The sequence below is a fragment of the Idiotropiscis lumnitzeri genome, unplaced genomic scaffold (assembly GCF_059441095.1).
Source record: "Idiotropiscis lumnitzeri isolate Australia: NSW breed Sydney's pygmy pipehorse unplaced genomic scaffold, RoL_Ilum_1.0 HiC_scaffold_74, whole genome shotgun sequence".
Classification (NCBI taxonomy): domain Eukaryota; kingdom Metazoa; phylum Chordata; class Actinopteri; order Syngnathiformes; family Syngnathidae; genus Idiotropiscis; species Idiotropiscis lumnitzeri.
Window position 1 is genome coordinate 157766 of NW_028283612.1, and position 72089 is coordinate 229854.

Sequence of the window (72089 nt, forward strand, 5' to 3'; positions counted from 1 at the left end):
GGATGCCTTTCTACACTATATAAAGGTGGAAATTTACATTGGAAACGTTTGGTTTAGCTGTTATAAAAGTTTGGTTTTTTAGTGCTGTAAATGCATTTTCAGCTCGCGCTGTACACATTTGCTATGAGAGGCATTATCTCATAAGGGAAATATTGGACAATCAAATTAATGACTGCCCAGGCTTCAGGATGTCTTTTTACACTATATAAAGGTGGAAATTTACATTGGAAACGTTTAGTTTAGCTGTTATAAAAGTTTGTTTTTTTAGTGCTGTAAATGCATTTTCAGCTCGCGCTGTACACATTTGCTATGAGAGGCATTATCTCATAAGGGAAATATTGGACAATCAAATTAATGACTGCCCAGGCTTCAGGATGTCTTTTTACACTATATAAAGGTGGAAATTTACATTGGAAACGTTTAGTTTAGCTGTTATAAAAGTTTGTTTTTTTAGTGCTGAAAATGCATTTTCAGCTCGCACTGTACACATTTGCTATGTGAGGCATTATCTCATAAGGGAAATACTGGACAATCAAATTAATGACTTCCCAGGCTTCAGGATGCCTTTTTACACTCTATAAATGTGGAAATTTACATTGGAAACGTTTGGTTTAGCTGTTAATGAAGTTTCGTTTTTTTAGTGCTGAAAATTCATTGTCTGCTGGCGCTGTACACTTTTTCTAAGTGTTGCAATATCTCATGAAGGAAATACTGGACAATCAAATTAATGACTTTCCAGGCTTCAGGATGCCTTTCTACACTATATAAAGGTAGAAATTTACATTGGAAACGTTTGGTTTAGCTGTTATAAAAGTTTGGTTTTTTAGTGCTGTAAATGCATTTTCAGCTCGCGCTGTACACATTTGCTATGAGAGGCATTATCTCATAAGGGAAATATTGGACAATCAAATTAATGACTGCGCAGGCTTCAGGATGTCTTTTTACACTATATAAAGGTGGAAATTTACATTGGAAACGTTTGGTTTAGCTGTTATAAAAGTTTGTTTTTTTAGTGCTGTAAATGCATTTTCAGCTCGCGCTGTACACATTTGCTATGAGAGGCATTATCTCATAAGGGAAATATTGGACAATCAAATTAATGGCTGCCCGGGCTTCAGGATGTCTTTTTACACTATATAAAGGTGGAAATTTACATTGGAAACGTTTAGTTTAGCTGTTAATGAAGTTTCGTTTTTTTACTGCTGAAAATTCATTGTCTGCTGGCGCTGTACACTTTTTCTAAATGTTGCAATATCTCATGAAGGAAATACTGGACAATCAAATTAATGACTTTCCAGGCTTCAGGATGCCTTTCTACACTATATAAAGGTGGAAATTTACATTGGAAACGTTTGGTTTAGCTGTTATAAAAGTTTGGTTTTTTTAGTGCTGTAAATGCATTTTCAGCTCGCGCTGTACACATTTGCTATGAGAGGCATTATCTCATAAGGGAAATATTGGACAATCAAATTAATGACTGCCCAGGCTTCAGGATGTCTTTTTACACTATATAAAGGTGGAAATTTACATTGGAAACGTTTGGTTTAGGTGTTATATAAGTTTGTTTTTTTAGTGCTGAAAATGCATTTTCAGCTCGCACTGTACACATTTGCTATGTGAGGCATTATCTCATAAGGGAAATACTGGACAATCAAATTAATGACTTCCCAGGCTTCAGGATGCCTTTTTACACTCTATAAATGTGGAAATTTACATTGGAAACGTTTGGTTTAGCTGTTAATGAAGTTTCGTTTTTTTAGTGCTGAAAATTCATTGTCTGCTGGCGCTGTACACTTTTTCTAAGTGTTGCAATATCTCATGAAGGAAATACTGGACAATCAAATTAATGACTTTCCAGGCTTCAGGATGCCTTTCTACACTATATAAAGGTGGAAATTTACATTGGAAACGTTTGGTTTAGCTGTTATAAAAGTTTGGTTTTTTAGTGCTGTAAATGCATTTTCAGCTCGCGCTGTACACATTTGCTATGAGAGGCATTATCTCATAAGGGAAATATTGGACAATCAAATTAATGACTGCCCAGGCTTCAGGATGTCTTTTTACACTATATAAAGGTGGAAATTTACATTGGAAACGTTTGGTTTAGCTGTTATAAAAGTTTGTTTTTTTAGTGCTGTAAATGCATTTTCAGCTCGCACTGTACACATTTGCTATGAGAGGCATTATCTCATAAGGGAAATATTGGACAATCAAATTAATGACTGCCCAGGCTTCAGGATGTCTTTTTACACTATATAAAGGTGGAAATTTACATTGGAAACGTTTACTTTAGCTGTTAATGAAGTTTCGTTTATTTAGTGCTGAAAATTCATTGTCTGCTGGCGCTGTACACTTTTTCTAAGTGTTGCAATATCTCATGAAGGAAATACTGGACAATCAAATTAATGACTTTCCAGGCTTCAGGATGCCTTTCTACACTATATAAAGGTGGAAATTTACATTGGAAACGTTTGGTTTAGCTGTTATAAAATTTTGTTTTTTTAGTGCTGTAAATGCATTTTCAGCTCGCACTGTACACATTTGCTGTGAGGCATTATCTCATAAGGGAAATACTGGACAATCAAATTAATGACTTCCCAGGCTTCAGGATGCCTTTTTACACTCTATAAATGTGGAAATTTACATTGGAAACGTTTGGTTTAGCTGTTAATGAAGTTTCGTTTTTTTAGTGCTGAAAATTCATTGTCTGCTGGCGCTGTACACTTTTTCTAAGTGTTGCAATATCTCATGAAGGAAATACTGGACAATCAAATTAATGACTTTCCAGGCTTCAGGATGCCTTTCTACACTATATAAAGGTGGAAATTTACATTGGAAACGTTTGGTTTAGCTGTTATAAAAGTTTGGTTTTTTAGTGCTGTAAATGCATTTTCAGCTCGCGCTGTACACATTTGCTATGAGAGGCATTATCTCATAAGGGAAATATTGGACAATCAAATTAATGACTGCCCAGGCTTCAGGATGTCTTTTTACACTATATAAAGGTGGAAATTTACATTGGAAACGTTTGGTTTAGCTGTTATAAAAGTTTGTTTTTTTAGTGCTGTAAATGCATTTTCAGCTCGCACTGTACACATTTGCTATGAGAGGCATTATCTCATAAGGGAAATATTGGACAATCAAATTAATGACTGCCCAGGCTTCAGGATGTCTTTTTACACTATATAAAGGTGGAAATTTACATTGGAAACGTTTGGTTTAGCTGTTATAAAAGTTTGTTTTTTTAGTGCTGTAAATGCATTTTCAGCTCGCACTGTACACATTTGCTATGAGAGGCATTATCTCATAAGGGAAATATTGGACAATCAAATTAATGACTGCCCAGGCTTCAGGATGTCTTTTTACACTATATAAAGGTGGAAATTTACATTTGAAACGTTTGGTTTAGCTGTGATAAAAGTTTGGTTTTTTAGTGCTGAAAATGCATTTTCAGCTCGCGCTGTACACATTTGCTATGAGAGGCATTATCTCATAAGGGAAATATTGGACAATCAAATTAATGACTGCCCAGGCTTCAGGATGTCTTTTTACACTATATAAAGGTGGAAATTTACATTGGAAACGTTTGGTTTAGCTGTTATAAAAGTTTGGTTTTTTAGTGCTGTAAATGCATTTTCAGCTCGCGCTGTACACATTTGCTATGAGAGGCATTATCTCATAAGGGAAATATTGGACAATCAAATTAATGACTGCCCAGGTTTCAGGATGTCTTTTTACACTATATAAAGGTGGAAATTTACATTGGAAACGTTTGGTTTAGGTGTTATATAAGTTTGGTTTTTTAGTGCTGAAAATGCATTTTCAGCTCGCACTGTACACATTTGCTATGTGAGGCATTATCTCATAAGGGAAATACTGGACAATCAAATTAATGACTTCCCAGGCTTCAGGATGCCTTTTTACACTCTATAAATGTGGAAATTTACATTGGAAACGTTTAGTTTAGCTGTTAATGAAGTTTCGTTTTTTTAGTGCTGAAAATTCATTGTCTGCTGGCGCTGTACACTTTTTCTAAGTTTTGCAATATCTCATGTAGGAAATACTGGACAATCAAATTAATGACTTTCCAGGCTTCAGGATGCCTTTCTACACTATATAAAGGTGGAAATTTACATTGGAAACGTTTGGTTTAGCTGTTATAAAAGTTTGTTTTTTTAGTGCTGTAAATGCATTTTCAGCTCGCGCTGTACACATTTGCTATGTGAGGCATTATCTCATAAGGGAAATACTGGACAATCAAATTAATGACTGCCCAGGCTTCAGGATGTCTTTTTACACTATATAAAGGTGGAAATTTACATTGGAAACGTTTGGTTTAGCTGTTATAAAAGTTTGGTTTTTTTAGTGCTGAAAATTCATTGTCTGCTGGCGCTGTACACTTTTTCTAAGTGTTGCAATATCTCATGAAGGAAATACTGGACAATCAAATTAATGACTTTCCAGGCTCCAGGATGCCTTTCTACACTATATAAAGGTGGAAATTTACATTGGAAACGTTTGGTTTAGCTGTTATAAAAGTTTGGTTTTTTAGTGCTGAAAATGCATTTTCAGCTCGCACTGTACACATTTGCTATGTGAGGCATTATCTCATAAGGGAAATACTGGACAATCAAATTAATGACTTCCCAGGCTTCAGGATGCATTTTTACACTCTATAAATGTGGAAATTTACATTGGAAACGTTTGGTTTAGCTGTTATAAAAGTTTGTTTTTTTAGTGCTGTAAATGCATTTTCAGCTCGCGCTGTACACATTTGCTATGTGAGGCATTATCTCATAAGGGAAATACTGGACAATCAAATTAATGACTGCCCAGGCTTCAGGATGTCTTTTTACACTATATAAAGGTGGAAATTTACATTGGAAACGTTTGGTTTAGCTGTTATAAAAGTTTGGTTTTTTAGTGCTGAAAATGCATTTTCAGCTCGCACTGTACACATTTGCTATGTGAGGCATTATCTCATAAGGGAAATACTGGACAATCAAATTAATGACTGCCCAGGCTTCAGGATGTCTTTTTACACTATATAAAGGTGGAAATTTACATTGGAAACGTTTAGTTTAGCTGTTAATGAAGTTTCGTTTTTTTAGTGCTGGAAATTCATTGTCTGCTGGCGCTGTACACTTTTTCTAAGTGTTGCAATATCTCATGAAGGAAATACTGGACAATCAAATTAAAGACTTTCCAGGCTTCAGGATGCCTTTTTACACTATATAAAGGTGGAAATTTACATTGGAAACGTTTGGTTTAGCTGTTATAAAAGTTTGGTTTTTTAGTGCTGTAAATGCATTTTCAGCTCGCGCTGTACACATTTGCTATGAGAGGCATTATCTCATAAGGGAAATATTGGACAATCAAATTAATGACTGCCCAGGCTTCAGGATGTCTTTTTACACTATATAAAGGTGGAAATTTACATTGGAAACGTTTAGTTTAGCTGTTAATGAAGTTTCGTTTTTTTTAGTGCTGAAAATTCATTGTCTGCTGGCGCTGTACACTTTTTCTAAGTGTTGCAATATCTCATGAAGGAAATACTGGACAATCAAATTAATGACTTTCCAGGCTTCAGGGTGCCTTTCTACACTATATAAAGGTGGAAATTTACATTGGAAACGTTTGGTTTAGCTGTTATAAAAGTTTGGTTTTTTTAGTGCTGTAAATGCATTTTCAGCTCGCGCTGTACACATTTGCTATGAGAGGCATTATCTCATAAGGAAAATATTGGACAATCAAATTAATGACTGCCCAGGCTTCAGGATGTCTTTTTACACTATATAAAGGTGGAAATTTACATTGGAAACGTTTGGTTTAGCTGTTATAAAAGTTTGGTTTTTTAGTGCTGTAAATGCATTTTCAGCTCGCGCTGTACACATTTGCTATGAGAGGCATTATCTCATAAGGGAAATATTGGACAATCAAATAAATGGCTGCCCAGGCTTCAGGATGTCTTTTTACACTATATAAAGGTGGAAATTTACATTGGAAACGTTTGGTTTAGCTTTTATAAAAGTTTGGTTTTTTAGTGCTGAAAATGCATTTTCAGCTTGCACTGTACACATTTGCTATGTGAGGCATTATCTCATAAGGGAAATACTGGACAATCAAATTAATGACTTCCCAGGCTTCAGGATGCATTTTTACACTCTATAAATGTGGAAATTTACATTGGAAACGTTTGGTTTAGCTGTTAATGAAGTTTCGTTTTTTTAGTGCTGAAAATTCATTGTCTGCTGGCGCTGTACACCTTTTCTAAGTGTTGCAATATCTCATGAAGGAAATACTGGACAATCAAATTAATGACTTTCCAGGCTTCAGGATGCCTTTCTACACTATATAAAGGTGGAAATTTACATTGGAAACGTTTGGTTTAGCTGTTATAAAAGTTTGGGTTTTTAGTGCTGTAAATGCATTTTCAGCTCGCGCTGTACACATTTGCTATGAGAGGCATTATCTCATAAGGGAAATATTGGACAATCAAATTAATGACTGCCCAGGCTTCAGGATGTCTTTTTACACTATATAAAGGTGGAAATTTACATTGGAAACGTTTAGTTTAGCTGTTATAAAAGTTTGTTTTTTTAGTGCTGTAAATGCATTTTCAGCTCGCGCTGTACACATTTGCTATGAGAGGCATTATCTCATAAGGGAAATATTGGACAATCAAATTAATGACTGCCCAGGCTTCAGGATGTCTTTTTACACTATATAAAGGTGGAAATTTACATTGGAAACGTTTAGTTTAGCTGTTATAAAAGTTTGTTTTTTTAGTGCTGAAAATGCATTTTCAGCTCGCACTGTACACATTTGCTATGTGAGGCATTATCTCATAAGGGAAATACTGGACAATCAAATTAATGACTTCCCAGGCTTCAGGATGCCTTTTTACACTCTATAAATGTGGAAATTTACATTGGAAACGTTTGGTTTAGCTGTTAATGAAGTTTCGTTTTTTTAGTGCTGAAAATTCATTGTCTGCTGGCGCTGTACACTTTTTCTAAGTGTTGCAATATCTCATGAATGAAATACTGGACAATAAAATTAATGACTTTCCAGGCTTCAGGATGCCTTTCTACACTATATAAAGGTGGAAATTTACATTGGAAACGTTTAGTTTAGCTGTTATAAAAGTTTGTTTTTTTAGTGCTGTAAATGCATTTTCAGCTCGCGCTGTACACATTTGCTATGTGAGGCATTATCTCATAAGGGAAATACTGGACAATCAAATTAATGACTGCCCAGGCTTCAGGATGTCTTTTTACACTATATAAAGGTGGAAATTTACATTGGAAACGTTTAGTTTAGCTGTTATAAAAGTTTGTTTTTTTAGTGCTGTAAATGCATTTTCAGCTCGCGCTGTACACATTTGCTATGTGAGGCATTATCTCATAAGGGAAATACTGGACAATCAAATTAATGACTGCCCAGGCTTCAGGATGTCTTTTTACACTATATAAAGGTGGAAATTTACATTGGAAACGTTTGGTTTAGCTGTTATAAAAGTTTGGTTTTTTAGTGCTGAAAATGCATTTTCAGCTCGCACTGTACACATTTGCTATGTGAGGCATTATCTCATAAGGGAAATACTAGACAATCAAATTAATGACTTCCCAGGCTTCAGGATGCCTTTTTACACTCTATAAATGTGGAAATTTACATTGGAAACGTTTGGTTTAGCTGTTAATGAAGTTTCGTTTTTTTAGTGCTGAAAATTCATTGTCTGCTGGCGCTGTACACTTTTTCTAAGTGTTGCAATATCTCATGAAGGAAATACTGGACAATCAAATTAATGACTTTCCAGGCTTCAGGATGCCTTTCTACACTATATAAAGGTGGAAATTTACATTGGAAACGTTTGGTTTAGCTGTTATAAAAGTTTGGTTTTTTAGTGCTGTAAATGCATTTTCAGCTCGCGCTGTACACATTTGCTATGAGAGGCATTATCTCATAAGGGAAATATTGGACAATCAAATTAATGACTGCCCAGGCTTCAGGATGTCTTTTTACACTATATAAAGGTGGAAATTTACATTGGAAACGTTTAGTTTAGCTGTTATAAAAGTTTGTTTTTTTAGTGCTGTAAATGCATTTTCAGCTCGCGCTGTACACATTTGCTATGAGAGGCATTATCTCATAAGGGAAATATTGGACAATCAAATTAATGACTGCCCAGGCTTCAGGATGTCTTTTTACACTATATAAAGGTGGAAATTTACATTGGAAACGTTTAGTTTAGCTGTTATAAAAGTTTGTTTTTTTAGTGCTGAAAATGCATTTTCAGCTCGCACTGTACACATTTGCTATGTGAGGCATTATCTCAGAAGGGAAATACTGGACAATCAAATTAATGACTTCCCAGGCTTCAGGATGCCTTTTTACACTCTATAAATGTGGAAATTTACATTGGAAACGTTTGGTTTAGCTGTTAATGAAGTTTCGTTTTTTTAGTGCTGAAAATTCATTGTCTGCTGGCGCTGTACACTTTTTCTAAGTGTTGCAATATCTCATGAAGGAAATACTGGACAATCAAATTAATGACTTTCCAGGCTTCAGGATGCCTTTCTACACTATATAAAGGTAGAAATTTACATTGGAAACGTTTGGTTTAGCTGTTATAAAAGTTTGGTTTTTTAGTGCTGTAAATGCATTTTCAGCTCGCGCTGTACACATTTGCTATGAGAGGCATTATCTCATAAGGGAAATATTGGACAATCAAATTAATGACTGCGCAGGCTTCAGGATGTCTTTTTACACTATATAAAGGTGGAAATTTACATTGGAAACGTTTGGTTTAGCTGTTATAAAAGTTTGTTTTTTTAGTGCTGTAAATGCATTTTCAGCTCGCGCTGTACACATTTGCTATGAGAGGCATTATCTCATAAGGGAAATATTGGACAATCAAATTAATGGCTGCCCGGGCTTCAGGATGTCTTTTTACACTATATAAAGGTGGAAATTTACATTGGAAACGTTTAGTTTAGCTGTTAATGAAGTTTCGTTTTTTTACTGCTGAAAATTCATTGTCTGCTGGCGCTGTACACTTTTTCTAAATGTTGCAATATCTCATGAAGGAAATACTGGACAATCAAATTAATGACTTTCCAGGCTTCAGGATGCCTTTCTACACTATATAAAGGTGGAAATTTACATTGGAAACGTTTGGTTTAGCTGTTATAAAAGTTTGGTTTTTTTAGTGCTGTAAATGCATTTTCAGCTCGCGCTGTACACATTTGCTATGAGAGGCATTATCTCATAAGGGAAATATTGGACAATCAAATTAATGACTGCCCAGGCTTCAGGATGTCTTTTTACACTATATAAAGGTGGAAATTTACATTTGAAACGTTTGGTTTAGCTGTGATAAAAGTTTGGTTTTTTAGTGCTGAAAATGCATTTTCAGCTCGCGCTGTACACATTTGCTATGAGAGGCATTATCTCATAAGGGAAATATTGGACAATCAAATTAATGACTGCCCAGGCTTCAGGATGTCTTTTTACACTATATAAAGGTGGAAATTTACATTGGAAACGTTTGGTTTAGCTGTTATAAAAGTTTGGTTTTTTAGTGCTGTAAATGCATTTTCAGCTCGCGCTGTACACATTTGCTATGAGAGGCATTATCTCATAAGGGAAATATTGGACAATCAAATTAATGACTGCCCAGGTTTCAGGATGTCTTTTTACACTATATAAAGGTGGAAATTTACATTGGAAACGTTTGGTTTAGGTGTTATATAAGTTTGGTTTTTTAGTGCTGAAAATGCATTTTCAGCTCGCACTGTACACATTTGCTATGTGAGGCATTATCTCATAAGGGAAATACTGGACAATCAAATTAATGACTTCCCAGGCTTCAGGATGCCTTTTACACTCTATAAATGTGGAAATTTACATTGGAAACGTTTAGTTTAGCTGTTAATGAAGTTTCGTTTTTTTAGTGCTGAAAATTCATTGTCTGCTGGCGCTGTACACTTTTTCTAAGTTTTGCAATATCTCATGTAGGAAATACTGGACAATCAAATTAATGACTTTCCAGGCTTCAGGATGCCTTTCTACACTATATAAAGGTGGAAATTTACATTGGAAACGTTTGGTTTAGCTGTTATAAAAGTTTGTTTTTTTAGTGCTGTAAATGCATTTTCAGCTCGCGCTGTACACATTTGCTATGTGAGGCATTATCTCATAAGGGAAATACTGGACAATCAAATTAATGACTGCCCAGGCTTCAGGATGTCTTTTTACACTATATAAAGGTGGAAATTTACATTGGAAACGTTTGGTTTAGCTGTTATAAAAGTTTGGTTTTTTTAGTGCTGAAAATTCATTGTCTGCTGGCGCTGTACACTTTTTCTAAGTGTTGCAATATCTCATGAAGGAAATACTGGACAATCAAATTAATGACTTTCCAGGCTCCAGGATGCCTTTCTACACTATATAAAGGTGGAAATTTACATTGGAAACGTTTGGTTTAGCTGTTATAAAAGTTTGGTTTTTTAGTGCTGTAAATGCATTTTCAGCTCGCGCTGTACACATTTGCTATGAGAGGCATTATCTCATAAGGGAAATATTGGACAATCAAATTAATGACTGCCCAGGCTTCAGGATGTCTTTTTACACTATATAAAGGTGGAAATTTACATTGGAAACGTTTAGTTTAGCTGTTAATGAAGTTTCGTTTTTTTAGTGCTGAAAATTCATTGTCTACTGGCGCTGTACACTTTTTCTAAGTGTTGCAATATCTCATGAAGGAAATACTGGACAATCAAATTAATGACTTTCCAGGCTTCAGGATGCCTTTCTACACTATATAAAGGTGGAAATTTACATTGGAAACGTTTGGTTTAGCTGTTATAAAAGTTTGGTTTTTTAGTGCTGTAAATGCATTTTCAGCTCGCGCTGTACACTTTTTCTATGTGTTGCAATATCTCATGAAGGAAATACTGGACAATCAAATTAATTACTTTCCAGGCTTCAGGATGCCTTTCTACACTATATAAAGGTGGAAATGTACATTGGAAACGTTTGGTTTAGCTGTTATAAAAGTTTGGTTTTTTAGTGCTGTAAATGCATTTTCAGCTCGCGCTGTACACATTTGCTATGAGAGGCATTATCTCAGAAGGGAAATATTGGACAATCAAATTAATGACTGCCCAGGCTTCAGGATGTCTTTTTACACTATATAAAGGTGGAAATTTACATTGGAAACGTTTGGTTTAGCTGTTATAAAAGTTTGTTTTTTTAGTGCTGTAAATGCATTTTCAGCTCGCGCTGTACACATTTGCTATGTGAGGCATTATCTCATAAGGGAAATACTGGACAATCAAATTAATGACTGCCCAGGCTTCAGGATGTCTTTTTACACTATATAAAGGTGGAAATTTACATTGGAAACGTTTGGTTTAGCTGTTATAAAAGTTTGGTTTTTTAGTGCTGAAAATGCATTTTCAGCTCGCACTGTACACATTTGCTATGTGAGGCATTATCTCATAAGGGAAATACTGGACAATCAAATTAATGACTGCCCAGGCTTCAGGATGTCTTTTTACACTATATAAAGGTGGAAATTTACATTGGAAACGTTTAGTTTAGCTGTTAATGAAGTTTCGTTTTTTTAGTGCTGGAAATTCATTGTCTGCTGGCGCTGTACACTTTTTCTAAGTGTTGCAATATCTCATGAAGGAAATACTGGACAATCAAATTAAAGACTTTCCAGGCTTCAGGATGCCTTTTTACACTATATAAAGGTGGAAATTTACATTGGAAACGTTTGGTTTAGCTGTTATAAAAGTTTGGTTTTTTAGTGCTGTAAATGCATTTTCAGCTCGCGCTGTACACATTTGCTATGAGAGGCATTATCTCATAAGGGAAATATTGGACAATCAAATTAATGACTGCCCAGGCTTCAGGATGTCTTTTTACACTATATAAAGGTGGAAATTTACATTGGAAACGTTTAGTTTAGCTGTTAATGAAGTTTCGTTTTTTTTAGTGCTGAAAATTCATTGTCTGCTGGCGCTGTACACTTTTTCTAAGTGTTGCAATATCTCATGAAGGAAATACTGGACAATCAAATTAATGACTTTCCAGGCTTCAGGATGCCTTTCTACACTATATAAAGGTGGAAATTTACATTGGAAACGTTTGGTTTAGCTGTTATAAAAGTTTGTTTTTTTAGTGCTGTAAATGCATTTTCAGCTCGCGCTGTACACATTTGCTATGAGAGGCATTATCTCATAAGGGAAATATTGGACAATCAAATTAATGACTGCCCAGGCTTCAGGATGTCTTTTTACACTATATAAAGGTGGAAATTTACATTGGAAACGTTTTTTAGCTGTTATAAAAGTTTGGTTTTTTAGTGCTGTAAATGCATTTTCAGCTCGCGCTGTACACATTTGCTATGAGAGGCATTATCTCATAAGGGAAATATTGGACCATCAAATTAATGACTGCCCAGGCTTCAGGATGTCTTTTTACACTATATAAAGGTGGAAATTTACATTGGAAACGTTTGGTTTAGCTGTTATAAAAGTTTGGTTTTTTAGTGCTGAAAATGCATTTTCAGCTCGCACTGTACACATTTGCTATGTGAGGCATTATCTCATAAGGGAAATACTGGACAATCAAATTAATGACTTCCCAGGCTTGAGGATGCCTTTTTACACTCTATAAATGTGGAAATTTACATTGGAAACGTTTGGTTTAGCTGTTAATGAAGTTTCGTTTTTTTAGTGCTGAAAATTCATTGTCTGCTGGCGCTGTACACTTTTTCTAAGTGTTGCAATATCTCATGAAGGAAATACTGGACAATCAAATTAATGACTTCCCAGGCTTCAGGATGCCTTTTTACACTCTATAAATGTGGAAATTTACATTGGAAACGTTTGGTTTAGCTGTTAATGAAGTTTCGTTTTTTTAGTGCTGAAAATTCATTGTCTGCTGGCGCTGTACACTTTTTCTAAGTTTTGCAATATCTCATGTAGGAAATACTGGACAATCAAATTAATGACTTTCCAGGCTTCAGGATGCCTTTCTACACTATATAAAGGTGGAAATTTACATTGGAAACGTTTGGTTTAGCTGTTATAAAAGTTTGTTTTTTTAGTGCTGTAAATGCATTTTCAGCTCGCGCTGTACACATTTGCTATGTGAGGCATTATCTCATAAGGGAAATACTGGACAATCAAATTAATGACTGCCCAGGCTTCAGGATGTCTTTTTACACTATATAAAGGTGGAAATTTACATTGGAAACGTTTGGTTTAGCTGTTATAAAAGTTTGTTTTTTTAGTGCTGTAAATGCATTTTCAGCTCGCGCTGTACACATTTGCTATGAGAGGCATTATCTCATAAGGGAAATATTGGACAATCAAATTAATGACTGCGCAGGCTTCAGGATGTCTTTTTACACTATATAAAGGTGGAAATTTACATTGGAAACGTTTGGTTTAGCTGTTATAAAAGTTTGTTTTTTTAGTGCTGTAAATGCATTTTCAGCTCGCGCTGTACACATTTGCTATGAGAGGCATTATCTCATAAGGGAAATATTGGACAATCAAATTAATGGCTGCCCGGGCTTCAGGATGTCTTTTTACACTATATAAAGGTGGAAATTTACATTGGAAACGTTTAGTTTAGCTGTTAATGAAGTTTCGTTTTTTTACTGCTGAAAATTCATTGTCTGCTGGCGCTGTACACTTTTTCTAAATGTTGCAATATCTCATGAAGGAAATACTGGACAATCAAATTAATGACTTTCCAGGCTTCAGGATGCCTTTCTACACTATATAAAGGTGGAAATTTACATTGGAAACGTTTGGTTTAGCTGTTATAAAAGTTTGGTTTTTTTAGTGCTGTAAATGCATTTTCAGCTCGCGCTGTACACATTTGCTATGAGAGGCATTATCTCATAAGGGAAATATTGGACAATCAAATTAATGACTGCCCAGGCTTCAGGATGTCTTTTTACACTATATAAAGGTGGAAATTTACATTGGAAACGTTTGGTTTAGGTGTTATATAAGTTTGTTTTTTTAGTGCTGAAAATGCATTTTCAGCTCGCACTGTACACATTTGCTATGTGAGGCATTATCTCATAAGGGAAATACTGGACAATCAAATTAATGACTTCCCAGGCTTCAGGATGTCTTTTTACACTATATAAAGGTGGAAATTTACATTGGAAACGTTTAGTTTAGCTGTTAATGAAGTTTCGTTTTTTTAGTGCTGAAAATTCATTGTCTACTGGCGCTGTACACTTTTTCTAAGTGTTGCAATATCTCATGAAGGAAATACTGGACAATCAAATTAATGACTTTCCAGGCTTCAGGATGCCTTTCTACACTATATAAAGGTGGAAATTTACATTGGAAACGTTTGGTTTAGCTGTTATAAAAGTTTGGTTTTTTAGTGCTGTAAATGCATTTTCAGCTCGCGCTGTACACTTTTTCTATGTGTTGCAATATCTCATGAAGGAAATACTGGACAATCAAATTAATTACTTTCCAGGCTTCAGGATGCCTTTCTACACTATATAAAGGTGGAAATGTACATTGGAAACGTTTGGTTTAGCTGTTATAAAAGTTTGGTTTTTTAGTGCTGTAAATGCATTTTCAGCTCGCGCTGTACACATTTGCTATGAGAGGCATTATCTCAGAAGGGAAATATTGGACAATCAAATTAATGACTGCCCAGGCTTCAGGATGTCTTTTTACACTATATAAAGGTGGAAATTTACATTGGAAACGTTTGGTTTAGCTGTTATAAAAGTTTGTTTTTTTAGTGCTGTAAATGCATTTTCAGCTCGCGCTGTACACATTTGCTATGTGAGGCATTATCTCATAAGGGAAATACTGGACAATCAAATTAATGACTGCCCAGGCTTCAGGATGTCTTTTTACACTATATAAAGGTGGAAATTTACATTGGAAACGTTTGGTTTAGCTGTTATAAAAGTTTGGTTTTTTAGTGCTGAAAATGCATTTTCAGCTCGCACTGTACACATTTGCTATGTGAGGCATTATCTCATAAGGGAAATACTGGACAATCAAATTAATGACTGCCCAGGCTTCAGGATGTCTTTTTACACTATATAAAGGTGGAAATTTACATTGGAAACGTTTAGTTTAGCTGTTAATGAAGTTTCGTTTTTTTAGTGCTGGAAATTCATTGTCTGCTGGCGCTGTACACTTTTTCTAAGTGTTGCAATATCTCATGAAGGAAATACTGGACAATCAAATTAAAGACTTTCCAGGCTTCAGGATGCCTTTTTACACTATATAAAGGTGGAAATTTACATTGGAAACGTTTGGTTTAGCTGTTATAAAAGTTTGGTTTTTTAGTGCTGTAAATGCATTTTCAGCTCGCGCTGTACACATTTGCTATGAGAGGCATTATCTCATAAGGGAAATATTGGACAATCAAATTAATGACTGCCCAGGCTTCAGGATGTCTTTTTACACTATATAAAGGTGGAAATTTACATTGGAAACGTTTAGTTTAGCTGTTAATGAAGTTTCGTTTTTTTTAGTGCTGAAAATTCATTGTCTGCTGGCGCTGTACACTTTTTCTAAGTGTTGCAATATCTCATGAAGGAAATACTGGACAATCAAATTAATGACTTTCCAGGCTTCAGGATGCCTTTCTACACTATATAAAGGTGGAAATTTACATTGGAAACGTTTGGTTTAGCTGTTATAAAAGTTTGTTTTTTTAGTGCTGTAAATGCATTTTCAGCTCGCGCTGTACACATTTGCTATGAGAGGCATTATCTCATAAGGGAAATATTGGACAATCAAATTAATGACTGCCCAGGCTTCAGGATGTCTTTTTACACTATATAAAGGTGGAAATTTACATTGGAAACGTTTTTTAGCTGTTATAAAAGTTTGGTTTTTTAGTGCTGTAAATGCATTTTCAGCTCGCGCTGTACACATTTGCTATGAGAGGCATTATCTCATAAGGGAAATATTGGACCATCAAATTAATGACTGCCCAGGCTTCAGGATGTCTTTTTACACTATATAAAGGTGGAAATTTACATTGGAAACGTTTGGTTTAGCTGTTATAAAAGTTTGGTTTTTTAGTGCTGAAAATGCATTTTCAGCTCGCACTGTACACATTTGCTATGTGAGGCATTATCTCATAAGGGAAATACTGGACAATCAAATTAATGACTTCCCAGGCTTGAGGATGCCTTTTTACACTCTATAAATGTGGAAATTTACATTGGAAACGTTTGGTTTAGCTGTTAATGAAGTTTCGTTTTTTTAGTGCTGAAAATTCATTGTCTGCTGGCGCTGTACACTTTTTCTAAGTGTTGCAATATCTCATGAAGGAAATACTGGACAATCAAATTAATGACTTCCCAGGCTTCAGGATGCCTTTTTACACTCTATAAATGTGGAAATTTACATTGGAAACGTTTGGTTTAGCTGTTAATGAAGTTTCGTTTTTTTAGTGCTGAAAATTCATTGTCTGCTGGCGCTGTACACTTTTTCTAAGTTTTGCAATATCTCATGTAGGAAATACTGGACAATCAAATTAATGACTTTCCAGGCTTCAGGATGCCTTTCTACACTATATAAAGGTGGAAATTTACATTGGAAACGTTTGGTTTAGCTGTTATAAAAGTTTGTTTTTTTAGTGCTGTAAATGCATTTTCAGCTCGCGCTGTACACATTTGCTATGAGAGGCATTATCTCATAAGGGAAATATTGGACAATCAAATTAATGACTGCGCAGGCTTCAGGATGTCTTTTTACACTATATAAAGGTGGAAATTTACATTGGAAACGTTTGGTTTAGCTGTTATAAAAGTTTGTTTTTTTAGTGCTGTAAATGCATTTTCAGCTCGCGCTGTACACATTTGCTATGAGAGGCATTATCTCATAAGGGAAATATTGGACAATCAAATTAATGGCTGCCCGGGCTTCAGGATGTCTTTTTACACTATATAAAGGTGGAAATTTACATTGGAAACGTTTAGTTTAGCTGTTAATGAAGTTTCGTTTTTTTACTGCTGAAAATTCATTGTCTGCTGGCGCTGTACACTTTTTCTAAATGTTGCAATATCTCATGAAGGAAATACTGGACAATCAAATTAATGACTTTCCAGGCTTCAGGATGCCTTTCTACACTATATAAAGGTGGAAATTTACATTGGAAACGTTTGGTTTAGCTGTTATAAAAGTTTGGTTTTTTTAGTGCTGTAAATGCATTTTCAGCTCGCGCTGTACACATTTGCTATGAGAGGCATTATCTCATAAGGGAAATATTGGACAATCAAATTAATGACTGCCCAGGCTTCAGGATGTCTTTTTACACTATATAAAGGTGGAAATTTACATTGGAAACGTTTGGTTTAGGTGTTATATAAGTTTGTTTTTTTAGTGCTGAAAATGCATTTTCAGCTCGCACTGTACACATTTGCTATGTGAGGCATTATCTCATAAGGGAAATACTGGACAATCAAATTAATGACTTCCCAGGCTTCAGGATGCCTTTTTACACTCTATAAATGTGGAAATTTACATTGGAAACGTTTGGTTTAGCTGTTAATGAAGTTTCGTTTTTTTAGTGCTGAAAATTCATTGTCTGCTGGCGCTGTACACTTTTTCTAAGTGTTGCAATATCTCATGAAGGAAATACTGGACAATCAAATTAATGACTTTCCAGGCTTCAGGATGCCTTTCTACACTATATAAAGGTGGAAATTTACATTGGAAACGTTTGGTTTAGCTGTTATAAAAGTTTGGTTTTTTAGTGCTGTAAATGCATTTTCAGCTCGCGCTGTACACATTTGCTATGAGAGGCATTATCTCATAAGGGAAATATTGGACAATCAAATTAATGACTGCCCAGGCTTCAGGATGTCTTTTTACACTATATAAAGGTGGAAATTTACATTGGAAACGTTTGGTTTAGCTGTTATAAAAGTTTGTTTTTTTAGTGCTGTAAATGCATTTTCAGCTCGCACTGTACACATTTGCTATGAGAGGCATTATCTCATAAGGGAAATATTGGACAATCAAATTAATGACTGCCCAGGCTTCAGGATGTCTTTTTACACTATATAAAGGTGGAAATTTACATTGGAAACGTTTACTTTAGCTGTTAATGAAGTTTCGTTTATTTAGTGCTGAAAATTCATTGTCTGCTGGCGCTGTACACTTTTTCTAAGTGTTGCAATATCTCATGAAGGAAATACTGGACAATCAAATTAATGACTTTCCAGGCTTCAGGATGCCTTTCTACACTATATAAAGGTGGAAATTTACATTGGAAACGTTTGGTTTAGCTGTTATAAAATTTTGTTTTTTTAGTGCTGTAAATGCATTTTCAGCTCGCACTGTACACATTTGCTGTGAGGCATTATCTCATAAGGGAAATACTGGACAATCAAATTAATGACTTCCCAGGCTTCAGGATGCCTTTTTACACTCTATAAATGTGGAAATTTACATTGGAAACGTTTGGTTTAGCTGTTAATGAAGTTTCGTTTTTTTAGTGCTGAAAATTCATTGTCTGCTGGCGCTGTACACTTTTTCTAAGTGTTGCAATATCTCATGAAGGAAATACTGGACAATCAAATTAATGACTTTCCAGGCTTCAGGATGCCTTTCTACACTATATAAAGGTGGAAATTTACATTGGAAACGTTTGGTTTAGCTGTTATAAAAGTTTGGTTTTTTAGTGCTGTAAATGCATTTTCAGCTCGCGCTGTACACATTTGCTATGAGAGGCATTATCTCACAAGGGAAATATTGGACAATCAAATTAATGACTGCCCAGGCTTCAGGATGTCTTTTTACACTATATAAAGGTGGAAATTTACATTGGAAACGTTTGGTTTAGCTGTTATAAAAGTTTGTTTTTTTAGTGCTGTAAATGCATTTTCAGCTCGCACTGTACACATTTGCTATGAGAGGCATTATCTCATAAGGGAAATATTGGACAATCAAATTAATGACTGCCCAGGCTTCAGGATGTCTTTTTACACTATATAAAGGTGGAAATTTACATTGGAAACGTTTGGTTTAGCTGTTATAAAAGTTTGTTTTTTAGTGCTGTAAATGCATTTTCAGCTCGCACTGTACACATTTGCTATGAGAGGCATTATCTCATAAGGGAAATATTGGACAATCAAATTAATGACTGCCCAGGCTTCAGGATGTCTTTTTACACTATATAAAGGTGGAAATTTACATTTGAAACGTTTGGTTTAGCTGTGATAAAAGTTTGGTTTTTTAGTGCTGAAAATGCATTTTCAGCTCGCGCTGTACACATTTGCTATGAGAGGCATTATCTCATAAGGGAAATATTGGACAATCAAATTAATGACTGCCCAGGCTTCAGGATGTCTTTTTACACTATATAAAGGTGGAAATTTACATTGGAAACGTTTGGTTTAGCTGTTATAAAAGTTTGGTTTTTTAGTGCTGTAAATGCATTTTCAGCTCGCGCTGTACACATTTGCTATGAGAGGCATTATCTCATAAGGGAAATATTGGACAATCAAATTAATGACTGCCCAGGTTTCAGGATGTCTTTTTACACTATATAAAGGTGGAAATTTACATTGGAAACGTTTGGTTTAGGTGTTATATAAGTTTGGTTTTTTAGTGCTGAAAATGCATTTTCAGCTCGCACTGTACACATTTGCTATGTGAGGCATTATCTCATAAGGGAAATACTGGACAATCAAATTAATGACTTCCCAGGCTTCAGGATGCCTTTTTACACTCTATAAATGTGGAAATTTACATTGGAAACGTTTAGTTTAGCTGTTAATGAAGTTTCGTTTTTTTAGTGCTGAAAATTCATTGTCTGCTGGCGCTGTACACTTTTTCTAAGTTTTGCAATATCTCATGTAGGAAATACTGGACAATCAAATTAATGACTTTCCAGGCTTCAGGATGCCTTTCTACACTATATAAAGGTGGAAATTTACATTGGAAACGTTTGGTTTAGCTGTTATAAAAGTTTGTTTTTTTAGTGCTGTAAATGCATTTTCAGCTCGCGCTGTACACATTTGCTATGTGAGGCATTATCTCATAAGGGAAATACTGGACAATCAAATTAATGACTGCCCAGGCTTCAGGATGTCTTTTTACACTATATAAAGGTGGAAATTTACATTGGAAACGTTTGGTTTAGCTGTTATAAAAGTTTGGTTTTTTTAGTGCTGAAAATTCATTGTCTGCTGGCGCTGTACACTTTTTCTAAGTGTTGCAATATCTCATGAAGGAAATACTGGACAATCAAATTAATGACTTTCCAGGCTCCAGGATGCCTTTCTACACTATATAAAGGTGGAAATTTACATTGGAAACGTTTGGTTTAGCTGTTATAAAAGTTTGGTTTTTTAGTGCTGTAAATGCATTTTCAGCTCGCGCTGTACACATTTGCTATGAGAGGCATTATCTCATAAGGGAAATATTGGACAATCAAATTAATGACTGCCCAGGCTTCAGGATGTCTTTTTACACTATATAAAGGTGGAAATTTACATTGGAAACGTTTAGTTTAGCTGTTAATGAAGTTTCGTTTTTTTAGTGCTGAAAATTCATTGTCTACTGGCGCTGTACACTTTTTCTAAGTGTTGCAATATCTCATGAAGGAAATACTGGACAATCAAATTAATGACTTTCCAGGCTTCAGGATGCCTTTCTACACTATATAAAGGTGGAAATTTACATTGGAAACGTTTGGTTTAGCTGTTATAAAAGTTTGGTTTTTTAGTGCTGTAAATGCATTTTCAGCTCGCGCTGTACACATTTGCTATGAGAGGCATTATCTCATAAGGGAAATATTGGACAATCAAATTAATGACTGCCCAGGCTTCAGGATGTCTTTTTACACTATATAAAGGTGGAAATTTACATTGGAAACGTTTGGTTTAGCTGTTATAAAAGTTTGGTTTTTTAGTGCTGAAAATGCATTTTCAGCTCGCACTGTACACATTTGCTATGTGAGGCATTATCTCATAAGGGAAATACTGGACAATCAAATTAATGACTTCCCAGGCTTCAGGATGCATTTTTACACTCTATAAATGTGGAAATTTACATTGGAAACGTTTGGTTTAGCTGTTATAAAAGTTTGTTTTTTTAGTGCTGTAAATGCATTTTCAGCTCGCGCTGTACACATTTGCTATGTGAGGCATTATCTCATAAGGGAAATACTGGACAATCAAATTAATGACTGCCCAGGCTTCAGGATGTCTTTTTACACTATATAAAGGTGGAAATTTACATTGGAAACGTTTGGTTTAGCTGTTATAAAAGTTTGGTTTTTTAGTGCTGAAAATGCATTTTCAGCTCGCACTGTACACATTTGCTATGTGAGGCATTATCTCATAAGGGAAATACTGGACAATCAAATTAATGACTGCCCAGGCTTCAGGATGTCTTTTTACACTATATAAAGGTGGAAATTTACATTGGAAACGTTTAGTTTAGCTGTTAATGAAGTTTCGTTTTTTTAGTGCTGGAAATTCATTGTCTGCTGGCGCTGTACACTTTTTCTAAGTGTTGCAATATCTCATGAAGGAAATACTGGACAATCAAATTAAAGACTTTCCAGGCTTCAGGATGCCTTTTTACACTATATAAAGGTGGAAATTTACATTGGAAACGTTTGGTTTAGCTGTTATAAAAGTTTGGTTTTTTAGTGCTGTAAATGCATTTTCAGCTCGCGCTGTACACATTTGCTATGAGAGGCATTATCTCATAAGGGAAATATTGGACAATCAAATTAATGACTGCCCAGGCTTCAGGATGTCTTTTTACACTATATAAAGGTGGAAATTTACATTGGAAACGTTTAGTTTAGCTGTTAATGAAGTTTCGTTTTTTTTAGTGCTGAAAATTCATTGTCTGCTGGCGCTGTACACTTTTTCTAAGTGTTGCAATATCTCATGAAGGAAATACTGGACAATCAAATTAATGACTTTCCAGGCTTCAGGGTGCCTTTCTACACTATATAAAGGTGGAAATTTACATTGGAAACGTTTGGTTTAGCTGTTATAAAAGTTTGGTTTTTTTAGTGCTGTAAATGCATTTTCAGCTCGCGCTGTACACATTTGCTATGAGAGGCATTATCTCATAAGGGAAATATTGGACAATCAAATTAATGACTGCCCAGGCTTCAGGATGTCTTTTTACACTATATAAAGGTGGAAATTTACATTGGAAACGTTTGGTTTAGCTGTTATAAAAGTTTGGTTTTTTAGTGCTGTAAATGCATTTTCAGCTCGCGCTGTACACATTTGCTATGAGAGGCATTATCTCATAAGGGAAATATTGGACAATCAAATAAATGGCTGCCCAGGCTTCAGGATGTCTTTTTACACTATATAAAGGTGGAAATTTACATTGGAAACGTTTGGTTTAGCTGTTATAAAAGTTTGGTTTTTTAGTGCTGAAAATGCATTTTCAGCTTGCACTGTACACATTTGCTATGTGAGGCATTATCTCATAAGGGAAATACTGGACAATCAAATTAATGACTTCCCAGGCTTCAGGATGCATTTTTACACTCTATAAATGTGGAAATTTACATTGGAAACGTTTGGTTTAGCTGTTAATGAAGTTTCGTTTTTTTAGTGCTGAAAATTCATTGTCTGCTGGCGCTGTACACCTTTTCTAAGTGTTGCAATATCTCATGAAGGAAATACTGGACAATCAAATTAATGACTTTCCAGGCTTCAGGATGCCTTTCTACACTATATAAAGGTGGAAATTTACATTGGAAACGTTTGGTTTAGCTGTTATAAAAGTTTGGGTTTTTAGTGCTGTAAATGCATTTTCAGCTCGCGCTGTACACATTTGCTATGAGAGGCATTATCTCATAAGGGAAATATTGGACAATCAAATTAATGACTGCCCAGGCTTCAGGATGTCTTTTTACACTATATAAAGGTGGAAATTTACATTGGAAACGTTTAGTTTAGCTGTTATAAAAGTTTGTTTTTTTAGTGCTGTAAATGCATTTTCAGCTCGCGCTGTACACATTTGCTATGAGAGGCATTATCTCATAAGGGAAATATTGGACAATCAAATTAATGACTGCCCAGGCTTCAGGATGTCTTTTTACACTATATAAAGGTGGAAATTTACATTGGAAACGTTTAGTTTAGCTGTTATAAAAGTTTGTTTTTTTAGTGCTGAAAATGCATTTTCAGCTCGCACTGTACACATTTGCTATGTGAGGCATTATCTCATAAGGGAAATACTGGACAATCAAATTAATGACTTCCCAGGCTTCAGGATGCCTTTTTACACTCTATAAATGTGGAAATTTACATTGGAAACGTTTGGTTTAGCTGTTAATGAAGTTTCGTTTTTTTAGTGCTGAAAATTCATTGTCTGCTGGCGCTGTACACTTTTTCTAAGTGTTGCAATATCTCATGAATGAAATACTGGACAATAAAATTAATGACTTTCCAGGCTTCAGGATGCCTTTCTACACTATATAAAGGTGGAAATTTACATTGGAAACGTTTAGTTTAGCTGTTATAAAAGTTTGTTTTTTTAGTGCTGTAAATGCATTTTCAGCTCGCGCTGTACACATTTGCTATGTGAGGCATTATCTCATAAGGGAAATACTGGACAATCAAATTAATGACTGCCCAGGCTTCAGGATGTCTTTTTACACTATATAAAGGTGGAAATTTACATTGGAAACGTTTAGTTTAGCTGTTATAAAAGTTTGTTTTTTTAGTGCTGTAAATGCATTTTCAGCTCGCGCTGTACACATTTGCTATGTGAGGCATTATCTCATAAGGGAAATACTGGACAATCAAATTAATGACTGCCCAGGCTTCAGGATGTCTTTTTACACTATATAAAGGTGGAAATTTACATTGGAAACGTTTGGTTTAGCTGTTATAAAAGTTTGGTTTTTTAGTGCTGAAAATGCATTTTCAGCTCGCACTGTACACATTTGCTATGTGAGGCATTATCTCATAAGGGAAATACTGGACAATCAAATTAATGACTTCCCAGGCTTCAGGATGCCTTTTTACACTCTATAAATGTGGAAATTTACATTGGAAACGTTTGGTTTAGCTGTTAATGAAGTTTCGTTTTTTTAGTGCTGAAAATTCATTGTCTGCTGGCGCTGTACACTTTTTCTAAGTGTTGCAATATCTCATGAAGGAAATACTGGACAATCAAATTAATGACTTTCCAGGCTTCAGGATGCCTTTCTACACTATATAAAGGTGGAAATGTACATTGGAAACGTTTAGTTTAGCTGTTAATGAAGTTTCGTTTTTTTAGTGCTGGAAATTCATTGTCTGCTGGCGCTGTACACTTTTTCTAAGTGTTGCAATATCTCATGAAGGAAATACTGGACAATCAAATTAAAGACTTTCCAGGCTTCAGGATGCCTTTTTACACTATATAAAGGTGGAAATTTACATTGGAAACGTTTGGTTTAGCTGTTATAAAAGTTTGGTTTTTTAGTGCTGTAAATGCATTTTCAGCTCGCGCTGTACACATTTGCTATGAGAGGCATTATCTCATAAGGGAAATATTGGACAATCAAATTAATGACTGCCCAGGCTTCAGGATGTCTTTTTACACTATATAAAGGTGGAAATTTACATTGGAAACGTTTAGTTTAGCTGTTAATGAAGTTTCGTTTTTTTTAGTGCTGAAAATTCATTGTCTGCTGGCGCTGTACACTTTTTCTAAGTGTTGCAATATCTCATGAAGGAAATACTGGACAATCAAATTAATGACTTTCCAGGCTTCAGGGTGCCTTTCTACACTATATAAAGGTGGAAATTTACATTGGAAACGTTTGGTTTAGCTGTTATAAAAGTTTGGTTTTTTTAGTGCTGTAAATGCATTTTCAGCTCGCGCTGTACACATTTGCTATGAGAGGCATTATCTCATAAGGGAAATATTGGACAATCAAATTAATGACTGCCCAGGCTTCAGGATGTCTTTTTACACTATATAAAGGTGGAAATTTACATTGGAAACGTTTGGTTTAGCTGTTATAAAAGTTTGGTTTTTTAGTGCTGTAAATGCATTTTCAGCTCGCGCTGTACACATTTGCTATGAGAGGCATTATCTCATAAGGGAAATATTGGACAATCAAATAAATGGCTGCCCAGGCTTCAGGATGTCTTTTTACACTATATAAAGGTGGAAATTTACATTGGAAACGTTTGGTTTAGCTGTTATAAAAGTTTGGTTTTTTAGTGCTGAAAATGCATTTTCAGCTTGCACTGTACACATTTGCTATGTGAGGCATTATCTCATAAGGGAAATACTGGACAATCAAATTAATGACTTCCCAGGCTTCAGGATGCATTTTTACACTCTATAAATGTGGAAATTTACATTGGAAACGTTTGGTTTAGCTGTTAATGAAGTTTCGTTTTTTTAGTGCTGAAAATTCATTGTCTGCTGGCGCTGTACACCTTTTCTAAGTGTTGCAATATCTCATGAAGGAAATACTGGACAATCAAATTAATGACTTTCCAGGCTTCAGGATGCCTTTCTACACTATATAAAGGTGGAAATTTACATTGGAAACGTTTGGTTTAGCTGTTATAAAAGTTTGGGTTTTTAGTGCTGTAAATGCATTTTCAGCTCGCGCTGTACACATTTGCTATGAGAGGCATTATCTCATAAGGGAAATATTGGACAATCAAATTAATGACTGCCCAGGCTTCAGGATGTCTTTTTACACTATATAAAGGTGGAAATTTACATTGGAAACGTTTAGTTTAGCTGTTATAAAAGTTTGTTTTTTTAGTGCTGTAAATGCATTTTCAGCTCGCGCTGTACACATTTGCTATGAGAGGCATTATCTCATAAGGGAAATATTGGACAATCAAATTAATGACTGCCCAGGCTTCAGGATGTCTTTTTACACTATATAAAGGTGGAAATTTACATTGGAAACGTTTAGTTTAGCTGTTATAAAAGTTTGTTTTTTTAGTGCTGAAAATGCATTTTCAGCTCGCACTGTACACATTTGCTATGTGAGGCATTATCTCATAAGGGAAATACTGGACAATCAAATTAATGACTTCCCAGGCTTCAGGATGCCTTTTTACACTCTATAAATGTGGAAATTTACATTGGAAACGTTTGGTTTAGCTGTTAATGAAGTTTCGTTTTTTTAGTGCTGAAAATTCATTGTCTGCTGGCGCTGTACACTTTTTCTAAGTGTTGCAATATCTCATGAATGAAATACTGGACAATAAAATTAATGACTTTCCAGGCTTCAGGATGCCTTTCTACACTATATAAAGGTGGAAATTTACATTGGAAACGTTTAGTTTAGCTGTTATAAAAGTTTGTTTTTTTAGTGCTGTAAATGCATTTTCAGCTCGCGCTGTACACATTTGCTATGTGAGGCATTATCTCATAAGGGAAATACTGGACAATCAAATTAATGACTGCCCAGGCTTCAGGATGTCTTTTTACACTATATAAAGGTGGAAATTTACATTGGAAACGTTTAGTTTAGCTGTTATAAAAGTTTGTTTTTTTAGTGCTGTAAATGCATTTTCAGCTCGCGCTGTACACATTTGCTATGTGAGGCATTATCTCATAAGGGAAATACTGGACAATCAAATTAATGACTGCCCAGGCTTCAGGATGTCTTTTTACACTATATAAAGGTGGAAATTTACATTGGAAACGTTTGGTTTAGCTGTTATAAAAGTTTGGTTTTTTAGTGCTGAAAATGCATTTTCAGCTCGCACTGTACACATTTGCTATGTGAGGCATTATCTCATAAGGGAAATACTGGACAATCAAATTAATGACTTCCCAGGCTTCAGGATGCCTTTTTACACTCTATAAATGTGGAAATTTACATTGGAAACGTTTGGTTTAGCTGTTAATGAAGTTTCGTTTTTTTAGTGCTGAAAATTCATTGTCTGCTGGCGCTGTACACTTTTTCTAAGTGTTGCAATATCTCATGAAGGAAATACTGGACAATCAAATTAATGACTTTCCAGGCTTCAGGATGCCTTTCTACACTATATAAAGGTGGAAATTTACATTGGAAACGTTTGGTTTAGCTGTTATAAAAGTTTGGTTTTTTAGTGCTGTAAATGCATTTTCAGCTCGCGCTGTACACATTTGCTATGAGAGGCATTATCTCATAAGGGAAATATTGGACAATCAAATTAATGACTGCCCAGGCTTCAGGATGTCTTTTTACACTATATAAAGGTGGAAATTTACATTGGAAACGTTTAGTTTAGCTGTTATAAAAGTTTGTTTTTTTAGTGCTGTAAATGCATTTTCAGCTCGCGCTGTACACATTTGCTATGAGAGGCATTATCTCATAAGGGAAATATTGGACAATCAAATTAATGACTGCCCAGGCTTCAGGATGTCTTTTTACACTATATAAAGGTGGAAATTTACATTGGAAACGTTTAGTTTAGCTGTTATAAAAGTTTGTTTTTTTAGTGCTGAAAATGCATTTTCAGCTCGCACTGTACACATTTGCTATGTGAGGCATTATCTCAGAAGGGAAATACTGGACAATCAAATTAATGACTTCCCAGGCTTCAGGATGCCTTTTTACACTCTATAAATGTGGAAATTTACATTGGAAACGTTTGGTTTAGCTGTTAATGAAGTTTCGTTTTTTTAGTGCTGAAAATTCATTGTCTGCTGGCGCTGTACACTTTTTCTAAGTGTTGCAATATCTCATGAAGGAAATACTGGACAATCAAATTAATGACTTTCCAGGCTTCAGGATGCCTTTCTACACTATATAAAGGTAGAAATTTACATTGGAAACGTTTGGTTTAGCTGTTATAAAAGTTTGGTTTTTTAGTGCTGTAAATGCATTTTCAGCTCGCGCTGTACACATTTGCTATGAGAGGCATTATCTCATAAGGGAAATATTGGACAATCAAATTAATGACTGCGCAGGCTTCAGGATGTCTTTTTACACTATATAAAGGTGGAAATTTACATTGGAAACGTTTGGTTTAGCTGTTATAAAAGTTTGTTTTTTTAGTGCTGTAAATGCATTTTCAGCTCGCGCTGTACACATTTGCTATGAGAGGCATTATCTCATAAGGGAAATATTGGACAATCAAATTAATGGCTGCCCGGGCTTCAGGATGTCTTTTTACACTATATAAAGGTGGAAATTTACATTGGAAACGTTTAGTTTAGCTGTTAATGAAGTTTCGTTTTTTTACTGCTGAAAATTCATTGTCTGCTGGCGCTGTACACTTTTTCTAAATGTTGCAATATCTCATGAAGGAAATACTGGACAATCAAATTAATGACTTTCCAGGCTTCAGGATGCCTTTCTACACTATATAAAGGTGGAAATTTACATTGGAAACGTTTGGTTTAGCTGTTATAAAAGTTTGGTTTTTTTAGTGCTGTAAATGCATTTTCAGCTCGCGCTGTACACATTTGCTATGAGAGGCATTATCTCATAAGGGAAATATTGGACAATCAAATTAATGACTGCCCAGGCTTCAGGATGTCTTTTTACACTATATAAAGGTGGAAATTTACATTTGAAACGTTTGGTTTAGCTGTGATAAAAGTTTGGTTTTTTAGTGCTGAAAATGCATTTTCAGCTCGCGCTGTACACATTTGCTATGAGAGGCATTATCTCATAAGGGAAATATTGGACAATCAAATTAATGACTGCCCAGGCTTCAGGATGTCTTTTTACACTATATAAAGGTGGAAATTTACATTGGAAACGTTTGGTTTAGCTGTTATAAAAGTTTGGTTTTTTAGTGCTGTAAATGCATTTTCAGCTCGCGCTGTACACATTTGCTATGAGAGGCATTATCTCATAAGGGAAATATTGGACAATCAAATTAATGACTGCCCAGGTTTCAGGATGTCTTTTTACACTATATAAAGGTGGAAATTTACATTGGAAACGTTTGGTTTAGGTGTTATATAAGTTTGGTTTTTTAGTGCTGAAAATGCATTTTCAGCTCGCACTGTACACATTTGCTATGTGAGGCATTATCTCATAAGGGAAATACTGGACAATCAAATTAATGACTTCCCAGGCTTCAGGATGCCTTTTTACACTCTATAAATGTGGAAATTTACATTGGAAACGTTTAGTTTAGCTGTTAATGAAGTTTCGTTTTTTTAGTGCTGAAAATTCATTGTCTGCTGGCGCTGTACACTTTTTCTAAGTTTTGCAATATCTCATGTAGGAAATACTGGACAATCAAATTAATGACTTTCCAGGCTTCAGGATGCCTTTCTACACTATATAAAGGTGGAAATTTACATTGGAAACGTTTGGTTTAGCTGTTATAAAAGTTTGTTTTTTTAGTGCTGTAAATGCATTTTCAGCTCGCGCTGTACACATTTGCTATGTGAGGCATTATCTCATAAGGGAAATACTGGACAATCAAATTAATGACTGCCCAGGCTTCAGGATGTCTTTTTACACTATATAAAGGTGGAAATTTACATTGGAAACGTTTGGTTTAGCTGTTATAAAAGTTTGGTTTTTTTAGTGCTGAAAATTCATTGTCTGCTGGCGCTGTACACTTTTTCTAAGTGTTGCAATATCTCATGAAGGAAATACTGGACAATCAAATTAATGACTTTCCAGGCTCCAGGATGCCTTTCTACACTATATAAAGGTGGAAATTTACATTGGAAACGTTTGGTTTAGCTGTTATAAAAGTTTGTTTTTTTAGTGCTGTAAATGCATTTTCAGCTCGCGCTGTACACATTTGCTATGAGAGGCATTATCTCATAAGGGAAATATTGGACAATCAAATTAATGACTGCCCAGGCTTCAGGATGTCTTTTTACACTATATAAAGGTGGAAATTTACATTGGAAACGTTTAGTTTAGCTGTTAATGAAGTTTCGTTTTTTTAGTGCTGAAAATTCATTGTCTACTGGCGCTGTACACTTTTTCTAAGTGTTGCAATATCTCATGAAGGAAATACTGGACAATCAAATTAATGACTTTCCAGGCTTCAGGATGCCTTTCTACACTATATAAAGGTGGAAATTTACATTGGAAACGTTTGGTTTAGCTGTTATAAAAGTTTGGTTTTTTAGTGCTGTAAATGCATTTTCAGCTCGCGCTGTACACATTTGCTATGAGAGGCATTATCTCATAAGGGAAATATTGGACAATCAAATTAATGACTGCCCAGGCTTCAGGATGTCTTTTTACACTATATAAAGGTGGAAATTTACATTGGAAACGTTTGGTTTAGCTGTTATAAAAGTTTGTTTTTTTAGTGCTGAAAATGCATTTTCAGCTCGCACTGTACACATTTGCTATGTGAGGCATTATCTCATAAGGGAAATACTGGACAATCAAATTAATGACTTCCCAGGCTTCAGGATGCATTTTTACACTCTATAAATGTGGAAATTTACATTGGAAACGTTTGGTTTAGCTGTTATAAAAGTTTGTTTTTTTAGTGCTGTAAATGCATTTTCAGCTCGCGCTGTACACATTTGCTATGTGAGGCATTATCTCATAAGGGAAATACTGGACAATCAAATTAATGACTGCCCAGGCTTCAGGATGTCTTTTTACACTATATAAAGGTGGAAATTTACATTGGAAACGTTTGGTTTAGCTGTTATAAAAGTTTGGTTTTTTAGTGCTGAAAATGCATTTTCAGCTCGCACTGTACACATTTGCTATGTGAGGCATTATCTCATAAGGGAAATACTGGACAATCAAATTAATGACTGCCCAGGCTTCAGGATGTCTTTTTACACTATATAAAGGTGGAAATTTACATTGGAAACGTTTAGTTTAGCTGTTAATGAAGTTTCGTTTTTTTAGTGCTGGAAATTCATTGTCTGCTGGCGCTGTACACTTTTTCTAAGTGTTGCAATATCTCATGAAGGAAATACTGGACAATCAAATTAAAGACTTTCCAGGCTTCAGGATGCCTTTTTACACTATATAAAGGTGGAAATTTACATTGGAAACGTTTGGTTTAGCTGTTATAAAAGTTTGGTTTTTTAGTGCTGTAAATGCATTTTCAGCTCGCGCTGTACACATTTGCTATGAGAGGCATTATCTCATAAGGGAAATATTGGACAATCAAATTAATGACTGCCCAGGCTTCAGGATGTCTTTTTACACTATATAAAGGTGGAAATTTACATTGGAAACGTTTAGTTTAGCTGTTAATGAAGTTTCGTTTTTTTTAGTGCTGAAAATTCATTGTCTGCTGGCGCTGTACACTTTTTCTAAGTGTTGCAATATCTCATGAAGGAAATACTGGACAATCAAATTAATGACTTTCCAGGCTTCAGGATGCCTTTCTACACTATATAAAGGTGGAAATTTACATTGGAAACGTTTGGTTTAGCTGTTATAAAAGTTTGTTTTTTTAGTGCTGTAAATGCATTTTCAGCTCGCGCTGTACACATTTGCTATGAGAGGCATTATCTCATAAGGGAAATATTGGACAATCAAATTAATGACTGCCCAGGCTTCAGGATGTCTTTTTACACTATATAAAGGTGGAAATTTACATTGGAAACGTTTTTTAGCTGTTATAAAAGTTTGGTTTTTTAGTGCTGTAAATGCATTTTCAGCTCGCGCTGTACACATTTGCTATGAGAGGCATTATCTCATAAGGGAAATATTGGACCATCAAATTAATGACTGCCCAGGCTTCAGGATGTCTTTTTACACTATATAAAGGTGGAAATTTACATTGGAAACGTTTGGTTTAGCTGTTATAAAAGTTTGGTTTTTTAGTGCTGAAAATGCATTTTCAGCTCGCACTGTACACATTTGCTATGTGAGGCATTATCTCATAAGGGAAATACTGGACAATCAAATTAATGACTTCCCAGGCTTGAGGATGCCTTTTTACACTCTATAAATGTGGAAATTTACATTGGAAACGTTTGGTTTAGCTGTTAATGAAGTTTCGTTTTTTTAGTGCTGAAAATTCATTGTCTGCTGGCGCTGTACACTTTTTCTAAGTGTTGCAATATCTCATGAAGGAAATACTGGACAATCAAATTAATGACTTCCCAGGCTTCAGGATGCCTTTTTACACTCTATAAATGTGGAAATTTACATTGGAAACGTTTGGTTTAGCTGTTAATGAAGTTTCGTTTTTTTAGTGCTGAAAATTCATTGTCTGCTGGCGCTGTACACTTTTTCTAAGTTTTGCAATATCTCATGTAGGAAATACTGGACAATCAAATTAATGACTTTCCAGGCTTCAGGATGCCTTTCTACACTATATAAAGGTGGAAATTTACATTGGAAACGTTTGGTTTAGCTGTTATAAAAGTTTGTTTTTTTAGTGCTGTAAATGCATTTTCAGCTCGCGCTGTACACATTTGCTATGTGAGGCATTATCTCATAAGGGAAATACTGGACAATCAAATTAATGACTGCCCAGGCTTCAGGATGTCTTTTTACACTATATAAAGGTGGAAATTTACATTGGAAACGTTTGGTTTAGCTGTTATAAAAGTTTGGTTTTTTTAGTGCTGAAAATTCATTGTCTGCTGGCGCTGTACACTTTTTCTAAGTGTTGCAATATCTCATGAAGGAAATACTGGACAATCAAATTAATGACTTTCCAGGCTCCAGGATGCCTTTCTACACTATATAAAGGTGGAAATTTACATTGGAAACGTTTGGTTTAGCTGTTATAAAAGTTTGGTTTTTTAGTGCTGTAAATGCATTTTCAGCTCGCGCTGTACACATTTGCTATGAGAGGCATTATCTCATAAGGGAAATATTGGACAATCAAATTAATGACTGCCCAGGCTTCAGGATGTCTTTTTACACTATATAAAGGTGGAAATTTACATTGGAAACGTTTAGTTTAGCTGTTATAAAAGTTTGTTTTTTTAGTGCTGAAAATGCATTTTCAGCTCGCACTGTACACATTTGCTATGTGAGGCATTATCTCATAAGGGAAATACTGGACAATCAAATTAATGACTTCCCAGGCTTCAGGATGCCTTTTTACACTCTATAAATGTGGAAATTTACATTGGAAACGTTTGGTTTAGCTGTTAATGAAGTTTCGTTTTTTTAGTGCTGAAAATTCATTGTCTGCTGGCGCTGTACACTTTTTCTAAGTGTTGCAATATCTCATGAATGAAATACTGGACAATAAAATTAATGACTTTCCAGGCTTCAGGATGCCTTTCTACACTATATAAAGGTGGAAATTTACATTGGAAACGTTTAGTTTAGCTGTTATAAAAGTTTGTTTTTTTAGTGCTGTAAATGCATTTTCAGCTCGCGCTGTACACATTTGCTATGTGAGGCATTATCTCATAAGGGAAATACTGGACAATCAAATTAATGACTGCCCAGGCTTCAGGATGTCTTTTTACACTATATAAAGGTGGAAATTTACATTGGAAACGTTTAGTTTAGCTGTTATAAAAGTTTGTTTTTTTAGTGCTGTAAATGCATTTTCAGCTCGCGCTGTACACATTTGCTATGTGAGGCATTATCTCATAAGGGAAATACTGGACAATCAAATTAATGACTGCCCAGGCTTCAGGATGTCTTTTTACACTATATAAAGGTGGAAATTTACATTGGAAACGTTTGGTTTAGCTGTTATAAAAGTTTGGTTTTTTAGTGCTGAAAATGCATTTTCAGCTCGCACTGTACACATTTGCTATGTGAGGCATTATCTCATAAGGGAAATACTGGACAATCAAATTAATGACTTCCCAGGCTTCAGGATGCCTTTTTACACTCTATAAATGTGGAAATTTACATTGGAAACGTTTGGTTTAGCTGTTAATGAAGTTTCGTTTTTTTAGTGCTGAAAATTCATTGTCTGCTGGCGCTGTACACTTTTTCTAAGTGTTGCAATATCTCATGAAGGAAATACTGGACAATCAAATTAATGACTTTCCAGGCTTCAGGATGCCTTTCTACACTATATAAAGGTGGAAATTTACATTGGAAACGTTTGGTTTAGCTGTTATAAAAGTTTGGTTTTTTAGTGCTGTAAATGCATTTTCAGCTCGCGCTGTACACATTTGCTATGAGAGGCATTATCTCATAAGGGAAATATTGGACAATCAAATTAATGACTGCCCAGGCTTCAGGATGTCTTTTTACACTATATAAAGGTGGAAATTTACATTGGAAACGTTTAGTTTAGCTGTTATAAAAGTTTGTTTTTTTAGTGCTGTAAATGCATTTTCAGCTCGCGCTGTACACATTTGCTATGAGAGGCATTATCTCATAAGGGAAATATTGGACAATCAAATTAATGACTGCCCAGGCTTCAGGATGTCTTTTTACACTATATAAAGGTGGAAATTTACATTGGAAACGTTTAGTTTAGCTGTTATAAAAGTTTGTTTTTTTAGTGCTGAAAATGCATTTTCAGCTCGCACTGTACACATTTGCTATGTGAGGCATTATCTCAGAAGGGAAATACTGGACAATCAAATTAATGACTTCCCAGGCTTCAGGATGCCTTTTTACACTCTATAAATGTGGAAATTTACATTGGAAACGTTTGGTTTAGCTGTTAATGAAGTTTCGTTTTTTTAGTGCTGAAAATTCATTGTCTGCTGGCGCTGTACACTTTTTCTAAGTGTTGCAATATCTCATGAAGGAAATACTGGACAATCAAATTAATGACTTTCCAGGCTTCAGGATGCCTTTCTACACTATATAAAGGTAGAAATTTACATTGGAAACGTTTGGTTTAGCTGTTATAAAAGTTTGGTTTTTTAGTGCTGTAAATGCATTTTCAGCTCGCGCTGTACACATTTGCTATGAGAGGCATTATCTCATAAGGGAAATATTGGACAATCAAATTAATGACTGCGCAGGCTTCAGGATGTCTTTTTACACTATATAAAGGTGGAAATTTACATTGGAAACGTTTGGTTTAGCTGTTATAAAAGTTTGTTTTTTTAGTGCTGTAAATGCATTTTCAGCTCGCGCTGTACACATTTGCTATGAGAGGCATTATCTCATAAGGGAAATATTGGACAATCAAATTAATGGCTGCCCGGGCTTCAGGATGTCTTTTTACACTATATAAAGGTGGAAATTTACATTGGAAACGTTTAGTTTAGCTGTTAATGAAGTTTCGTTTTTTTACTGCTGAAAATTCATTGTCTGCTGGCGCTGTACACTTTTTCTAAATGTTGCAATATCTCATGAAGGAAATACTGGACAATCAAATTAATGACTTTCCAGGCTTCAGGATGCCTTTCTACACTATATAAAGGTGGAAATTTACATTGGAAACGTTTGGTTTAGCTGTTATAAAAGTTTGGTTTTTTTAGTGCTGTAAATGCATTTTCAGCTCGCGCTGTACACATTTGCTATGAGAGGCATTATCTCATAAGGGAAATATTGGACAATCAAATTAATGACTGCCCAGGCTTCAGGATGTCTTTTTACACTATATAAAGGTGGAAATTTACATTTGAAACGTTTGGTTTAGCTGTGATAAAAGTTTGGTTTTTTAGTGCTGAAAATGCATTTTCAGCTCGCGCTGTACACATTTGCTATGAGAGGCATTATCTCATAAGGGAAATATTGGACAATCAAATTAATGACTGCCCAGGCTTCAGGATGTCTTTTTACACTATATAAAGGTGGAAATTTACATTGGAAACGTTTGGTTTAGCTGTTATAAAAGTTTGGTTTTTTAGTGCTGTAAATGCATTTTCAGCTCGCGCTGTACACATTTGCTATGAGAGGCATTATCTCATAAGGGAAATATTGGACAATCAAATTAATGACTGCCCAGGTTTCAGGATGTCTTTTTACACTATATAAAGGTGGAAATTTACATTGGAAACGTTTGGTTTAGGTGTTATATAAGTTTGGTTTTTTAGTGCTGAAAATGCATTTTCAGCTCGCACTGTACACATTTGCTATGTGAGGCATTATCTCATAAGGGAAATACTGGACAATCAAATTAATGACTTCCCAGGCTTCAGGATGCCTTTTTACACTCTATAAATGTGGAAATTTACATTGGAAACGTTTAGTTTAGCTGTTAATGAAGTTTCGTTTTTTTAGTGCTGAAAATTCATTGTCTGCTGGCGCTGTACACTTTTTCTAAGTTTTGCAATATCTCATGTAGGAAATACTGGACAATCAAATTAATGACTTTCCAGGCTTCAGGATGCCTTTCTACACTATATAAAGGTGGAAATTTACATTGGAAACGTTTGGTTTAGCTGTTATAAAAGTTTGTTTTTTTAGTGCTGTAAATGCATTTTCAGCTCGCGCTGTACACATTTGCTATGTGAGGCATTATCTCATAAGGGAAATACTGGACAATCAAATTAATGACTGCCCAGGCTTCAGGATGTCTTTTTACACTATATAAAGGTGGAAATTTACATTGGAAACGTTTGGTTTAGCTGTTATAAAAGTTTGGTTTTTTTAGTGCTGAAAATTCATTGTCTGCTGGCGCTGTACACTTTTTCTAAGTGTTGCAATATCTCATGAAGGAAATACTGGACAATCAAATTAATGACTTTCCAGGCTCCAGGATGCCTTTCTACACTATATAAAGGTGGAAATTTACATTGGAAACGTTTGGTTTAGCTGTTATAAAAGTTTGTTTTTTTAGTGCTGTAAATGCATTTTCAGCTCGCGCTGTACACATTTGCTATGAGAGGCATTATCTCATAAGGGAAATATTGGACAATCAAATTAATGACTGCCCAGGCTTCAGGATGTCTTTTTACACTATATAAAGGTGGAAATTTACATTGGAAACGTTTAGTTTAGCTGTTAATGAAGTTTCGTTTTTTTAGTGCTGAAAATTCATTGTCTACTGGCGCTGTACACTTTTTCTAAGTGTTGCAATATCTCATGAAGGAAATACTGGACAATCAAATTAATGACTTTCCAGGCTTCAGGATGCCTTTCTACACTATATAAAGGTGGAAATTTACATTGGAAACGTTTGGTTTAGCTGTTATAAAAGTTTGGTTTTTTAGTGCTGTAAATGCATTTTCAGCTCGCGCTGTACACATTTGCTATGAGAGGCATTATCTCATAAGGGAAATATTGGACAATCAAATTAATGACTGCCCAGGCTTCAGGATGTCTTTTTACACTATATAAAGGTGGAAATTTACATTGGAAACGTTTGGTTTAGCTGTTATAAAAGTTTGTTTTTTTAGTGCTGAAAATGCATTTTCAGCTCGCACTGTACACATTTGCTATGTGAGGCATTATCTCATAAGGGAAATACTGGACAATCAAATTAATGACTTCCCAGGCTTCAGGATGCATTTTTACACTCTATAAATGTGGAAATTTACATTGGAAACGTTTGGTTTAGCTGTTATAAAAGTTTGTTTTTTTAGTGCTGTAAATGCATTTTCAGCTCGCGCTGTACACATTTGCTATGTGAGGCATTATCTCATAAGGGAAATACTGGACAATCAAATTAATGACTGCCCAGGCTTCAGGATGTCTTTTTACACTATATAAAGGTGGAAATTTACATTGGAAACGTTTGGTTTAGCTGTTATAAAAGTTTGGTTTTTTAGTGCTGAAAATGCATTTTCAGCTCGCACTGTACACATTTGCTATGTGAGGCATTATCTCATAAGGGAAATACTGGACAATCAAATTAATGACTGCCCAGGCTTCAGGATGTCTTTTTACACTATATAAAGGTGGAAATTTACATTGGAAACGTTTAGTTTAGCTGTTAATGAAGTTTCGTTTTTTTAGTGCTGGAAATTCATTGTCTGCTGGCGCTGTACACTTTTTCTAAGTGTTGCAATATCTCATGAAGGAAATACTGGACAATCAAATTAAAGACTTTCCAGGCTTCAGGATGCCTTTTTACACTATATAAAGGTGGAAATTTACATTGGAAACGTTTGGTTTAGCTGTTATAAAAGTTTGGTTTTTTAGTGCTGTAAATGCATTTTCAGCTCGCGCTGTACACATTTGCTATGAGAGGCATTATCTCATAAGGGAAATATTGGACAATCAAATTAATGACTGCCCAGGCTTCAGGATGTCTTTTTACACTATATAAAGGTGGAAATTTACATTGGAAACGTTTAGTTTAGCTGTTAATGAAGTTTCGTTTTTTTTAGTGCTGAAAATTCATTGTCTGCTGGCGCTGTACACTTTTTCTAAGTGTTGCAATATCTCATGAAGGAAATACTGGACAATCAAATTAATGACTTTCCAGGCTTCAGGATGCCTTTCTACACTATATAAAGGTGGAAATTTACATTGGAAACGTTTGGTTTAGCTGTTATAAAAGTTTGTTTTTTTAGTGCTGTAAATGCATTTTCAGCTCGCGCTGTACACATTTGCTATGAGAGGCATTATCTCATAAGGGAAATATTGGACAATCAAATTAATGACTGCCCAGGCTTCAGGATGTCTTTTTACACTATATAAAGGTGGAAATTTACATTGGAAACGTTTTTTAGCTGTTATAAAAGTTTGGTTTTTTAGTGCTGTAAATGCATTTTCAGCTCGCGCTGTACACATTTGCTATGAGAGGCATTATCTCATAAGGGAAATATTGGACCATCAAATTAATGACTGCCCAGGCTTCAGGATGTCTTTTTACACTATATAAAGGTGGAAATTTACATTGGAAACGTTTGGTTTAGCTGTTATAAAAGTTTGGTTTTTTAGTGCTGAAAATGCATTTTCAGCTCGCACTGTACACATTTGCTATGTGAGGCATTATCTCATAAGGGAAATACTGGACAATCAAATTAATGACTTCCCAGGCTTGAGGATGCCTTTTTACACTCTATAAATGTGGAAATTTACATTGGAAACGTTTGGTTTAGCTGTTAATGAAGTTTCGTTTTTTTAGTGCTGAAAATTCATTGTCTGCTGGCGCTGTACACTTTTTCTAAGTGTTGCAATATCTCATGAAGGAAATACTGGACAATCAAATTAATGACTTCCCAGGCTTCAGGATGCCTTTTTACACTCTATAAATGTGGAAATTTACATTGGAAACGTTTGGTTTAGCTGTTAATGAAGTTTCGTTTTTTTAGTGCTGAAAATTCATTGTCTGCTGGCGCTGTACACTTTTTCTAAGTTTTGCAATATCTCATGTAGGAAATACTGGACAATCAAATTAATGACTTTCCAGGCTTCAGGATGCCTTTCTACACTATATAAAGGTGGAAATTTACATTGGAAACGTTTGGTTTAGCTGTTATAAAAGTTTGTTTTTTTAGTGCTGTAAATGCATTTTCAGCTCGCGCTGTACACATTTGCTATGTGAGGCATTATCTCATAAGGGAAATACTGGACAATCAAATTAATGACTGCCCAGGCTTCAGGATGTCTTTTTACACTATATAAAGGTGGAAATTTACATTGGAAACGTTTGGTTTAGCTGTTATAAAAGTTTGGTTTTTTTAGTGCTGAAAATTCATTGTCTGCTGGCGCTGTACACTTTTTCTAAGTGTTGCAATATCTCATGAAGGAAATACTGGACAATCAAATTAATGACTTTCCAGGCTCCAGGATGCCTTTCTACACTATATAAAGGTGGAAATTTACATTGGAAACGTTTGGTTTAGCTGTTATAAAAGTTTGGTTTTTTAGTGCTGTAAATGCATTTTCAGCTCGCGCTGTACACATTTGCTATGAGAGGCATTATCTCATAAGGGAAATATTGGACAATCAAATTAATGACTGCCCAGGCTTCAGGATGTCTTTTTACACTATATAAAGGTGGAAATTTACATTGGAAACGTTTAGTTTAGCTGTTAATGAAGTTTCGTTTTTTTAGTGCTGAAAATTCATTGTCTACTGGCGCTGTACACTTTTTCTAAGTGTTGCAATATCTCATGAAGGAAATACTGGACAATCAAATTAATGACTTTCCAGGCTTCAGGATGCCTTTCTACACTATATAAAGGTGGAAATTTACATTGGAAACGTTTGGTTTAGCTGTTATAAAAGTTTGGTTTTTTAGTGCTGTAAATGCATTTTCAGCTCGCGCTGTACACATTTGCTATGAGAGGCATTATCTCATAAGGGAAATATTGGACAATCAAATTAATGACTGCCCAGGCTTCAGGATGTCTTTTTACACTATATAAAGGTGGAAATTTACATTGGAAACGTTTGGTTTAGCTGTTATAAAAGTTTGGTTTTTTAGTGCTGAAAATGCATTTTCAGCTCGCACTGTACACATTTGCTATGTGAGGCATTATCTCATAAGGGAAATACTGGACAATCAAATTAATGACTTCCCAGGCTTCAGGATGCATTTTTACACTCTATAAATGTGGAAATTTACATTGGAAACGTTTGGTTTAGCTGTTATAAAAGTTTGTTTTTTTAGTGCTGTAAATGCATTTTCAGCTCGCGCTGTACACATTTGCTATGTGAGGCATTATCTCATAAGGGAAATACTGGACAATCAAATTAATGACTGCCCAGGCTTCAGGATGTCTTTTTACACTATATAAAGGTGGAAATTTACATTGGAAACGTTTGGTTTAGCTGTTATAAAAGTTTGGTTTTTTAGTGCTGAAAATGCATTTTCAGCTCGCACTGTACACATTTGCTATGTGAGGCAATATCTCATAAGGGAAATACTGGACAATCAAATTAATGACTGCCCAGGCTTCAGGATGTCTTTTTACACTATATAAAGGTGGAAATTTACATTGGAAACGTTTAGTTTAGCTGTTAATGAAGTTTCGTTTTTTTAGTGCTGGAAATTCATTGTCTGCTGGCGCTGTACACTTTTTCTAAGTGTTGCAATATCTCATGAAGGAAATACTGGACAATCAAATTAAAGACTTTCCAGGCTTCAGGATGCCTTTTTACACTATATAAAGGTGGAAATTTACATTGGAAACGTTTGGTTTAGCTGTTATAAAAGTTTGGTTTTTTAGTGCTGTAAATGCATTTTCAGCTCGCGCTGTACACATTTGCTATGAGAGGCATTATCTCATAAGGGAAATATTGGACAATCAAATTAATGACTGCCCAGGCTTCAGGATGTCTTTTTACACTATATAAAGGTGGAAATTTACATTGGAAACGTTTGGTTTAGCTGTTATAAAAGTTTGGTTTTTTTAGTGCTGAAAATGCATTTTCAGCTCGCACTGTACACATTTGCTGTGTGAGGCATTATCTCATAAGGGAAATACTGGACAATCAAATTAATGACTGCCCAGGCTTCAGGATGTCTTTTTACACTATATAAAGGTGGAAATTTACATTGGAAACGTTTGGTTTAGCTGTTATAAAAGTTTGGTTTTTTAGTGCTGAAAATGCATTTTCAGCTCGCACTGTACACATTTGCTATGTGAGGCATTATCTCATAAGGGAAATACTGGACAATCAAATTAATGACTTCCCAGGCTTCAGGATGCCTTTTTACACTCTATAAATGTGGAAATTTACATTGGAAACGTTTGGTTTAGCTGTTAATGAAGTTTCGTTTTTTTAGTGCTGAAAATTCATTGTCTGCTGGCGCTGTACACTTTTTCTAAGTGTTGCAATATCTCATGAAGGAAATACTGGACAATCAAATTAATGACTTTCCAGGCTTCAGGATGCCTTTCTACACTATATAAAGGTGGAAATGTACATTGGAAACGTTTGGTTTAGCTGTTATAAAAGTTTGGTTTTTTAGTGCTGTAAATGCATTTTCAGCTCGCGCTGTACACATTTGCTATGAGAGGCATTATCTCATAAGGGAAATATTAGACAATCAAATTAATGACTGCCCAGGCTTCAGGAAGTCTTTTTACACTATATAAGGGTGGAAATTTACATCGGAAACGTTTAGTTTAGCTGTTAATGAAGTTTCGTTTTTTTAGTGCTGAAAATTCATTGTCTGCTGGCGCTGTACACTTTTTCTAAGTGTTGCAATATCTCATGAAGGAAATACTGGACAATCAAATTAATGACTTTCCAGGCTTCAGGATGCCTTTCTACACTATATAAAGGTGGAAATGTACATTGGAAACGTTTGGTTTAGCTGTTATAAAAGTTTGGTTTTTTAGTGCTGTAAATGCATTTTCAGCTCGCGCTGTACACATTTGCTATGAGAGGCATTATCTCAAAAGGGAAATATTGGACAATCAAATTAATGACTGCCCAGGCTTCAGGATGTCTTTTTACACTATAAAAAGGTGGAAATTTACATTGGAAACGTTTGGTTTAGCTGTTATAAAAGTTTGGTTTTTTAGTGCTGAAAATGCATTTTCAGCTCGCACTGTACACATTTGCTATGTGAGGCATTATCTCATAAGGGAAATACTGGACAATCAAATTAATGACTTCCCAGGCTTCAGGATGCCTTTTTACACTCTATAAATGTGGAAATTTACATTGGAAACGTTTGGTTTAGCTGTTAATGAAGTTTCGTTTTTTTAGTGCTGAAAATTCATTGTCTGCTGGCGCTGTACACTTTTTCTAAGTGTTGCAATATCTCATGAAGGAAATACTGGACAATCAAATTAATGACTTTCCAGGCTTCAGGATGCCTTTCTACACTATATAAAGGTGGAAATTTACATTGGAAACGTTTGGTTTAGCTGTTATAAAAGTTTGGTTTTTTAGTGCTGTAAATGCATTTTCAGCTCGCGCTGTACACATTTGCTATGAGAGGCATTATCTCATAAGGGAAATATTGGACAATCAAATTAATGACTGCCCAGGCTTCAGGATGTCTTTTTACACTATATAAAGGTGGAAATTTACATTGGAAACGTTTAGTTTAGCTGTTAATGAAGTTTCGTTTTTTTTAGTGCTGAAAATTCATTGTCTGCTGGCGCTGTACACTTTTTCTAAGTGTTGCAATATCTCATGAAGGAAATACTGGACAATCAAATTAATGACTTTCCAGGCTTCAGGATGCCTTTCTACACTATATAAAGGTGGAAATTTACATTGGAAACGTTTGGTTTAGCTGTTATAAAAGTTTGGTTTTTTAGTGCTGTAAATGCATTTTCAGCTCGCGCTGTACACATTTGCTATGAGAGGCATTATCTCATAAGGGAAATATTGGACAATCAAATTAATGACTGCCCAGGCTTCAGGATGTCTTTTTACACTATATAAAGGTGGAAATTTACATTGGAAACGTTTGGTTTAGCTGTTATAAAAGTTTGGTTTTTTAGTGCTGTAAATGCATTTTCAGCTCGCGCTGTACACATTTGCTACGAGAGGCATTATCTCATAAGGGAAATATTGGACAATCAAATTAATGGCTGCCCAGGCTTCAGGATGTCTTTTTACTCTATATAAAGTTGGAAATTTACATTGGAAACGTTTAGTTTAGCTGTTAATGAAGTTTCGTTTTTTTAGTGCTGAAAATTCATTGTCTGCTGGCGCTGTACACTTTTTCTAAGTGTTGCAATATCTCATGAAGGAAATACTGGACAATCAAATCAATGACTTTCCAGGCTTCAGGATGCCTTTCTACACTATATAAAGGTGGAAATGTACATTGGAAACGTTTGGTTTAGCTGTTATAAAAGTTTGTTTTTTTAGTGCTGAAAATGCATTTTCAGCTCGCGCTGTACACATTTGCTATGAGAGGCATTGTCTCATAAGGGAAATATTGGACAATCAAATTAATGACTGCCTAGGCTTCAGGATGTCTTTTTACACTATATAAAGGTGGAAATTTACATTGGAAACGTTTGGTTTAGCTGTTATAAAAGTTTGTTTTTTTTAGTGCTGAAAATGCATTTTCAGCTCGCACTGTACACATTTGCTATGTGAGGCATTATCTCATAAGGGAAATACTGGACAATCAAATTAATGACTGCCCAGGCTTCAGGATGTCTTTTTACACTATATAAAGGTGGAAATTTACATTGGAAACGTTTGGTTTAGCTGTTATAAAAGTTTGTTTTTTTAGTGCTGAAAATGCATTTTCAGCTCGCACTGTACACATTTGCTATGTGAGGCATTATCTCATAAGGGAAATACTGGACAATCAAATTAATGACTTCCCAGGCTTCAGGATGCCTTTTTACACTCTATAAATGTGGAAATTTACATTGGAAACGTTTGGTTTAGCTGTTAATGAAGTTTCGTTTTTTTAGTGCTGAAAATTCATTGTCTGCTGGCGCTGTACACTTTTTCTAAGTGTTGCAATATCTCATGAAGGAAATACTGGACAATCAAATTAATGACTTTCCAGGCTTCAGGATGCCTTTCTACACTATATAAAGGTGGAAATTTACATTGGAAACGTTTGGTTTAGCTGTTATAAAAGTTTGGTTTTTTAGTGCTGTAAATGCATTTTCAGCTCGCGCTGTACACATTTGCTATGAGAGGCATTATCTCATAAGGGAAATATTGGCCAATCAAATTAATGACTGCCCAGGCTTCAGGATGTATTTTTACACTATATAAGGGTGGAAATTTACATTGGAAACGTTTAGTTTAGCTGTTAATGAAGTTTCGTTTTTTTAGTGCTGAAAATTCATTGTCTGCTGGCGCTGTACACTTTTTCTAAGTGTTGCAATATCTCATGAAGGAAATACTGGACAATCAAATTAATGACTTTCCAGGCTTCAGGATGCCTTTCTACACTATATAAAGGTGGAAATGTACATTGGAAACGTTTGGTTTAGCTGTTATAAAAGTTTGGTTTTTTAGTGCTGTAAATGCATTTTCATCTCGCGCTGTACACATTTGCTATGAGAGGCATTATCTCAGAAGGGAAATATTGGACAATCAAATTAATGACTGCCCAGGCTTCAGGATGTCTTTTTACACTATATAAAGGTGGAAATTTACATTGGAAACGTTTGGTTTAGCTGTTATAAAAGTTTGGTTTTTTTAGTGCTGAAAATGCATTTTCAGCTCGCACTGTACACATTTGCTGTGTGAGACATTATCTCATAAGGGAAATACTGGACAATCAAATTAATGACTGCCCAGGCTTCAGGATGTCTTTTTACACTATATAAAGGTGGAAATTTACATTGGAAAGGTTTGGTTTAGCTGTTATAAAAGTTTGGTTTTTTAGTGCTGAAAATGCATTTTCAGCTCGCACTGTACACATTTGCTATGTGAGGCATTATCTCATAAGGGAAATACTGGACAATCAAATTAATGACTTCCCAGGCTTCAGGATGCCTTTTTACACTCTATAAATGTGGAAATTTACATTGGAAACGTTTGGTTTAGCTGTTAATGAAGTTTCGTTTTTTTAGTGCTGAAAATTCATTGTCTGCTGGCGCTGTACACTTTTTCTAAGTGTTGCAATATCTCATGAAGGAAATACTGGACAATCAAATTAATGACTTTCCAGGCTTCAGGATGCCTTTCTACACTATATAAAGGTGGAAATTTACATTGGAAACGTTTGGTTTAGCTGTTATAAAAGTTTGGTTTTTTAGTGCTGTAAATGCATTTTCAGCTCGCGCTGTACACATTTGCTATGAGAAGCATTATCTCATAAGGGAAATATTGGACAATCAAATTAATGACTGCCCAGGCTTCAGGATGTCTTTTTACACTATATAAAGGTGGAAATTTACATTGGAAACGTTTAGTTTAGCTGTTAATGAAGTTTCGTTTTTTTAGTGCTGAAAATTCATTGTCTGCTGGCGCTGTACACTTTTTCTAAGTGTTGCAATATCTCATGAAGGAAATACTGGACAATCAAATTAATGACTTTCCAGGCTTCAGGATGCCTTTCTACACTATATAAAGGTGGAAATTTACATTGGAAACGTTTAGTTTAGCTGTTAATGAAGTTTCGTTTTTTTAGTGCTGAAAATTCATTGTCTGCTGGCGCTGTACACTTTTTCTATGTGTTGCAATATCTCATGAAGGAAATACTAGACAATCAAATTAATTACTTTCCAGGCTTCAGGATGCCTTTCTACACTATATAAAGGTGGAAATGTACATTGGAAACGTTTGGTTTAGCTGTTATAAAAGTTTGGTTTTTTAGTGCTGTAAATGCATTTTCAGCTCGCGCTGTACACATTTGCTATGAGAGGCATTATCTCAGAAGGGAAATATTGGACAATCAAATTAATGACTGCCCAGGCTTCAGGATGTCTTTTTACACTATATAAAGGTGGAAATTTACATTGGAAACGTTTGGTTTAGCTGTTATAAAAGTTTGGTTTTTTTAGTGCTGAAAATGCATTTTCAGCTCGCACTGTACACATTTGCTGTGTGAGGCATTATCTCATAAGGGAAATACTGGACAATCAAATTAATGACTGCCCAGGCTTCAGGATGTCTTTTTACACTATATAAAGGTGGAAATTTACATTGGAAACGTTTGGTTTAGCTGTTATAAAAGTTTGGTTTTTTTAGTGCTGAAAATGCATTTTCAGCTCGCACTGTCCACATTTGCTATGTGAGGCATTATCTCATAAGGGAAATACTGGACAATCAAATTAATGACTGCCCAGGCTTCAGGATGTCTTTTTACACTATATAAAGGTGGAAATTTACATTGGAAACGTTTGGTTTAGCTGTTATAAAAGTTTGTTTTTTTAGTGCTGTAAATGCATTTTCAGCTCGCGCTGTACACATTTGCTATGAGAGGCATTATCTCATAAGGGAAATATTGGACAATCAAATTAATGACTGCCCAGGCTTCAGGATGTCTTTTTACACTATATAAAGGTGGAAATATACATTGGAAACGTTTAGTTTAGCTGTTAATGAAGTTTCGTTTTTTTAGTGCTGAAAATTCATTGTCTGCTGGCGCTGTACACTTTTTCTAAGTGTTGCAATATCTCATGAAGGAAATACTGGACAATCAAATTAATGACTTTCCAGGCTTCAGGATGCCTTTCTACACTATATAAAGGTGGAAATGTACATTGGAAACGTTTGGTTTAGCTGTTATAAAAGTTTGGTTTTTTAGTGCTGTAAATGCATTTTCAGCTCGCGCTGTACACATTTGCTATGAGAGGCATTATCTCATAAGGGAAATATTAGACAATCAAATTAATGACTGCCCAGGCTTCAGGATGTCTTTTTACACTATATAAGGGTGGAAATTTACATCGGAAACGTTTAGTTTAGCTGTTAATGAAGTTTCGTTTTTTTAGTGCTGAAAATTCATTGTCTGCTGGCGCTGTACACTTTTTCTAAGTGTTGCAATATCTCATGAAGGAAATACTGGACAATCAAATTAATGACTTTCCAGGCTTCAGGATGCCTTTCTACACTATATAAAGGTGGAAATGTACATTGGAAACGTTTGGTTTAGCTGTTATAAAAGTTTGGTTTTTTAGTGCTGTAAATGCATTTTCAGCTCGCGCTGTACACATTTGCTATGAGAGGCATTATCTCAAAAGGGAAATATTGGACAATCAAATTAATGACTGCCCAGGCTTCAGGATGTCTTTTTACACTATATAAAGGTGGAAATTTACATTGGAAACGTTTGGTTTAGCTGTTATAAAAGTTTGGTTTTTTAGTGCTGTAAATGCATTTTCAGCTCGCACTGTACACATTTGCTATGAGAGGCATTATCTCATAAGGGAAATATTGGACAATCAAATTAATGACTGCCCAGGCTTCAGGATGTCTTTTTACACTATATAAAGGTGGAAATTTACATTGGAAACGTTTAGTTTAGCTGTTAATGAAGTTTCGTTTTTTTTAGTGCTGAAAATTCATTGTCTGCTGGCGCTGTACACTTTTTCTAAGTGTTGCAATATCTCATGAAGGAAATACTGGACAATCAAATTAATGACTTTCCAGGCTTCAGGATGCCTTTCTACACTATATAAAGGTGGAAATTTACATTGGAAACGTTTGCTTTAGCTGTTATAAAAGTTTGGTTTTTTAGTGCTGTAAATGCATTTTCAGCTCGCGCTGTACACATTTGCTATGAGAGGCATTATCTCATAAGGGAAATATTGGACAATCAAATTAATGACTGCCCAGGCTTCAGGATGTCTTTTTACACTATATAAAGGTGGAAATTTACATTGGAAACGTTTGGTTTAGCTGTTATAAAAGTTTGGTTTTTTAGTGCTGTAAATGCATTTTCAGCTCGCGCTGTACACATTTGCTACGAGAGGCATTATCTCATAAGGGAAATATTGGACAATCAAATTAATGGCTGCCCAGGCTTCAGGATGTCTTTTTACTCTATATAAAGTTGGAAATTTACATTGGAAACGTTTAGTTTAGCTGTTAATGAAGTTTCGTTTTTTTAGTGCTGAAAATTCATTGTCTGCTGGCGCTGTACACTTTTTCTAAGTGTTGCAATATCTCATGAAGGAAATACTGGACAATCAAATCAATGACTTTCCAGGCTTCAGGATGCCTTTCTACACTATATAAAGGTGGAAATGTACATTGGAAACGTTTGGTTTAGCTGTTATAAAAGTTTGGTTTTTTAGTGCTGTAAATGCATTTTCATCTCGCGCTGTACACATTTGCTATGAGAGGCATTATCTCAAAAGGGAAATATTGGACAATCAAATTAATGACTGCCCAGGCTTCAGGATGTCTTTTTACACTATAAAAAGGTGGAAATTTACATTGGAAACGTTTGGTTTAGCTGTTATAAAAGTTTGGTTTTTTAGTGCTGAAAATGCATTTTCAGCTCGCACTGTACACATTTGCTATGTGAGGCATTATCTCATAAGGGAAATACTGGACAATCAAATTAATGACTTCCCAGGCTTCAGGACGCCTTTTTACACTCTATAAATGTGGAAATTTACATTGGAAACGTTTGGTTTAGCTGTTAATGAAGTTTCGTTTTTTTAGTGCTGAAAATTCATTGTCTGCTGGCGCTGTACACTTTTTCTAAGTGTTGCAATATCTCATGAAGGAAATACTGGACAATCAAATTAATGACTTTCCAGGCTTCAGGATGCCTTTCTACACTATATAAAGGTGGAAATTTACATTGGAAACGTTTGGTTTAGCTGTTATAAAAGTTTGGTTTTTTAGTGCTGTAAATGCATTTTCAGCTCGCGCTGTACACATTTGCTATGAGAGGCATTATCTCATAAGGGAAATATTGGACAATCAAATTAATGACTGCCCAGGCTTCAGGATGTATTTTTACACTATATAAGGGTGGAAATTTACATTGGAAACGTTTAGTTTAGCTGTTAATGAAGTTTCGTTTTTTTAGTGCTGAAAATTCATTGTCTGCTGGCGCTGTACACTTTTTCTAAGTGTTGCAATATCTCATGAAGGAAATACTGGACAATCAAATTAATGACTTTCCAGGCTTCAGGATGCCTTTCTACACTATATAAATGTGGAAATGTACATTGGAAACGTTTGGTTTAGCTGTTATAAAAGTTTGGTTTTTTAGTGCTGTAAATGCATTTTCATCTCGCGCTGTACACATTTGCTATGAGAGGCATTATCTCAAAAGGGAAATATTGGACAATCAAATTAATGACTGCCCAGGCTTCAGGATGTCTTTTTACACTATAAAAAGGTGGAAATTTACATTGGAAACGTTTGGTTTAGCTGTTATAAAAGTTTGGTTTTTTAGTGCTGAAAATGCATTTTCAGCTCGCACTGTACACATTTGCTATGTGAGGCATTATCTCATAAGGGAAATACTGGACAATCAAATTAATGACTTCCCAGGCTTCAGGACGCCTTTTTACACTCTATAAATGTGGAAATTTACATTGGAAACGTTTGGTTTAGCTGTTAATGAAGTTTCGTTTTTTTAGTGCTGAAAATTCATTGTCTGCTGGCGCTGTACACTTTTTCTAAGTGTTGCAATATCTCATGAAGGAAATACTGGACAATCAAATTAATGACTTTCCAGGCTTCAGGATGCCTTTCTACACTATATAAAGGTGGAAATTTACATTGGAAACGTTTGGTTTAGCTGTTATAAAAGTTTGGTTTTTTAGTGCTGTAAATGCATTTTCAGCTCGCGCTGTACACATTTGCTATGAGAGGCATTATCTCATAAGGGAAATATTGGACAATCAAATTAATGACTGCCCAGGCTTCAGGATGTCTTTTTACACTATATAAAGGTGGAAATTTACATTGGAAACGTTTAGTTTAGCTGTTAATGAAGTTTCGTTTTTTTTAGTGCTGAAAATTCATTGTCTGCTGGCGCTGTACACTTTTTCTAAGTGTTGCAATATCTCATGAAGGAAATACTGGACAATCAAATTAATGACTTTCCAGGCTTCAGGATGCCTTTCTACACTATATAAAGGTGGAAATTTACATTGGAAACGTTTGGTTTAGCTGTTATAAAAGTTTGGTTTTTTAGTGCTGTAAATGCATTTTCAGCTCGCGCTGTACACATTTGCTATGAGAGGCATTATCTCATAAGGGAAATATTGGACAATCAAATTAATGACTGCCCAGGCTTCAGGATGTCTTTTTACACTATATAAAGGTGGAAATTTACATTGGAAACGTTTGGTTTAGCTGTTATAAAAGTTTGGTTTTTTAGTGCTGTAAATGCATTTTCAGCTCGCGCTGTACACATTTGCTACGAGAGGCATTATCTCATAAGGGAAATATTGGACAATCAAATTAATGGCTGCCCAGGCTTCAGGATGTCTTTTTACTCTATATAAAGTTGGAAATTTACATTGGAAACGTTTAGTTTAGCTGTTAATGAAGTTTCGTTTTTTTAGTGCTGAAAATTCATTGTCTGCTGGCGCTGTACACTTTTTCTAAGTGTTGCAATATCTCATGAAGGAAATACTGGACAATCAAATCAATGACTTTCCAGGCTTCAGGATGCCTTTCTACACTATATAAAGGTGGAAATGTACATTGGAAACGTTTGGTTTAGCTGTTATAAAAGTTTGTTTTTTTAGTGCTGAAAATGCATTTTCAGCTCGCGCTGTACACATTTGCTATGAGAGGCATTGTCTCATAAGGGAAATATTGGACAATCAAATTAATGACTGCCTAGGCTTCAGGATGTCTTTTTACACTCTATAAATGTGGAAATTTACATTGGAAACGTTTGGTTTAGCTGTTATAAAAGTTTGTTTTTTTAGTGCTGTAAATGCATTTTCAGCTCGCGCTGTACACATTTGCTATGTGAGGCATTATCTCATAAGGGAAATACTGGACAATCAAATTAATGACTGCCCAGGCTTCAGGATGTCTTTTTACACTATATAAAGGTGGAAATTTACATTGGAAACGTTTGGTTTAGCTGTTATAAAAGTTTGGTTTTTTAGTGCTGAAAATGCATTTTCAGCTCGCACTGTACACATTTGCTATGTGAGGCATTATCTCATAAGGGAAATACTGGACAATCAAATTAATGACTGCCCAGGCTTCAGGATGTCTTTTTACACTATATAAAGGTGGAAATTTACATTGGAAACGTTTAGTTTAGCTGTTAATGAAGTTTCGTTTTTTTAGTGCTGGAAATTCATTGTCTGCTGGCGCTGTACACTTTTTCTAAGTGTTGCAATATCTCATGAAGGAAATACTGGACAATCAAATTAAAGACTTTCCAGGCTTCAGGATGCCTTTTTACACTATATAAAGGTGGAAATTTACATTGGAAACGTTTGGTTTAGCTGTTATAAAAGTTTGGTTTTTTAGTGCTGTAAATGCATTTTCAGCTCGCGCTGTACACATTTGCTATGAGAGGCATTATCTCATAAGGGAAATATTGGACAATCAAATTAATGACTGCCCAGGCTTCAGGATGTCTTTTTACACTATATAAAGGTGGAAATTTACATTGGAAACGTTTAGTTTAGCTGTTAATGAAGTTTCGTTTTTTTTAGTGCTGAAAATTCATTGTCTGCTGGCGCTGTACACTTTTTCTAAGTGTTGCAATATCTCATGAAGGAAATACTGGACAATCAAATTAATGACTTTCCAGGCTTCAGGGTGCCTTTCTACACTATATAAAGGTGGAAATTTACATTGGAAACGTTTGGTTTAGCTGTTATAAAAGTTTGGTTTTTTTAGTGCTGTAAATGCATTTTCAGCTCGCGCTGTACACATTTGCTATGAGAGGCATTATCTCATAAGGGAAATATTGGACAATCAAATTAATGACTGCCCAGGCTTCAGGATGTCTTTTTACACTATATAAAGGTGGAAATTTACATTGGAAACGTTTGGTTTAGCTGTTATAAAAGTTTGGTTTTTTAGTGCTGTAAATGCATTTTCAGCTCGCGCTGTACACATTTGCTATGAGAGGCATTATCTCATAAGGGAAATATTGGACAATCAAATAAATGGCTGCCCAGGCTTCAGGATGTCTTTTTACACTATATAAAGGTGGAAATTTACATTGGAAACGTTTGGTTTAGCTGTTATAAAAGTTTGGTTTTTTAGTGCTGAAAATGCATTTTCAGCTTGCACTGTACACATTTGCTATGTGAGGCATTATCTCATAAGGGAAATACTGGACAATCAAATTAATGACTTCCCAGGCTTCAGGATGCATTTTTACACTCTATAAATGTGGAAATTTACATTGGAAACGTTTGGTTTAGCTGTTAATGAAGTTTCGTTTTTTTAGTGCTGAAAATTCATTGTCTGCTGGCGCTGTACACCTTTTCTAAGTGTTGCAATATCTCATGAAGGAAATACTGGACAATCAAATTAATGACTTTCCAGGCTTCAGGATGCCTTTCTACACTATATAAAGGTGGAAATTTACATTGGAAACGTTTGGTTTAGCTGTTATAAAAGTTTGGGTTTTTAGTGCTGTAAATGCATTTTCAGCTCGCGCTGTACACATTTGCTATGAGAGGCATTATCTCATAAGGGAAATATTGGACAATCAAATTAATGACTGCCCAGGCTTCAGGATGTCTTTTTACACTATATAAAGGTGGAAATTTACATTGGAAACGTTTAGTTTAGCTGTTATAAAAGTTTGTTTTTTTAGTGCTGTAAATGCATTTTCAGCTCGCGCTGTACACATTTGCTATGTGAGGCATTATCTCATAAGGGAAATACTGGACAATCAAATTAATGACTGCCCAGGCTTCAGGATGTCTTTTTACACTATATAAAGGTGGAAATTTACATTGGAAACGTTTGGTTTAGCTGTTATAAAAGTTTGGTTTTTTAGTGCTGAAAATGCATTTTCAGCTCGCACTGTACACATTTGCTATGTGAGGCATTATCTCATAAGGGAAATACTGGACAATCAAATTAATGACTGCCCAGGCTTCAGGATGTCTTTTTACACTATATAAAGGTGGAAATTTACATTGGAAACGTTTAGTTTAGCTGTTAATGAAGTTTCGTTTTTTTAGTGCTGGAAATTCATTGTCTGCTGGCGCTGTACACTTTTTCTAAGTGTTGCAATATCTCATGAAGGAAATACTGGACAATCAAATTAAAGACTTTCCAGGCTTCAGGATGCCTTTTTACACTATATAAAGGTGGAAATTTACATTGGAAACGTTTGGTTTAGCTGTTATAAAAGTTTGGTTTTTTAGTGCTGTAAATGCATTTTCAGCTCGCGCTGTACACATTTGCTATGAGAGGCATTATCTCATAAGGGAAATATTGGACAATCAAATTAATGACTGCCCAGGCTTCAGGATGTCTTTTTACACTATATAAAGGTGGAAATTTACATTGGAAACGTTTAGTTTAGCTGTTAATGAAGTTTCGTTTTTTTTAGTGCTGAAAATTCATTGTCTGCTGGCGCTGTACACTTTTTCTAAGTGTTGCAATATCTCATGAAGGAAATACTGGACAATCAAATTAATGACTTTCCAGGCTTCAGGGTGCCTTTCTACACTATATAAAGGTGGAAATTTACATTGGAAACGTTTGGTTTAGCTGTTATAAAAGTTTGGTTTTTTTAGTGCTGTAAATGCATTTTCAGCTCGCGCTGTACACATTTGCTATGAGAGGCATTATCTCATAAGGGAAATATTGGACAATCAAATTAATGACTGCCCAGGCTTCAGGATGTCTTTTTACACTATATAAAGGTGGAAATTTACATTGGAAACGTTTGGTTTAGCTGTTATAAAAGTTTGGTTTTTTAGTGCTGTAAATGCATTTTCAGCTCGCGCTGTACACATTTGCTATGAGAGGCATTATCTCATAAGGGAAATATTGGACAATCAAATAAATGGCTGCCCAGGCTTCAGGATGTCTTTTTACACTATATAAAGGTGGAAATTTACATTGGAAACGTTTGGTTTAGCTGTTATAAAAGTTTGGTTTTTTAGTGCTGAAAATGCATTTTCAGCTTGCACTGTACACATTTGCTATGTGAGGCATTATCTCATAAGGGAAATACTGGACAATCAAATTAATGACTTCCCAGGCTTCAGGATGCATTTTTACACTCTATAAAGGTGGAAATTTACATTGGAAACGTTTGGTTTAGCTGTTAATGAAGTTTCGTTTTTTTAGTGCTGAAAATTCATTGTCTGCTGGCGCTGTACACTTTTTCTAAGTGTTGCAATATCTCATGAATGAAATACTGGACAATAAAATTAATGACTTTCCAGGCTTCAGGATGCCTTTCTACACTATATAAAGGTGGAAATTTACATTGGAAACGTTTAGTTTAGCTGTTATAAAAGTTTGTTTTTTTAGTGCTGTAAATGCATTTTCAGCTCGCGCTGTACACATTTGCTATGTGAGGCATTATCTCATAAGGGAAATACTGGACAATCAAATTAATGACTGCCCAGGCTTCAGGATGTCTTTTTACACTATATAAAGGTGGAAATTTACATTGGAAACGTTTGGTTTAGCTGTTATAAAAGTTTGGTTTTTTAGTGCTGAAAATGCATTTTCAGCTCGCACTGTACACATTTGCTATGTGAGGCATTATCTCATAAGGGAAATACTGGACAATCAAATTAATGACTTCCCAGGCTTCAGGATGCCTTTTTACACTCTATAAATGTGGAAATTTACATTGGAAACGTTTGGTTTAGCTGTTAATGAAGTTTCGTTTTTTTAGTGCTGAAAATTCATTGTCTGCTGGCGCTGTACACTTTTTCTAAGTGTTGCAATATCTCATGAAGGAAATACTGGACAATCAAATTAATGACTTTCCAGGCTTCAGGATGCCTTTCTACACTATATAAAGGTGGAAATTTACATTGGAAACGTTTGGTTTAGCTGTTATAAAAGTTTGGTTTTTTAGTGCTGTAAATGCATTTTCAGCTCGCGCTGTACACATTTGCTATGAGAGGCATTATCTCATAAGGGAAATATTGGACAATCAAATTAATGACTGCCCAGGCTTCAGGATGTCTTTTTACACTATATAAAGGTGGAAATTTACATTGGAAACGTTTAGTTTAGCTGTTATAAAAGTTTGTTTTTTTAGTGCTGTAAATGCATTTTCAGCTCGCGCTGTACACATTTGCTATGAGAGGCATTATCTCATAAGGGAAATATTGGACAATCAAATTAATGACTGCCCAGGCTTCAGGATGTCTTTTTACACTATATAAAGGTGGAAATTTACATTGGAAACGTTTAGTTTAGCTGTTATAAAAGTTTGTTTTTTTAGTGCTGAAAATGCATTTTCAGCTCGCACTGTACACATTTGCTATGTGAGGCATTATCTCAGAAGGGAAATACTGGACAATCAAATTAATGACTTCCCAGGCTTCAGGATGCCTTTTTACACTCTATAAATGTGGAAATTTACATTGGAAACGTTTAGTTTAGCTGTTAATGAAGTTTCGTTTTTTTAGTGCTGAAAATTCATTGTCTGCTGGCGCTGTACACTTTTTCTAAATGTTGCAATATCTCATGAAGGAAATACTGGACAATCAAATTAATGACTTTCCAGGCTTCAGGATGCCTTTCTACACTATATAAAGGTGGAAATTTACATTGGAAACGTTTGGTTTAGCATTATCTCATAAGGGAAATATTGGACAATCAAATTAATGACTGCCCAGGCTTCAGGATGTCTTTTTACACTATATAAAGGTGGAAATTTACATTGGAAACGTTTAGTTTAGCTGTTATAAAAGTTTGTTTTTTTAGTGCTTTAAATGCATTTTCAGCTCGCGCTGTACACATTTGCTATGAGAGGCATTATCTCATAAGGGAAATATTGGACAATCAAATTAATGACTGCCCAGGCTTCAGGATGTCTTTTTACACTATATAAAGGTGGAAATTTACATTGGAAACGTTTAGTTTAGCTGTTATAAAAGTTTGTTATTTTAGTGCTGAAAATGCATTTTCAGCTCGCACTGTACACATTTGCTATGTGAGGCATTATCTCAGAAGGGAAATATTGGACAATCAAATTAATGGCTGCCCGGGCTTCAGGATGTCTTTTTACACTATATAAAGGTGGAAATTTACATTGGAAACGTTTAGTTTAGCTGTTAATGAAGTTTCGTTTTTTTACTGCTGAAAATTCATTGTCTGCTGGCGCTGTACACTTTTTCTAAATGTTGCAATATCTCATGAAGGAAATACTGGACAATCAAATTAATGACTTTCCAGGCTTCAGGATGCCTTTCTACACTATATAAAGGTGGAAATTTACATTGGAAACGTTTGGTTTAGCTGTTATAAAAGTTTGGTTTTTTTAGTGCTGTAAATGCATTTTCAGCTCGCGCTGTACACATTTGCTATGAGAGGCATTATCTCATAAGGGAAATATTGGACAATCAAATTAATGACTGCCCAGGCTTCAGGATGTCTTTTTACACTATATAAAGGTGGAAATTTACATTGGAAACGTTTGGTTTAGGTGTTATATAAGTTTGTTTTTTTAGTGCTGAAAATGCATTTTCAGCTCGCACTGTACACATTTGCTATGTGAGGCATTATCTCATAAGGGAAATACTGGACAATCAAATTAATGACTTCCCAGGCTTCAGGATGCCTTTTTACACTCTATAAATGTGGAAAATTACATTGGAAACGTTTGGTTTAGCTGTTAATGAAGTTTCGTTTTTTTAGTGCTGAAAATTCATTGTCTGCTGGCGCTGTACACTTTTTCTAAGTGTTGCAATATCTCATGAAGGAAATACTGGACAATCAAATTAATGACTTTCCAGGCTTCAGGATGCCTTTCTACACTATATAAAGGTGGAAATTTACATTGGAAACGTTTGGTTTAGCTGTTATAAAAGTTTGGTTTTTTAGTGCTGTAAATGCATTTTCAGCTCGCGCTGTACACATTTGCTATGAGAGGCATTATCTCATAAGGGAAATATTGGACAATCAAATTAATGACTGCCCAGGCTTCAGGATGTCTTTTTACACTATATAAAGGTGGAAATTTACATTGGAAACGTTTAGTTTAGCTGTTATAAAAGTTTGTTTTTTTAGTGCTGTAAATGCATTTTCAGCTCGCGCTGTACACATTTGCTATGAGAGGCATTATCTCATAAGGGAAATATTGGACAATCAAATTAATGACTGCCCAGGCTTCAGGATGTCTTTTTACACTATATAAAGGTGGAAATTTACATTGGAAACGTTTAGTTTAGCTGTTATAAAAGTTTGTTTTTTTAGTGCTGAAAATGCATTTTCAGCTCGCACTGTACACATTTGCTATGTGAGGCATTATCTCAGAAGGGAAATACTGGACAATCAAATTAATGACTTCCCAGGCTTCAGGATGCCTTTTTACACTCTATAAATGTGGAAATTTACATTGGAAACGTTTGGTTTAGCTGTTAATGAAGTTTCGTTTTTTTAGTGCTGAAAATTCATTGTCTGCTGGCGCTGTACACTTTTTCTAAGTGTTGCAATATCTCATGAAGGAAATACTGGACAATCAAATTAATGACTTTCCAGGCTTCAGGATGCCTTTCTACACTATATAAAGGTAGAAATTTACATTGGAAACGTTTGGTTTAGCTGTTATAAAAGTTTGGTTTTTTAGTGCTGTAAATGCATTTTCAGCTCGCGCTGTACACATTTGCTATGAGAGGCATTATCTCATAAGGGAAATATTGGACAATCAAATTAATGACTGCGCAGGCTTCAGGATGTCTTTTTACACTATATAAAGGTGGAAATTTACATTGGAAACGTTTGGTTTAGCTGTTATAAAAGTTTGTTTTTTTAGTGCTGTAAATGCATTTTCAGCTCGCGCTGTACACATTTGCTATGAGAGGCATTATCTCATAAGGGAAATATTGGACAATCAAATTAATGGCTGCCCGGGCTTCAGGATGTCTTTTTACACTATATAAAGGTGGAAATTTACATTGGAAACGTTTAGTTTAGCTGTTAATGAAGTTTCGTTTTTTTACTGCTGAAAATTCATTGTCTGCTGGCGCTGTACACTTTTTCTAAATGTTGCAATATCTCATGAAGGAAATACTGGACAATCAAATTAATGACTTTCCAGGCTTCAGGATGCCTTTCTACACTATATAAAGGTGGAAATTTACATTGGAAACGTTTGGTTTAGCTGTTATAAAAGTTTGGTTTTTTTAGTGCTGTAAATGCATTTTCAGCTCGCGCTGTACACATTTGCTATGAGAGGCATTATCTCATAAGGGAAATATTGGACAATCAAATTAATGACTGCCCAGGCTTCAGGATGTCTTTTTACACTATATAAAGGTGGAAATTTACATTGGAAACGTTTGGTTTAGGTGTTATATAAGTTTGTTTTTTTAGTGCTGAAAATGCATTTTCAGCTCGCACTGTACACATTTGCTATGTGAGGCATTATCTCATAAGGGAAATACTGGACAATCAAATTAATGACTTCCCAGGCTTCAGGATGCCTTTTTACACTCTATAAATGTGGAAATTTACATTGGAAACGTTTGGTTTAGCTGTTAATGAAGTTTCGTTTTTTTAGTGCTGAAAATTCATTGTCTGCTGGCGCTGTACACTTTTTCTAAGTGTTGCAATATCTCATGAAGGAAATACTGGACAATCAAATTAATGACTTTCCAGGCTTCAGGATGCCTTTCTACACTATATAAAGGTGGAAATTTACATTGGAAACGTTTGGTTTAGCTGTTATAAAAGTTTGGTTTTTTAGTGCTGTAAATGCATTTTCAGCTCGCGCTGTACACATTTGCTATGAGAGGCATTATCTCATAAGGGAAATATTGGACAATCAAATTAATGACTGCCCAGGCTTCAGGATGTCTTTTTACACTATATAAAGGTGGAAATTTACATTGGAAACGTTTGGTTTAGCTGTTATAAAAGTTTGTTTTTTTAGTGCTGTAAATGCATTTTCAGCTCGCACTGTACACATTTGCTATGAGAGGCATTATCTCATAAGGGAAATATTGGACAATCAAATTAATGACTGCCCAGGCTTCAGGATGTCTTTTTACACTATATAAAGGTGGAAATTTACATTGGAAACGTTTACTTTAGCTGTTAATGAAGTTTCGTTTATTTAGTGCTGAAAATTCATTGTCTGCTGGCGCTGTACACTTTTTCTAAGTGTTGCAATATCTCATGAAGGAAATACTGGACAATCAAATTAATGACTTTCCAGGCTTCAGGATGCCTTTCTACACTATATAAAGGTGGAAATTTACATTGGAAACGTTTGGTTTAGCTGTTATAAAATTTTGTTTTTTTAGTGCTGTAAATGCATTTTCAGCTCGCACTGTACACATTTGCTGTGAGGCATTATCTTATAAGGGAAATACTGGACAATCAAATTAATGACTTCCCAGGCTTCAGGATGCCTTTTTACACTCTATAAATGTGGAAATTTACATTGGAAACGTTTGGTTTAGCTGTTAATGAAGTTTCGTTTTTTTAGTGCTGAAAATTCATTGTCTGCTGGCGCTGTACACTTTTTCTAAGTGTTGCAATATCTCATGAAGGAAATACTGGACAATCAAATTAATGACTTTCCAGGCTTCAGGATGCCTTTCTACACTATATAAAGGTGGAAATTTACATTGGAAACGTTTGGTTTAGCTGTTATAAAAGTTTGGTTTTTTAGTGCTGTAAATGCATTTTCAGCTCGCGCTGTACACATTTGCTATGAGAGGCATTATCTCATAAGGGAAATATTGGACAATCAAATTAATGACTGCCCAGGCTTCAGGATGTCTTTTTACACTATATAAAGGTGGAAATTTACATTGGAAACGTTTGGTTTAGCTGTTATAAAAGTTTGTTTTTTTAGTGCTGTAAATGCATTTTCAGCTCGCACTGTACACATTTGCTATGAGAGGCATTATCTCATAAGGGAAATATTGGACAATCAAATTAATGACTGCCCAGGCTTCAGGATGTCTTTTTACACTATATAAAGGTGGAAATTTACATTGGAAACGTTTGGTTTAGCTGTTATAAAAGTTTGTTTTTTTAGTGCTGTAAATGCATTTTCAGCTCGCACTGTACACATTTGCTATGAGAGGCATTATCTCATAAGGGAAATATTGGACAATCAAATTAATGACTGCCCAGGCTTCAGGATGTCTTTTTACACTATATAAAGGTGGAAATTTACATTGGAAACGTTTGGTTTAGGTGTTATATAAGTTTGGTTTTTTAGTGCTGAAAATGCATTTTCAGCTCGCACTGTACACATTTGCTATGTGAGGCATTATCTCATAAGGGAAATACTGGACAATCAAATTAATGACTTCCCAGGCTTCAGGATGCCTTTTTACACTCTATAAATGTGGAAATTTACATTGGAAACGTTTAGTTTAGCTGTTAATGAAGTTTCGTTTTTTTAGTGCTGAAAATTCATTGTCTGCTGGCGCTGTACACTTTTTCTAAGTTTTGCAATATCTCATGTAGGAAATACTGGACAATCAAATTAATGACTTTCCAGGCTTCAGGATGCCTTTCTACACTATATAAAGGTGGAAATTTACATTGGAAACGTTTGGTTTAGCTGTTATAAAAGTTTGTTTTTTTAGTGCTGTAAATGCATTTTCAGCTCGCGCTGTACACATTTGCTATGTGAGGCATTATCTCATAAGGGAAATACTGGACAATCAAATTAATGACTGCCCAGGCTTCAGGATGTCTTTTTACACTATATAAAGGTGGAAATTTACATTGGAAACGTTTGGTTTAGCTGTTATAAAAGTTTGGTTTTTTTAGTGCTGAAAATTCATTGTCTGCTGGCGCTGTACACTTTTTCTAAGTGTTGCAATATCTCATGAAGGAAATACTGGACAATCAAATTAATGACTTTCCAGGCTCCAGGATGCCTTTCTACACTATATAAAGGTGGAAATTTACATTGGAAACGTTTGGTTTAGCTGTTATAAAAGTTTGGTTTTTTAGTGCTGTAAATGCATTTTCAGCTCGCGCTGTACACATTTGCTATGAGAGGCATTATCTCATAAGGGAAATATTGGACAATCAAATTAATGACTGCCCAGGCTTCAGGATGTCTTTTTACACTATATAAAGGTGGAAATTTACATTGGAAACGTTTAGTTTAGCTGTTAATGAAGTTTCGTTTTTTTAGTGCTGAAAATTCATTGTCTACTGGCGCTGTACACTTTTTCTAAGTGTTGCAATATCTCATGAAGGAAATACTGGACAATCAAATTAATGACTTTCCAGGCTTCAGGATGCCTTTCTACACTATATAAAGGTGGAAATTTACATTGGAAACGTTTGGTTTAGCTGTTATAAAAGTTTGGTTTTTTAGTGCTGTAAATGCATTTTCAGCTCGCGCTGTACACATTTGCTATGAGAGGCATTATCTCATAAGGGAAATATTGGACAATCAAATTAATGACTGCCCAGGCTTCAGGATGTCTTTTTACACTATATAAAGGTGGAAATTTACATTGGAAACGTTTGGTTTAGCTGTTATAAAAGTTTGGTTTTTTAGTGCTGAAAATGCATTTTCAGCTCGCACTGTACACATTTGCTATGTGAGGCATTATCTCATAAGGGAAATACTGGACAATCAAATTAATGACTTCCCAGGCTTCAGGATGCATTTTTACACTCTATAAATGTGGAAATTTACATTGGAAACGTTTGGTTTAGCTGTTATAAAAGTTTGGTTTTTTAGTGCTGTAAATGCATTTTCAGCTCGCGCTGTACACATTTGCTATGTGAGGCATTATCTCATAAGGGAAATATTGGACAATCAAATAAATGGCTGCCCAGGCTTCAGGATGTCTTTTTACACTATATAAAGGTGGAAATTTACATTGGAAACGTTTGGTTTAGCTGTTATAAAAGTTTGGTTTTTTAGTGCTGAAAATGCATTTTCAGCTTGCACTGTACACATTTGCTATGTGAGGCATTATCTCATAAGGGAAATACTGGACAATCAAATTAATGACTTCCCAGGCTTCAGGATGCATTTTTACACTCTATAAATGTGGAAATTTACATTGGAAACGTTTGGTTTAGCTGTTAATGAAGTTTCGTTTTTTTAGTGCTGAAAATTCATTGTCTGCTGGCGCTGTACACCTTTTCTAAGTGTTGCAATATCTCATGAAGGAAATACTGGACAATCAAATTAATGACTTTCCAGGCTTCAGGATGCCTTTCTACACTATATAAAGGTGGAAATTTACATTGGAAACGTTTGGTTTAGCTGTTATAAAAGTTTGGGTTTTTAGTGCTGTAAATGCATTTTCAGCTCGCGCTGTACACATTTGCTATGAGAGGCATTATCTCATAAGGGAAATACTGGACAATCAAATTAATGACTGCCCAGGCTTCAGGATGTCTTTTTACACTATATAAAGGTGGAAATTTACATTGGAAACGTTTAGTTTAGCTGTTAATGAAGTTTCGTTTTTTTAGTGCTGGAAATTCATTGTCTGCTGGCGCTGTACACTTTTTCTAAGTGTTGCAATATCTCATGAAGGAAATACTGGACAATCAAATTAAAGACTTTCCAGGCTTCAGGATGCCTTTTTACACTATATAAAGGTGGAAATTTACATTGGAAACGTTTGGTTTAGCTGTTATAAAAGTTTGGTTTTTTAGTGCTGAAAATGCATTTTCAGCTCGCACTGTACACATTTGCTATGTGAGGCATTATCTCATAAGGGAAATACTGGACAATCAAATTAATGACTTCCCAGGCTTCAGGATGCCTTTTTACACTCTATAAATGTGGAAATTTACATTGGAAACGTTTGGTTTAGCTGTTAATGAAGTTTCGTTTTTTTAGTGCTGAAAATTCATTGTCTGCTGGCGCTGTACACTTTTTCTAAGTGTTGCAATATCTCATGAAGGAAATACTGGACAATCAAATTAATGACTTTCCAGGCTTCAGGATGCCTTTCTACACTATATAAAGGTGGAAATTTACATTGGAAACGTTTGGTTTAGCTGTTATAAAAGTTTGGTTTTTTAGTGCTGTAAATGCATTTTCAGCTCGCGCTGTACACATTTGCTATGAGAGGCATTATCTCATAAGGGAAATATTGGACAATCAAATTAATGACTGCCCAGGCTTCAGGATGTCTTTTTACACTATATAAAGGTGGAAATTTACATTGGAAACGTTTAGTTTAGCTGTTATAAAAGTTTGTTTTTTTAGTGCTGTAAATGCATTTTCAGCTCGCGCTGTACACATTTGCTATGAGAGGCATTATCTCATAAGGGAAATATTGGACAATCAAATTAATGACTGCCCAGGCTTCAGGATGTCTTTTTACACTATATAAAGGTGGAAATTTACATTGGAAACGTTTAGTTTAGCTGTTATAAAAGTTTGTTTTTTTAGTGCTGAAAATGCATTTTCAGCTCGCACTGTACACATTTGCTATGTGAGGCATTATCTCAGAAGGGAAATACTGGACAATCAAATTAATGACTTCCCAGGCTTCAGGATGCCTTTTTACACTCTATAAATGTGGAAATTTACATTGGAAACGTTTGGTTTAGCTGTTAATGAAGTTTCGTTTTTTTAGTGCTGAAAATTCATTGTCTGCTGGCGCTGTACACTTTTTCTAAGTGTTGCAATATCTCATGAAGGAAATACTGGACAATCAAATTAATGACTTTCCAGGCTTCAGGATGCCTTTCTACACTATATAAAGGTAGAAATTTACATTGGAAACGTTTGGTTTAGCTGTTATAAAAGTTTGGTTTTTTAGTGCTGTAAATGCATTTTCAGCTCGCGCTGTACACATTTGCTATGAGAGGCATTATCTCATAAGGGAAATATTGGACAATCAAATTAATGACTGCGCAGGCTTCAGGATGTCTTTTTACACTATATAAAGGTGGAAATTTACATTGGAAACGTTTGGTTTAGCTGTTATAAAAGTTTGTTTTTTTAGTGCTGTAAATGCATTTTCAGCTCGCGCTGTACACATTTGCTATGAGAGGCATTATCTCATAAGGGAAATATTGGACAATCAAATTAATGGCTGCCCGGGCTTCAGGATGTCTTTTTACACTATATAAAGGTGGAAATTTACATTGGAAACGTTTAGTTTAGCTGTTAATGAAGTTTCGTTTTTTTACTGCTGAAAATTCATTGTCTGCTGGCGCTGTACACTTTTTCTAAATGTTGCAATATCTCATGAAGGAAATACTGGACAATCAAATTAATGACTTTCCAGGCTTCAGGATGCCTTTCTACACTATATAAAGGTGGAAATTTACATTGGAAACGTTTGGTTTAGCTGTTATAAAAGTTTGGTTTTTTTAGTGCTGTAAATGCATTTTCAGCTCGCGCTGTACACATTTGCTATGAGAGGCATTATCTCATAAGGGAAATATTGGACAATCAAATTAATGACTGCCCAGGCTTCAGGATGTCTTTTTACACTATATAAAGGTGGAAATTTACATTGGAAACGTTTGGTTTAGGTGTTATATAAGTTTGTTTTTTTAGTGCTGAAAATGCATTTTCAGCTCGCACTGTACACATTTGCTATGTGAGGCATTATCTCATAAGGGAAATACTGGACAATCAAATTAATGACTTCCCAGGCTTCAGGATGCCTTTTTACACTCTATAAATGTGGAAATTTACATTGGAAACGTTTGGTTTAGCTGTTAATGAAGTTTCGTTTTTTTAGTGCTGAAAATTCATTGTCTGCTGGCGCTGTACACTTTTTCTAAGTGTTGCAATATCTCATGAAGGAAATACTGGACAATCAAATTAATGACTTTCCAGGCTTCAGGATGTCTTTTTACACTATATAAAGGTGGAAATTTACATTGGAAACGTTTGGTTTAGCTGTTATAAAAGTTTGGTTTTTTAGTGCTGAAAATGCATTTTCAGCTCGCACTGTACACATTTGCTATGTGAGGCATTATCTCATAAGGGAAATACTGGACAATCAAATTAATGACTTCCCAGGCTTCAGGATGCCTTTTTACACTCTATAAATGTGGAAATTTACATTGGAAACGTTTGGTTTAGCTGTTAATGAAGTTTCGTTTTTTTAGTGCTGAAAATTCATTGTCTGCTGGCGCTGTACACTTTTTCTAAGTGTTGCAATATCTCATGAAGGAAATACTGGACAATCAAATTAATGACTTTCCAGGCTTCAGGATGCCTTTCTACACTATATAAAGGTGGAAATTTACATTGGAAACGTTTGGTTTAGCTGTTATAAAAGTTTGGTTTTTTAGTGCTGTAAATGCATTTTCAGCTCGCGCTGTACACATTTGCTATGAGAGGCATTATCTCATAAGGGAAATATTGGACAATCAAATTAATGACTGCCCAGGCTTCAGGATGTCTTTTTACACTATATAAAGGTGGAAATTTACATTGGAAACGTTTAGTTTAGCTGTTATAAAAGTTTGTTTTTTTAGTGCTGTAAATGCATTTTCAGCTCGCGCTGTACACATTTGCTATGAGAGGCATTATCTCATAAGGGAAATATTGGACAATCAAATTAATGACTGCCCAGGCTTCAGGATGTCTTTTTACACTATATAAAGGAGGAAATTTACATTGGAAACGTTTAGTTTAGCTGTTATAAAAGTTTGTTTTTTTAGTGCTGAAAATGCATTTTCAGCTCGCACTGTACACATTTGCTATGTGAGGCATTATCTCAGAAGGGAAATACTGGACAATCAAATTAATGACTTCCCAGGCTTCAGGATGCCTTTTTACACTCTATAAATGTGGAAATTTACATTGGAAACGTTTGGTTTAGCTGTTAATGAAGTTTCGTTTTTTTAGTGCTGAAAATTCATTGTCTGCTGGCGCTGTACACTTTTTCTAAGTGTTGCAATATCTCATGAAGGAAATACTGGACAATCAAATTAATGACTTTCCAGGCTTCAGGATGCCTTTCTACACTATATAAAGGTAGAAATTTACATTGGAAACGTTTGGTTTAGCTGTTATAAAAGTTTGGTTTTTTAGTGCTGTAAATGCATTTTCAGCTCGCGCTGTACACATTTGCTATGAGAGGCATTATCTCATAAGGGAAATATTGGACAATCAAATTAATGACTGCGCAGGCTTCAGGATGTCTTTTTACACTATATAAAGGTGGAAATTTACATTGGAAACGTTTGGTTTAGCTGTTATAAAAGTTTGTTTTTTTAGTGCTGTAAATGCATTTTCAGCTCGCGCTGTACACATTTGCTATGAGAGGCATTATCTCATAAGGGAAATATTGGACAATCAAATTAATGGCTGCCCGGGCTTCAGGATGTCTTTTTACACTATATAAAGGTGGAAATTTACATTGGAAACGTTTAGTTTAGCTGTTAATGAAGTTTCGTTTTTTTACTGCTGAAAATTCATTGTCTGCTGGCGCTGTACACTTTTTCTAAATGTTGCAATATCTCATGAAGGAAATACTGGACAATCAAATTAATGACTTTCCAGGCTTCAGGATGCCTTTCTACACTATATAAAGGTGGAAATTTACATTGGAAACGTTTGGTTTAGCTGTTATAAAAGTTTGGTTTTTTTAGTGCTGTAAATGCATTTTCAGCTCGCGCTGTACACATTTGCTATGAGAGGCATTATCTCATAAGGGAAATATTGGACAATCAAATTAATGACTGCCCAGGCTTCAGGATGTCTTTTTACACTATATAAAGGTGGAAATTTACATTGGAAACGTTTGGTTTAGGTGTTATATAAGTTTGTTTTTTTAGTGCTGAAAATGCATTTTCAGCTCGCACTGTACACATTTGCTATGTGAGGCATTATCTCATAAGGGAAATACTGGACAATCAAATTAATGACTTCCCAGGCTTCAGGATGCCTTTTTACACTCTATAAATGTGGAAATTTACATTGGAAACGTTTGGTTTAGCTGTTAATGAAGTTTCGTTTTTTTAGTGCTGAAAATTCATTGTCTGCTGGCGCTGTACACTTTTTCTAAGTGTTGCAATATCTCATGAAGGAAATACTGGACAATCAAATTAATGACTTTCCAGGCTTCAGGATGCCTTTCTACACTATATAAAGGTGGAAATTTACATTGGAAACGTTTGGTTTAGCTGTTATAAAAGTTTGGTTTTTTAGTGCTGTAAATGCATTTTCAGCTCGCGCTGTACACATTTGCTATGAGAGGCATTATCTCATAAGGGAAATATTGGACAATCAAATTAATGACTGCCCAGGCTTCAGGATGTCTTTTTACACTATATAAAGGTGGAAATTTACATTGGAAACGTTTGGTTTAGCTGTTATAAAAGTTTGTTTTTTTAGTGCTGTAAATGCATTTTCAGCTCGCACTGTACACATTTGCTATGAGAGGCATTATCTCATAAGGGAAATATTGGACAATCAAATTAATGACTGCCCAGGCTTCAGGATGTCTTTTTACACTATATAAAGGTGGAAATTTACATTGGAAACGTTTACTTTAGCTGTTAATGAAGTTTCGTTTATTTAGTGCTGAAAATTCATTGTCTGCTGGCGCTGTACACTTTTTCTAAGTGTTGCAATATCTCATGAAGGAAATACTGGACAATCAAATTAATGACTTTCCAGGCTTCAGGATGCCTTTCTACACTATATAAAGGTGGAAATTTACATTGGAAACGTTTGGTTTAGCTGTTATAAAATTTTGTTTTTTTAGTGCTGTAAATGCATTTTCAGCTCGCACTGTACACATTTGCTGTGAGGCATTATCTCATAAGGGAAATACTGGACAATCAAATTAATGACTTCCCAGGCTTCAGGATGCCTTTTTACACTCTATAAATGTGGAAATTTACATTGGAAACGTTTGGTTTAGCTGTTAATGAAGTTTCGTTTTTTTAGTGCTGAAAATTCATTGTCTGCTGGCGCTGTACACTTTTTCTAAGTGTTGCAATATCTCATGAAGGAAATACTGGACAATCAAATTAATGACTTTCCAGGCTTCAGGATGCCTTTCTACACTATATAAAGGTGGAAATTTACATTGGAAACGTTTGGTTTAGCTGTTATAAAAGTTTGGTTTTTTAGTGCTGTAAATGCATTTTCAGCTCGCGCTGTACACATTTGCTATGAGAGGCATTATCTCATAAGGGAAATATTGGACAATCAAATTAATGACTGCCCAGGCTTCAGGATGTCTTTTTACACTATATAAAGGTGGAAATTTACATTGGAAACGTTTGGTTTAGCTGTTATAAAAGTTTGTTTTTTTAGTGCTGTAAATGCATTTTCAGCTCGCACTGTACACATTTGCTATGAGAGGCATTATCTCATAAGGGAAATATTGGACAATCAAATTAATGACTGCCCAGGCTTCAGGATGTCTTTTTACACTATATAAAGGTGGAAATTTACATTGGAAACGTTTGGTTTAGCTGTTATAAAAGTTTGTTTTTTTAGTGCTGTAAATGCATTTTCAGCTCGCACTGTACACATTTGCTATGAGAGGCATTATCTCATAAGGGAAACATTGGACAATCAAATTAATGACTGCCCAGGCTTCAGGATGTCTTTTTACACTATATAAAGGTGGAAATTTACATTTGAAACGTTTGGTTTAGCTGTGATAAAAGTTTGGTTTTTTAGTGCTGAAAATGCATTTTCAGCTCGCGCCGTACACATTTGCTATGAGAGGCATTATCTCATAAGGGAAATATTGGACAATCAAATTAATGACTGCCCAGGCTTCAGGATGTCTTTTTACACTATATAAAGGTGGAAATTTACATTGGAAACGTTTGGTTTAGCTGTTATAAAAGTTTGGTTTTTTAGTGCTGTAAATGCATTTTCAGCTCGCGCTGTACACATTTGCTATGAGAGGCATTATCTCATAAGGGAAATATTGGACAATCAAATTAATGACTGCCCAGGTTTCAGGATGTCTTTTTACACTATATAAAGGTGGAAATTTACATTGGAAACGTTTGGTTTAGGTGTTATATAAGTTTGGTTTTTTAGTGCTGAAAATGCATTTTCAGCTCGCACTGTACACATTTGCTATGTGAGGCATTATCTCATAAGGGAAATACTGGACAATCAAATTAATGACTTCCCAGGCTTCAGGATGCCTTTTTACACTCTATAAATGTGGAAATTTACATTGGAAACGTTTAGTTTAGCTGTTAATGAAGTTTCGTTTTTTTAGTGCTGAAAATTCATTGTCTGCTGGCGCTGTACACTTTTTCTAAGTTTTGCAATATCTCATGTAGGAAATACTGGACAATCAAATTAATGACTTTCCAGGCTTCAGGATGCCTTTCTACACTATATAAAGGTGGAAATTTACATTGGAAACGTTTGGTTTAGCTGTTATAAAAGTTTGTTTTTTTAGTGCTGTAAATGCATTTTCAGCTCGCGCTGTACACATTTGCTATGTGAGGCATTATCTCATAAGGGAAATACTGGACAATCAAATTAATGACTGCCCAGGCTTCAGGATGTCTTTTTACACTATATAAAGGTGGAAATTTACATTGGAAACGTTTGGTTTAGCTGTTATAAAAGTTTGGTTTTTTTAGTGCTGAAAATTCATTGTCTGCTGGCGCTGTACACTTTTTCTAAGTGTTGCAATATCTCATGAAGGAAATACTGGACAATCAAATTAATGACTTTCCAGGCTCCAGGATGCCTTTCTACACTATATAAAGGTGGAAATTTACATTGGAAACGTTTGGTTTAGCTGTTATAAAAGTTTGGTTTTTTAGTGCTGTAAATGCATTTTCAGCTCGCGCTGTACACATTTGCTATGAGAGGCATTATCTCATAAGGGAAATATTGGACAATCAAATTAATGACTGCCCAGGCTTCAGGATGTCTTTTTACACTATATAAAGGTGGAAATTTACATTGGAAACGTTTAGTTTAGCTGTTAATGAAGTTTCGTTTTTTTAGTGCTGAAAATTCATTGTCTACTGGCGCTGTACACTTTTTCTAAGTGTTGCAATATCTCATGAAGGAAATACTGGACAATCAAATTAATGACTTTCCAGGCTTCAGGATGCCTTTCTACACTATATAAAGGTGGAAATTTACATTGGAAACGTTTGGTTTAGCTGTTATAAAAGTTTGGTTTTTTAGTGCTGTAAATGCATTTTCAGCTCGCGCTGTACACATTTGCTATGAGAGGCATTATCTCATAAGGGAAATATTGGACAATCAAATTAATGACTGCCCAGGCTTCAGGATGTCTTTTTACACTATATAAAGGTGGAAATTTACATTGGAAACGTTTGGTTTAGCTGTTATAAAAGTTTGTTTTTTTAGTGCTGTAAATGCATTTTCAGCTCGCACTGTACACATTTGCTATGAGAGGCATTATCTCATAAGGGAAATATTGGACAATCAAATTAATGACTGCCCAGGCTTCAGGATGTCTTTTTACACTCTATAAATGTGGAAATTTACATTGGAAACGTTTGGTTTAGCTGTTAATGAAGTTTCGTTTTTTTAGTGCTGAAAATTCATTGTCTGCTGGCGCTGTACACTTTTTCTAAGTGTTGCAATATCTCATGAAGGAAATACTGGACAATCAAATTAATGACTTTCCAGGCTTCAGGATGCCTTTCTACACTATATAAAGGTGGAAATTTACATTGGAAACGTTTGGTTTAGCTGTTATAAAAGTTTGGTTTTTTAGTGCTGAAAATGCATTTTCAGCTCGCACTGTACACATTTGCTATGTGAGGCATTATCTCATAAGGGAAATACTGGACAATCAAATTAATGACTGCCCAGGCTTCAGGATGTCTTTTTACACTATATAAAGGTGGAAATTTACATTGGAAACGTTTAGTTTAGCTGTTAATGAAGTTTCGTTTTTTTAGTGCTGGAAATTCATTGTCTGCTGGCGCTGTACACTTTTTCTAAGTGTTGCAATATCTCATGAAGGAAATACTGGACAATCAAATTAAAGACTTTCCAGGCTTCAGGATGCCTTTTTACACTATATAAAGGTGGAAATTTACATTGGAAACGTTTGGTTTAGCTGTTATAAAAGTTTGGTTTTTTAGTGCTGTAAATGCATTTTCAGCTCGCGCTGTACACATTTGCTATGAGAGGCATTATCTCATAAGGGAAATATTGGACAATCAAATTAATGACTGCCCAGGCTTCAGGATGTCTTTCTACACTATATAAAGGTGGAAATTTACATTGGAAACGTTTAGTTTAGCTGTTAATGAAGTTTCGTTTTTTTTAGTGCTGAAAATTCATTGTCTGCTGGCGCTGTACACTTTTTCTAAGTGTTGCAATATCTCATGAAGGAAATACTGGACAATCAAATTAATGACTTTCCAGGCTTCAGGATGCCTTTCTACACTATATAAAGGTGGACATTTACATTGGAAACGTTTGGTTTAGCTGTTATAAAAGTTTGTTTTTTTAGTGCTGTAAATGCATTTTCAGCTCGCGCTGTACACATTTGCTATGAGAGGCATTATCTCATAAGGGAAATATTGGACCATCAAATTAATGACTGCCCAGGCTTCAGGATGTCTTTTTACACTATATAAAGGTGGAAATTTACATTGGAAACGTTTGGTTTAGCTGTTATAAAAGTTTGGTTTTTTAGTGCTGAAAATGCATTTTCAGCTCGCACTGTACACATTTGCTATGTGAGGCATTATCTCATAAGGGAAATACTGGACAATCAAATTAATGACTTCCCAGGCTTGAGGATGCCTTTTTACACTCTATAAATGTGGAAATTTACATTGGAAACGTTTGGTTTAGCTGTTAATGAAGTTTCGTTTTTTTAGTGCTGAAAATTCATTGTCTGCTGGCGCTGTACACTTTTTCTAAGTGTTGCAATATCTCATGAAGGAAATACTGGACAATCAAATTAATGACTTCCCAGGCTTCAGGATGCCTTTTTACACTCTATAAATGTGGAAATTTACATTGG